The sequence below is a fragment of the Poecile atricapillus genome, chromosome W (genome assembly GCF_030490865.1).
Source record: "Poecile atricapillus isolate bPoeAtr1 chromosome W, bPoeAtr1.hap1, whole genome shotgun sequence".
NCBI classification, from domain to species: Eukaryota; Metazoa; Chordata; class Aves; order Passeriformes; family Paridae; genus Poecile; species Poecile atricapillus.
Window position 1 is genome coordinate 7,048,157 of NC_081288.1, and position 60,948 is coordinate 7,109,104.

The 60,948-nt window shown below is 42.9% G+C and overlaps 1 protein-coding gene across 3 annotated transcripts; it reads right to left on the bottom strand.

The window, feature by feature from the left end:
• Window positions 1–12,510: 12,510 nt before the first annotated feature.
• LOC131592050 (BEN domain-containing protein 7-like) lies at window positions 12,511–60,458 on the bottom strand. 3 transcript variants are annotated; one of them, XM_058863300.1, is made up of 9 exons: window positions 58,608–60,453; window positions 54,731–54,814; window positions 45,437–45,736; window positions 39,629–39,751; window positions 36,918–37,183; window positions 32,134–32,359; window positions 27,127–27,246; window positions 19,116–19,166; window positions 12,511–14,443 (listed from the first exon to the last, which is right to left on the bottom strand). In XM_058863300.1, the coding sequence occupies exons 1-9, from the start codon at window positions 59,083–59,085 to the stop codon at window positions 14,382–14,384; spliced, it is 1,710 nt and encodes a 569-aa protein (XP_058719283.1). In that variant the 5' UTR covers window positions 59,086–60,453; the 3' UTR covers window positions 12,511–14,381. The 3 variants fall into 3 exon arrangements, with proteins under 3 accessions (XP_058719283.1, XP_058719286.1, XP_058719285.1); XM_058863303.1 differs by lacking the exon at window positions 45,437–45,736 and having other exon boundaries at window positions 58,608–60,458; XM_058863302.1 differs by lacking the exon at window positions 19,116–19,166 and having other exon boundaries at window positions 58,608–60,456.
• Between the last annotated feature and the right edge of the window lie 490 nt (window positions 60,459–60,948).

Genomic DNA, 60,948 nt, shown 5'->3' on the forward strand with positions numbered 1-60,948 from the left:
AAAGCATTGCTTTTCTTGCCTGATTTTAATTACTGTTTTTGTTTCCCAGAGAATGTAGTGCCCCAGGATTGTGGTGCAGGGGACCAGAGGTGCATGGGAGCTCCCAGTGCTGAGCACATTTAGGAAGTCACTAATATTTGTATAATTAATTGATTTTCAGGCTCCTCCGTGGTGCTCTCTGAAAGCATTTCAAGCTCGACACACAGAAGCTGTTTCTCCATGAGCAGCTGTGGGGCATTTGGCTGATGGTTTTGACAGCAGAGATGAATTGAGGACGTGGCATCTGCAGTCCTGACCTGGAATTTGAGCCCTTTAGTGCCTCTCCCTCCTCCCAGACAGAGAGGAGGCGGAAGATCTCGGAATCTTCTGATTGCCATCGATCTGATTTTGCTGAGCACTGGACTTCTATCACGTCTGTGTGTTCCTTGAGAGATGATTTCAACCTGAAAAAAAACCCCTGTAAGTATCTTGAGAGCTGGAAATCAGATGCTCTGATCTAGCATTTCTCCAGCATTTAGCCATCACCTCTACAACCAGCACCTCATTTAAAAAAACCAACAAAACAAACATGAAACATAAGGAAAACCATGAGATAATGTTGCTGATTTTGAGCCCTGACTTACATGTGTTTCCTTTCTGATATTTTTGGAGGGAAGAATTGGATCTTCTTTTTTTTTTTTTTTTTTTCCCCACCTCTGTGAGGACTAGACACTTCTTTACCAGAGGGGGAAAAATAAATTGAGATTTCCAGGTGGTAACATGGCTGAAAGAAAACATATATACATGGAAATTCATGCTCATTACTACTGGCACAGATGTGGCTCTGTAGAGCTGAAGCTAACCAGGTTGTAGAGATGAGAACTGCATATAATTGAAGCCCTGATTAATTAAAAGCAATTTCTTGGCACAGACAATGATGGAGCATTCTTGGGTGGATCTGCAAATGTCCCAGTGGATGTGTGCACCAGGGCCTGCTGCCTGTGCTGGGGTGAGGCTTTGTGTGGGCAAACAAGGGGTAGAAAAGTGGCTTTGCCAAGAAAGCCAAGCCAAGAGGAGCAGCGAGCCACCTCTCCACTGCAGCTTCAGGTGTGTTGCTGCACCCAGCACACACGTGCCCCATGCTTCTCCAGGGCTCTACACTTGGAACAGCTGCTGGAGGAAGTGTGGGATCAGGAAAGGAATTTTGTGCACACAGGGCAATGTCCTTATCGTGCAGGATCATAAGCAAAACCCTGAAAGAGTAGTGATAGATCCAGCAGCCCTGGGAACACTGCTGGAACCACCAGCTTCATGGAACATTTTCCTGGAGTCCAGTAGGGGTTTTCTGGAGTTAAAAATTGATCAAATTTCCTTCCTTTCCTCCCCCGCTCCCAAAGGCTTTTTTGCTGTCTGTGTCCAAAATCTACAGCAGAAACTCCATGATTGGAGCAGTTTGGTCCAATGCCATGAGAAGGGACTGCTCCACACACCTTAGGAAGTGCAAAAAGGAGAAAGAAAAGAAAGTAGAACCCTTCATGCTGTGCCTGATTGCTCATCAAAGCCAGCTGCCTCCTGTGCTGACCTGAGGACATGACAGATGTCTGTAGCCTTTACAGGTGCAGGGCCTGCATTTCATCAGTCTTTTTTCCATGGATGACCTGGAGTGTGGATTATTAGCAGCTCCGATTTCTTTGGCCAAGGTGCTTTGTTGTGTACACATCCGGGTTAAATCAAAGCAATATTTCTGATCCATGTAGGCTTCTGAGTTGGTTCTGCTTCTCTGGTGTTTACAAAATGATCAGAGTTTGAACTCTCCCTGTTCTGTTTCTTAAATGTCAGCAGAAACTTTTGTTTTTTTAAATAAAACAATGCAGCCTTCCCCTGCAATGTTTGTAACCAAGAAACTGTGGCATCACAAGAGCATGAAGAAATACTGGCTGATTAAAACCAGGGTAAGAAATGACAGAGAAAGTGTTTGTCTTTTTTTTTTTCCTCATTTCAGATTTCACAATGAAGTGGCTGGTAAAATGGGACCAGCTGGTTCAGCCCCACTTGGGCTGACTACGACATTTAATGTGATGAAACTACTTCCACTGGCAAACTTTAGTGTGATAATTTAATTTCTCATGCAAAGCACATCTCACAGAATAACTTTTTTCCCTACCTCCCTCTGTTTTGACAAACTAAAGTAAGTTTGGGCTATTGGCTTTCTTTGCCTTGTTTTTTGTCTTTTTCCTGCCTCTCATTAATATAAAAGTGGTATTAAATAGTAATGATGCCAGTATTGACCTCTGCTGTTCCTTGGTGTTTGCTCATTTTTGCTTCAAGGAGCAGATGTTCTCTTTGTTTTCTGTTGCCAAATGGGGACTTTGCCCCTTTAACCTTTGATAAGGTGCTTTAATAGTCTCTGACGTGAGATTTTATCGAAAGCCAAGTAAATGATACCTGCCTGACAGCTTCTGTTAAACATTCCCATCATGGTTTACAGCAGTTCAAGAAAGAGCAGTTTCCTCTGTGTTTTTGCAGGCTGTATTTATGCCCTGCACCCAGGTGAGCATCCTCCATGGAGGGAGCACCCATGGGCACGAGTCCTGGGGTTCTGCTCCTTGTTGATACTCCAGCACCAGTCCCTTGCTAGCCTCCACCATGTACCAGTCAAACAGGGTGATGTTTCCTATGAGTGGTCAATGGGGTCTGACTAGACTCGCCTGGGCCCTATTTTCCATCAATTGCTGATGTGAGATGGAAAGGGTGGTGTGTACACAGCTGCTGCTGGGGTCTTGGTGCTTGTTCCCTTGCTGTGTGCCCAGCAAGGGGCCCCTGGCTGCTTTTGCAGCAGCAGTTAAACACCACTGTGCTATAAAGCTGCTCTAACCCTTCCTGTGAAGAGGTGCCCTCACAACATCTGTTTCTTCCTCATTCCTTTTTGCAGCATTTCGTACTTGCTTCTGCACTTGGCCACCTCAAAAGCCCCAAGGGAAAGCATTTTTTTGCCCCGGCACCTCTATGGCTTGTACAAGCAGCCACCAGCCCTGGGCTGGGGTGGTGAGGGCTCATCCCAGGGCAGGCAAGCTGAGTTGTACCTCAGGTAGAATCATGCTTGGCTCTGGGACACCTTGTGGGCAGTTTGGGAAGGTGGCATTTTGTGTCTGAGATGTGCCTGTGTGCTCTCCCATGACCTCTTGCAGTGTTAGGGGTGGCTTCTGCTGAACCCCTCTTGGATTTATCCATATTACTCCAAAACTGCATTGGATTTGGTATTCCCACTTAGCCTTTGCTGTCTTGGCCTGTCACATCCCTGCTGTGTCACACCTGGGGAGAATTTCATCGACCCCCTTTGTTCTGCCAGTCTGGGGCAGCAGGCACGGCACAGCTGCTCTCTGTTACTGGCCACCACATGGAAAATAAAACAATCACACGGGGCTTGGTGATGCAGCAGCCTCTGCCACACTCCTCAGCCTATTTGGGAAACACCTCCTTCATCCTCCAGACCTGGAAGTTCACCTGTGCCAACAATACCTGCACTGGGGACAAGTCTCGTGCCCTGCATTGCTCACTAGAATGATCCTTGTGTCCTTCTCCCTTTGTAGGGCTTCGTGTCCCTAAGCCACATCCCACCACTGAGCCTGGGCATCCCCAGACATTTTCCACCTCCTTTGGCAGGGATGTGCCCTGTGCAGAGCTGCTCCTGCAGTGCAGGTGGCAGGGCACAGCCCCATCATCACCGCCATGGCCTTTGGTCCCAAGTATCAGCCGTGCTTTTCTGTGCCAAGGTTTTTCCCAAGGCTGGAGCCTATAAATAATCCAGGAGTGTCTCCTCCTGCCCAGCTCTGCACTCTGCTTCCTCTCTTTGTTTGAGAACGAGTTGTGTGATTCTGCCAGCCAGACCTGCAGCCACCCGATACAGGCTCCCTCGGGATGAGCCTCGAACACTGACTTCCCAAATTACTGTCTGGAGCGATGGGTGCAGCCAAGCTGAGCCAGCAATCCTATTCCAGCTGCTGGCACTCGCCGAAACATCTGCCTCGCCTGTGCTGTGCTTGTTGATGGAGCTGTGAGCAGCTCCCAGCATGTCATTTGGGAATATAAATTGAGTTCCTCTGAGCTGGAACCACCTGCTTCAGATAATTTCTCTGGCAAGGAGTCTTCTATCTTATTCTCCATCCAGGATTTTCCTGCTTTCCACTGCTGCCAGCCTCGTGCAGGAGCTGGGGGGGTTGGTACTGATGATGGGAATTTAGGTGGATCCATAGGGGAAATGCTCTGCTGCCAAAGCACAGCAGAGGGTAAATGTGCTGTTTAAACCATAGAATTTTAGAATCACAGACTGGTTTGAATTGGAAAGGACCTTTAAATTTCATCTAGTTCAAACTCTGTGCCATGGACAGGGACAGCTTTTGATATATTGGGTTGCTCAAGGCCAACCTGGCCTTGAACACTTCCAGGGATGGGGCATCCACAGCTTTTTGAAATGCCAGGCACTTGTTGATGCTGAACTAAGGCTGGTTGGATACACAAGCAAGGAAACAAACAGCTCCCCGGGAAAACAGGTGGCTGTTGCAAGGAGCAAACCTGCTGGTAACCAGGGTTGTGGGAGTGAAGGATGCTGCTGCTTCCAGCTTCCCTTTTCCCTCCCTAGGGTGACGTGCAGCCAGCCCTCCAGGTCTGTCCCTGCCCCTTCTTCTTCTGCCCCAGCAGTATCCATTATCTGATCATGTAATTAGGATCCCCTAAACACACCTGAATTGTTGTCAGTCAAAACAGAGCTGAATTCCGCCCGGAATTGTGCCAACCAGGCACTTAAAACTTGAGCTAATGGGGAAAAGTGGTTTATATGGGAAACAGGTTTAACATCAGCAAAATGCTCTCAGAGCTGCAGGTGAGGTGCTCTGGAAGAGACCAGGTGTGCCCAATGCCACCTCTCATCTCCTCAGGGATAACCACTGTGCAATGGTGTGTTTTCCCCATTGGAAAAGCAAAAATTAACCAAACTCAAGCCCCTAAGCAGGGGCGGGGTGGTTTGATCTCCTTGAGGGCTTGGATGTGAGTGTGTTGCCATAGCAGTCTCACAGCAGAGGAGGCACTGAAACATCTCTCCTGCTCCCAGTCCAGCTAGCAGGGGGAATGAGGATTGCTGAGCCCACAGGCAGTGGCTCCCTCGAGAAACTCCTGGAAAGCCCCTGATTTGCATGCACCAAGAGATGCAAAGCCTGTTTCAATGGAGTGATGGATCCTTGGAGCTGCCAGGAGATGAGACCCCTCTGGTGGGACTGGCTGGGATGTGGGGGTGGATAGAGGAGGGTGTCAGGGCTCTCCATATCTCTGTACCCCCAAATGCAGCCCTGCACTCTGCAAGTGCACCTGGCAGTAGTGGGAAGTGCTGTAATGTGGTGCTCCACATTCTCCTAAAGGGTTTTTTTCCAGCATTTAAAAGTAAAAACCACAAAATCACACAGGGAGAGAAATGATCACACATTAACTCTTCCCGTTTCTCCGTTTCTTTCCCATTCCCTGCATCCCATTGCTCCTCCTCCTCTCCTTGCAGCCAGATTTGTGTGTTTTCCTAGGATTTGTGCCCAGCATTGGCATTAAGTAAACTCAGCATCTGTCTTTGCAGGACCTCACGCTTGGATGGTGCTGTGGGATAATGCTGTGGAAAGGGGCAAATGCTCGGAGTGACCCGGGGGTCCCTGGGGAGAGACATCCCTCCAGGTGAGGTATTTCCCTGTGCAAAGGAGAAGGTAAAGCCGGCTGATGGGCAGCGCCTGGGGGTAGCAGAGACCAGCAGACAGCCCCCAGTGCTGGCTGCTTTGATTTCCAGAAAGGCAATTAACACCCGCCCGATGCAGCTCCATTCCAGAGAGCGAAGCAGCAGGAAGTAGCTGCTCTTCCCAAATGCAAAGCATTGCCCCGAGCCCTGTCTGCTCCCAGCTTGAGTGATCCCTGTGGAGCCCAGGGAGTCACAGCAGAGCCAAGACTCAGCCTTGTTTTTAACTCAGTTTTTGATTTAATCCAAGCTGCAGAGCTACATCTCGCTATGACAAATATTCTTAGCACTATCCATATATCTAGAGCATAACCGATAGGTCAGGGAATAGATGTGTGCTCCAAAAAATGGAATTTCTCCACTTTACTTTAGGTTTGGTTTGATCAGGGTGGCTCTGCAAAAGCTGTTGTGGATGTGGGGGCGTGAGACAGGGTGAGCAGATTGCAGCAGAGGAACATGGGGAGCTGCGGCTGGTCTGCTTGTGCCACTGAAACTGCCACCAAACATCAGCTTCATGTGCACCTCCTGACAGTGAGCAGGTAACACTGAGGCCAAAGCAGTGAACCCTTCCCATTCCTACCAGTTTGGACAAAATCTGCCTGCAGGCACTGGAATGTCTTTTGCTCATAGGATCACAGAATGGTTTGGGGTGAAGGTGCCTTTAGAAGTCACCTGGTTCCAAACCCCCTGCCATGAACAGGGACATCTTCAACTAAATCGGGTTGTTCAGAGCCCCAGCAAACCTGACTGAATGTTTCCAGGGATGGGGCATGTACCACCTCTCTGGGAAACCTCGTGTTTCATCACTTTCACTGTAAAAAATATTTTCTTTCTATGGAGTCTACCATCCCCAAGGTGATCTTTGTGGTCCACAACACAAAGCACAGGTGGCCATGGTGGCCCTGCACTGCTGCTGGTGCCATCTTGCACTGCACCCTCAGCATCCCACACTGGTGGGACTGTTGGCGTGACTGGGATTGGCTTGCTCCAAGGGAATCCCCACTCCTAGGAGATGCCTGCAGTGCTCATGAGAGTCCAAGTATCCCACTGAGTGAGTCAACTGCTCCTAGAAGCAAATACTGTGTGCAGTTTTGGGCACCACAATATGAGAAAGAAGTTAAGCTATTAGAGAGTGGGCAAAAGAGGGCCACAAGGATGGTAAAGGGTCTGGAGGGGGAAGCTGTATGTGTAGGGGCTAAGGTCACTTGGTTTGTTCAGCCTGGAGAAAGTTGAGACTGAGGGGAGACCTCATTGTGCTCTTCAATATCCTCCTGAGGGGAAGGGGAGGGCCAGGCACTGAACTCTGCAGTGACCAGTGGCAGCACCAGAGGGAATGGCCTGAAGTTGTGTAAGGGAACATTAGGTTGGATAATAGAAAAAGGTTTTTTATATGGAGGGTGGTTGGGCACTGGACCAGGCTCTGTAGGGAGGTGGTCACAGCACCAAGCCTGAGAGAGTTCAAGAAGTGTTTGGACAATGCTCTCAGGCACAGGGTGTGACTCTTGGGGTGTCTTGTGCAGGGCCAGAAGCTGGACTTGATAACCCTTGTGGGTCCCTTCCAACTCAGCATATTCTGTGATAATATTTTAGAGGTGATCTTGAACAGGGGACAGTATTCCAGTGAGTTATAGACTGAGGAGGCACAGTTCAGGGTAGAAAATTGCTTATAAGTTCAGCCATTTAAGATATCAGCATTAGTTTTGCTTCTAAAACTTCCTGAGTGTGAGCAAGAATCACCTTACCCACCCACACTCACTAAATATTTAGTCATTTTTAACAAGTTAAACAAAGCCCTTTGATTGGATTTATGCTAATGGCTCCTCCGTAGGCATTTCTGATTCATTTACATTTCATTTTAAAATTGCCTGTGTACACTGCTGATTCTCACCAACACCATTAGCAGATAAAGGGAACAAGTAACGGGTCACAGATGCCACAAGATGGCAATAGTTGAAGAGCAATTTGTTTCTGGAGGAAGAGATCTGGGGTTCGGCAGCGAACCCTCTGTGGGAGGGCAGCACTGCTGTGCATTAACCTTGGCACTCACAGAGGGGTCTGTGGCCCACCGAAGCAAAGTGGTTTGAGTAGAGGGTGGGTGGGTTCACCTGCCCCCCCTCGGAGGAGGATGGAGAACATGGGAGAGCTGCTCAAGGTCAGCCTGGCAGTGTTCTGCTTCATGGTTTCAAGGACCAAATCTTGCAGTGTGAAGCAGAAAGGGTTTGCATGCCCGGACACGGAGCTTCTAAGCCCTGGCTCTGCGTGCCAAGGCTGGGTTTTGCTGGGTCAGAACCTCTCAGGGTGTTGCTGTGCCAGAATCTTGTGTGCATCTGCAGCACATGATTTGCCACGTCAGAAGAAGAGGTCTCAGCCCCACAGCACCCCTAGATCCAGCACGAGGTGTTTGAATGGATGGGAGTGTCTCTGACTCCATGGTCAGGCTCAGTGGTGCCGCTGATGTGCTGGAGGGAAGGGATGCCACCCAGAGGAACTTGCACAGGCTTGAGGAGTGGGTCGGTGTTAACCTCATGAGGTTCAACAAGGCCAAGTGCAAAGTCTGGCTTGTGGATCAGGGCAATCCCCAGGGACACCATCCCACTGGGATGGGTGCTGGGGGCCTGCATGGGGCAGGAATCTCCTCTGCTCCAAGGCCTCCCCAAAGGGACTTTAAGTGAGAGATGGGCTATGATGCATCATGCTCAGTGAAAGGCAGCAAAGGAGCAATGTGAGAGCTCGTTTGTTATGAATGTTAAATGTAAAATCTATGTTAATGCACTGGGGTTTGGCACTCTGTGCTGTCCAGAGGATGAAGCTGGGAACATGGTGCCCTGATGAGCAGAGGATCTAGGAGGTGGAGGTCTTGGAGCAGCACTCCATCTCTGTGGGATACAGCACATCCACTGCCATTCCTTGAGGGCTGGCAGCAGCACCTGGATGTGCAGGGTAGCCATGGGATGCTCAGGAGCCTCTGTCTGTGTTTTAGCCCCAGGGGAAGGAGTGAAGGCAGCAGGACCCCCTTGCAGGATGGGACTACATGGTGTCAGAGCACATGCGGTACCCAGGACCAGAGGGACAGAAAGGACAAATTCATGGTGCGTCATTGGCTGTCACTGATGCTGTTACATTGTCCAGCCAGACTGTGGTGGTTGGGCAAGTTTCATGCAGGCAAAGGTTACTCCTAACCCTGAGGCAAACCCCATATCCTGCAGGATGTCCACCCCAGCCTTGGCTCTCCCCACAGCGTCAGAGCAGTGGATGCAGGAAGTGGATTCCTCACTGGTGCTGCCAGCATCAGGCCAGGGAGGTGGAGGTCTGTCAGTTTTGAGGATGGAGCCATCACCAGGAAAAAGTCAAGAAAACAAAGGCTGGATGATATCACAATTCTCACCAGCCAAAAAGTGAGGCAGGGCCTACCACAGCTGTGTAAGAAGGCAGGGATGTGGCAGCAGGGAGAGCTGGGCACTGAGGGCCTGTGCAGGAACTCGGGAAAAGGGGAATCAGGAGGGAGCAGAGGTCCAGCTAAGAGCAGAGCAGTTTACACACATCCCCTGTGCTGTGATGAATGGAGACATGAGATACAGTCAGTGAATCCTGAAATCTCTTGGGATTAAATGATTACATTAATCTTTGCTTTCCCTAAGCCGTGGTAATGGCAGTAGCCACATGCTGGTTCCAGTCCAGATCCATCCCTGTTAACTTCCCGGTGACTCGCTGGGGAGCTGGCATGGGCTCACACTGTCCTGACACACAAATTCCCCCCTCATCCTTCTCTAGCTGACACCCCTTTCACCTGATGTCTCCAGGGCAGTGCTGGGCATGGGGCAAAGGTAGAGCAGGGATCCTGTGGTACGCGAGTATTGCTGCTAGTGAGGTTTCTTAGTCTCCTGGATTGATTTCCTTTGCTGGAGTGCACACGCAGTCCATACAATTTGCTGAACCATCCTGGGGCAGGAAAGGTCCTTCAGGCAACCTGAGGGTCAGTGGATGGCAGAACTACGTGGGCTGGCCTTTTCCATCCATCCCCATCTGTGCAGGACATCACCTGAAAATGACATTTCTCCTGGTGTGCTGGTGATGGACGTGGCCAGGGGACATCTCTGCCCATGGTGATGGTTTCCACCCCAAGCTGGCCCTGTGGCCAGGCTCCAGCAGGAGCCAAAGGCCACCATGGTACTCTCACCTGTGATGGCTCTTGCTGGGCAGAGGTGGATGAAGCTCTTCATCCCATGCTTGTTGGTAGCTTCAGGGGCAACTGTGGCTTTGTAAGCACTTTAACATGAAGTTACGTTGGATTTCTCTACACCTCTGAGGATCTAGGTGGAGGAAGGAGGCAGTGCTGAAACACAAGGCGTGTGTTCCTCCCATTTCCAAATTCCCCCAAAATTAACTGTTTTTTGCCCTTGTTATCACCTGGGTGTAACAGCATATGCATGGAGGGTAGAGAAAAAGCTGATGGAATTATTTAGTTTTTTTAAAATTGATGTTTACACACTGGAGCTAAATTATTTATACACGTAATGTTACAGGTTTCACATCGGTGGCTTTTATTAGCAGTTGGCGGATGAGAAATCATACTTGACCTACTTGTACAACCCCCTCTCGTGCCTCTCTGTGATTACAGCGTGGCAGGAAGGAATGAAGGTGCTCACCCCATCCCAGCCACGGGGATGTTCAAGCAGTGGGAGAACCAGTGGAAGGAGAACAGATATCTCAGCACCTCCTACAAGTCATTTTGCTGCTTTGGATTTGGGGGCGAATATGCACACAATGGGGTTATTTTTGCAAAGTCTTGCACAATGCTGGTGATGTCTGTTTCTCTAGGATGACGTGGCCTCATGGGTTTTTTCCTAGCACCATGCACCCTCCCTTCCCCAGTGAAGGAGAAATTCACTTCCCAGTGATGCCCCAGCAGAGGGTAGGCTTTTTGGGGAGAACGTTTCTCTAGAGGAGGGGTGGCTGCATCAGGACCACCCATCCCCAAACCACTCTGATGTGACAGTGTGTTTCCCCTGAAAGACTCAGCCAGCCGTTTCTAAACCAACATGTCACAGGCACTTGAGATGACTTTCTTCTTGTCTCACAATTAATGCATTTTTTATAAAGCCCAGGCTCCAGTTTCCTTTCATGTTACCAGGAGGATATCCTTTTTCCTTTTCAGCTTCAGAAGGATTTTTTTCACCCAAAGTATTAATCTCCAGTCTCCTGTACTCGGGACAGAGGGATGCACTGGTGGACTGGGCCAGCAAGGAGGCAGGAGTGTGGCTGGAGCTCAGGTGTGGGTGCAGGCAGTGTCACTTGCTCCATCCCAAAGCTGTTTCAACAGGTGAACCTGCAGCCTGGCAGCAGCACGGGCTGGTGGCTCTGCAGCACAGTTGAGATTTAGTGCTGTGCAGATCGCAGCACACAGGGACATTTCTTGCTCATAATTGTACCTTAAACACAATTTAATGTGCTCCACTTGAATGTTACAAGCAACAGTGTATCAGCCTGGTCCCTGTTTTTAAAAATGCAAGCGAGACAAAGCCACACTTTAACATCCTGGCCTGTATCAGCAACACTGTGACCAGTAGGACCAAGACAGTGATTGTCCCCCTGAACTTGGCACACACCTTGAATCCTGGGAACACTTTTGAGTTCCCCACTACAATAAAGACATTGAGGTGATGGAGTGTGTCCAGAGAAGGGCAACAGAGCTGGGGGTGGTTTTGGAGCACAAGTCTGAGGAGCAGCTGAGGGAGCTCTGGGGGGGGGGGGGCTCAGCCCAGAGAAAAGGAGACCTTAGAGTGGTGTTTCAGTACTGAAAGGGGGCTTGTTAGAAAGATAGAGAGGGACTTTTTACTAAAGCCTGTAGGGACAGGACGAGAGGCAACAGTTTTGAACTAAGAGAACGTTAGATTTATATTAGATATTAAGAAAAACAGTTTTACATTGAGGTTGGATTACAATGAGGCTCTGTAACAGGTTGCCCAAAGAAGCTGTGGATGCTCTATCCCTGGAAGTGTTCAAGACCAGTTTGGACGGGGTTTTGGCCAACCTCATCTTGTGCAAGATGCTCCTGCCCATGGCAGGGGTTGGAGCTTTAAAGGTCCCTTCTAACCTAAACCATTCTGTGACCGAGATGCTCTTCCAGCACCCCGCAGAGGGGATGGCTTGCGCTGGCTCCTGTCACATCGCCGATGCAGGATGTGCACCAGGCTTCAGCCAATCTGGGCTGCCACTGAAATGTGAAGGAAGCTCTCACTGGGAATTTTTACCAGCAGTGTCTCCATAGTGCTCCTTGTATAAAGCCAAAAAGGTGTGGTGAGCTGCTGCTTCACTTTGCTTCACTGGCTCCTTGGAACTGATGGAAGATTACCAGGAACGTGTTTTCACAGGAAGTATTTTTTAAGGCTAAACATTTGATGAGGGTGTGATCATGAATTACCAAGAATGTATCTTTGCAGCTACTCCAACCTATGAGTATGTCCTTCCTGTGTGTTGTTTCCATAGAAGCAGAGCTTAACCTTTTAAGTGCAGATTATAAAGGCACCTAATTCAATTAAAATCAGACTTCAAGCATATCAGTACTTAATACTCAAGAGTTATTACGTGATTGGATATAGATGTTGTTGTGATTGGCAAGGCAGTGTGGTTTCTGGCTGAGCCAGCTGGAAAAACAGTATCATGGTGGTAGCTTTCAGGGTTTTCCTATGTGTAGTCCACTGGTGGTATAGTAATTCCTCCAAAATACGGGAACCCAGCATAGAACACATGAACACACATGCAATTAAAGTTATTTATTGTAGGTTTTTTTTTCTGAACTGACAAAGAGGATTTCCCAGAGATCGGTAACACGACACAATGTTATACACCATTTCACAACTAGTCCCTTGTCGCTTTATTAAGAACATAGTAATTTAAAAATATCTAAATATTTACATATTAATAAAACATATATACAGAAGATTGAGACATTTTTACCTAAATATGGAATGATTTTTTTTTCTTCTCTCTAATAAACCCTATAAAAAGATTTCTGAAGAAAGTCTGAACAGTAGTCACAGTAAGTAAACACAAATGCAATCTTCCAAATTTACAAAACGTTGATTTCATTGCTGAAGGGTTACAACACAACGGACTGGTGCCCCCTGCCCAATGCAGGCAACTCCAAGCCATGAAGGAAGGAAAGACTCAAAATTTAAGGTTCGCAGTGCACATTCAATCTATTCCACAGTTTCAGAGAGAACATGGTCATTCCTAGAAGTCCATGGAAAGCGGGCGGGGAACAGCTGGGAGCCTGTTTTCTCAGGTGCCAAGAGAACAAACTGTTCATGTTGGCTTCAGTGTTATTTGTGGGTATTCTGTGACACCCGAGAAACAGGTTTTAGGATTGTTAAAAAAAGGTTGAATATTTTGAAAACCATCCCACTCTGTAATAGCACTTCTGTTGAGACGCTCACAGGCCAAATAGTTTCCAAAAAAAAAAAAAAGTACCTAAGATACACAGAGGGAAAGGAAACATGATGGCAAAGGCTCTAGCAAGCTCTTCCTCGAATTGCAGGAAACGTGCTCAAACTGCCTGGTGATCAACAGGTGTTGCAGGTAAGACCTTCCAGATTTCTTTGCAACATTTCTAAAGTGAATTTAGTGCTGATGAAAGGTGCAGAAATGAAGGTTCGCAGGGAGGGCCGCACATGGTTTTACCTTAGTCCTGACCCAAAATGACCAACCCTTTCAGTGTCTAAGAGGGTAGTGCAATTTCTTGATCGATTCACTTGTCTTAACTGCTGAGATATCAATACAGTGCCAGCTGAAAGGTGACTTGTTTTTTTTTAAATAGGTGAGTATTGTTGCCAAGGACAGTGGCTGCAAAATCACAGTGAGCAGACCCTCTTCTCAGAAAACAGAAAATTAATACATTTTGAAATTGATGTGGTAGAGCAAACTGGGGGCAACACTGAGGGGAAAATGACCACCTCCAGCAACCTGCACTATAAAGATGCTCAAGAGCCATCCCACTAGGACCACGTAGGGGAAATTGTTTGAGGAACAGCTTCTCCTTGCTGTAACTAGGAACGTGGGCACTGCTGGGAGAAATCCTGCTTTATTTCCTCCTAAACCCAGTAAGGCCTTCTTAATCAGAGCTGTGTGTGGCTGGTCATTGGTACCGCAGCAGCCAGGAAAGGAAAGTGGGTCTGCAGAAGCAAAGAGCTTCACCAAGTCAGATGCTCATTAAGCCCCCAGGGTTCATGGTGGAGAGAGAGGCCACCCTGGTCCCTGGGGACAGGAAGAGTCACAATTTCTGCGTGGTTTAAGATCAAACACTGCTGGCAAGCATACAAACGTGGAAAAATACAATCATGGAGGAGAAATACAGGCAAGAGAATGACCTCAGAGTGGATACCCCGCTAATTCAGTAATACATTGGATGGGGAGGGAAATCATCCTTAATTAAGATGAAGAACAGTGAAGCAATCTGGTGGTTTCATTACTTGAGGTTACATGGAAAATGCATCAAAAAAATATAGACTTGTAAGAAAAACTGTATGGATGCCCATGTCTTGTGGTACACTGAAGTTCTCGTGCTGAGCTTGCAGGAACATTACTCAAAGGAGAGGATGTTTCTATCTGCTAAGAACACTGATGCAGGATGTGAAATTCAAACTGAAAAATCTGGGTTTGCATCTATCAGATGGTCTGTTGTGGTGTCGAAAAGGTTACCTGAAGGGAGAAAGAATTTGAAGGAATCAGTTAAAAAAATGTAAGATTTTAAGATACCAGTAATTTGCAACAAAAAATTTAGTATTTTAGAATGATGGAAATTATGTATTTGAGTTTTAACTTTAATTAGTGATGGGGTTGAACTGTGAGTGTGCATACAGGCAGTGCTGCTGAATTCCATTTAGAGTACAGCTCAATTGACTAAAGCAAATTAAATAGATTTTTTGAATACAAAATCTGCCAGACAAGTTTTTCACACAACATACAGTGCAGCCCACTTCAGATGTAAAGCGCTCCATTAGTCTTCAGCACAAACTGCACTGCAATGCTCACCCCTTTGAAGTTTCAGTTCTGAAGAAGTGCAAAAAAAGCACCCCATGAATTTTAAACCTTGAGTATATACTTTGGGATCTTATTTGGTAAAAACCCCCACCAGTCCACAGCAGTCTAAGTGCACATAGGAGAAAAAAAAAATTATATATATATATATATATACATACACCTATGAAAGGTGCGCTGTATGATTATATCCCATCTTTTTTAAAGCACTTTAAGAATGTGCTTTTTCTAAACAGAACAATGAAAAGATGGACAGAAGAATTACAACGAGAGTGCTAAGAACACAGGGCAAAGAGAAGACAGACATCAATCAGCCTGAGAGGCAAATACACCCCAATGAAAAGGGAAGATTCATACAATCACGCATTGAAAAGATAAAGATTTATATTACAATAAAGGATTTATATTTAAGGTTTTGGAAAAGGTTTTTCTTTTTTTTTTTTCCCCAAGTTTCATTTTCTTGATATTGTATTTCGAGTGAAAAGGAGACAACCTATATAGAATTGGATTGTTGCTGTTTTCTTATCATCCATTTCTTTACCAAGAGATTGCTCTCATCTTTTCACAAAGCTGTATCACCCCCAGACCTGAGGATTGGGATGTTAGTGTTTCAGCTTCCGTTAGGGATATCAAAATTCTTTCTCATCTTGAAATTAACCCCAGTGTGGAGAAACTACACAAATTCTCAGCATGGCTGTGGTCCAAAGCAGGAGTAAGGAGTGCTACCTCATGGTCCTATACCTGCCTACATCTTTCCAATCAAATTTACAAGATGAGGATTCAAGAAAAGGGTATTGCAGCTGGCTTACAGCTTGTTTGTTCTCACATGCAGAACTTATGGGTTATGCCTTCCTTTTGTTTTACTTTTAAAGCACAAAATCCCAACGTTTTGCATAAATTGTACACTGAAATAAGATGAGCGTTTTCACAATACCAACTTGCACAGAAAGACTCTAAAAGCTGCCACATCCTCATCCTGATAAAGATCTATCTCACACCCTCCAGGTATCCTGTATCACCAAGAAACTAATCAGCCTTTCCACTGAGCCCACGATAATTACCCCTGGAGCTGTCTGATCTGTCTGAGCTCAGGTCTGGACACAGCCTGCAGCTTTAGGTAGGTGCAAAAGCTGGAACTCTCCAAGACCTGAGCTTTGATAACATTTGTTGGGGACAATTCTTCTAGTATTTTCTTGAGATTTATCTGCCAATGAACCAAAGTTCCCAGCAAGTTTAACTGCCACAGTTCTTCCAATTTACTTTAAACACCCTTCAATCAACAGCCTTTAAAGCCAAGGCCCTCTTAGTGTAGAGGGTGATATTACCACAGGAGCATCATTTCTGCTCAGGAGTGCTAAAATATAATTGGGGGAAAATGTCTTCCTTAGCTTTATGAGGATGTACCAGCTTCATTTTTTTTTAACCAGACTTTTGAGTTCCAAAAGAGATTTCTGAAAACAAAGCACCCCCTGCTTTCCTCAAATCCCAGGACTTTGCTACTTTGTGGGCACAAAGGGAGCTGGTTCAGACCTGTCTGTGGGCACTGGCACCAATTAACTGCACTCGGACCCTGGTCCTGCTGGCACCAAAGAAGAGACACCTTCAAATGCAACTGCAGCTGACCTGGCCTTCCCTCTGGAAGCAGCTCTCTTCCCACCAATGATGGTGAGAGTTGAGAGCAACCACACCTCTGAATGAGGTGTCAGCCAGAGGCTATAATCCAAAATTGTACAGACTGAGACATTTCAGCATCACTAGTCCACATATGCCCAGATCTCGTTCATAATGTCATCAGTGTCAGAGGCAGGACTGACATAGCTGGAAAGGCAAATTAAAGGCATTCAAGTTTTTTGGCACCAATGCTTATCACTGATTCAAATAATTCTCCCTGGGCGCTTTTACTTCACAGTTTGTTCAGTTATTGAAGATCAAGAGAGCAACAGATTCACTGATAGCTCCCACACCCCATCTTTTCTTCCCATCCAGTCTTCTGCAAGATCCCTTCAAGCAACACAATTCACTCTGGTTTTATTGTACCAAAGCAGCAGGTTAATCACTGATCACAGAATTACACGATCATTTAGGTTGGAAAAGATACTTAAGATCCTGCACTGCTAAATCCACCACTTCTCTGAACAGCCTGTCCCAGTGCTTGACAATACTTTTGGGGAAGAAATTTTTCCTAATACCTGAGGCCACGATTTATCTGATATTAGCTGTCATCTGCAACCAAGGCCCATCGCATGAGGCACTGCACAAACACACAGTCAGAGAGACTTTTCCCCAAAGATTTTTCCAGCTAAACAGAGAAGACAGCTGAATAAATTGCATGCAGACTCTCTTTAAAGAACCTGTCAAACACCCCTTTGTAAAACCAGCTATACTAAAACAGGAAAAGACCCCTGTAAAAATAATATTCCACCTCTTTTTCTACATTCCTTGATAGAAAGCATCTATATTTTGGCTCTGTCTCGTAATTACTGTCATTATATTGTCTGTGTATCACTTTAAATAATCTGCTTCCAACAACAGTATGATATTACACAGATATGTCCTATAAAGAGGCACTGGCACACATAATAATGGGTGTGAGTCAAATTCTTGGCTCACAGCCTGTGAGCATCACCTCCACCCCATGCAAACTGCAGTGTGGTTTATTTAGGCATCCTTCCACAGGTAGTGTGGAGCAGTACACATCACACACAAGCACTTGAGCTCAAAAGCTGCATGCATGGATGCTCAAAGGTGTACAAGCATAGACTGCAAGGGTGATCTGCAGTGGAGTGGAAAGGGAATCGCCTTCTCTACCACAACCATCTCAGCACGTTCATTTCCATCCCTGATGTACAACCCAAGTAGCGACTACAGAAACCGCTCCAAGAAACGTACAGCAAACTAAATTCTGCTCCTTAATGCGATTACCGGAGCAATGAAAAGATAACACCACATCACATTAACAACCTTTATTAGGGTCCTCTTGCAGCGGAATTGCTTCCCTCCCTGATAAAAGAAACCGACAGGATGTCGCTTGGAAGGGACCTTTCAATGCAGAGCTTCCTGCATCTTTCATCACAGCCGTACCCAGAAATATTATTCAGCGTCTGGCCAGGAAAGTAGGACGGCAGCTCCCAGGCAGCGCGTGCTCCCAGCCCCTCCTGGGTCTATGCCAGAACCAGACTATAGCTGCTTGTCCTCCCAACTGCTCCGCTGGTCCTATTCCTTAGTAACTGCACGTGCTCCGACAGCGCTCCACGGCTGGCAGCTGCTGCTCCAGCACACAGCAGCGGGGTGTGAAAGCTCCTTCTCCAGCCCTTACGCAAGAGAGATTAGGGAGTCCTGGCACAGGAGACAGATGCTGGGATGGTCACCAGTAGTCTCCCGTCCTCCCCACAGCTGTCAGGTACCGTGTGATGTGCTCAGAAACCCAGTACCAGCCCTGTCCTGCTCTTCCAGCAATGGATTCCATTGCTGATCTCCAACTACCCTTTGTTGTTAAGTGAAGTAACACAAAACCGCACTATAATCAATGACCTTATTTGTGTGTCTAAGATCCTCTCTCCTTTGGGGATAAGAAGCAGCATCTCAGTCACGTTATAGACTATGAAATGCAGGGAAATGACCATCTCCTCAGACTCTGACCTCACTGGATTTTCAGAGGATGGCAGCTCAGCTCCTATCATCATGGCACCTACTGAAGAACCAACTCTTAATGTGAGGGTGCTTCAAATTTCTTTCTCAGTCTGGTGAGACTGATGATTTCAACACCAAATTTAACAGTGTGGAAAAATGTTATTTCCCAGTCTACTCAGCTGCACAGCCAAGCTGCTGTACAGCAATTGTCAAGCTTTAAAGGCAGGGTGGCTGCACTTCAAGAAAAAGTAAACTAACACTTAACTAGCATGTAAATATGTCTGGAATCCTTCTGTGAGTCCAAGATATTATGGCTAATACCTCCAACAACTCAACAGACGTGACACTACAAATTATTGTGTTTGTCCCTACCAATAACTCTGCTAAGAGATAAAAAATACTCCCAAAAATATCAGGGATGAGCACAAGTCCCTATCTGGCATAAGAAGTGTAACTTACGGGCCTTATTAGCTTAGCTGCTCCCATAGACCTTGAGGTTTTATGAATATGAAATTGAGGGGAAAATTGTAAGATTCTGATGCATTTGTTTTTTAACACAGACCATTCAAAACTTTAGATGGCAGAGTCCTGTGTGCAATTACCCAGCTGTACACGGCAAGTCAGAATTATTGAAAAGTGCTTCTGTGCCATAAATAAACAAAAACACATATGGGAGACTGATAAAAATTTTAATGCATTTTACCTGTTTGTAGTAGAGAAATGTCCGGCTTCTCATCACAGTCAGTTGCCTCTGCTGATTACAAATATAAACAAGAAATCTCATTACTTTTACTGAATATGGGAATGCGATTAAAAAGCTACAGACTGTGAAGTGATTTTGCATTTTCTATCTACTTTCCTCAGCTGCAATTTGCAAGTACTCAGTTAAAAACTCACTGCTTGGAGGAAAAGTTCATATAATAAAAATGCAAACTTGGAAGAGGGAGTTGGGTATTAAGAAGCAATTGTGCCAGCAATGGGATGGAGTAACACTTGCTCTTTTTAAGGTTTCAAGATATCTGTATGATAAAAGGAGTTGTGATCATTTGGTAAACTCACAAGCAAAGTCCCCAGTGGTCCGTAGAGAAAGAGCCTTGCAGGCTAGAACTCCACCCTCTGACAGTCATCCGATGCCTGCAGGGAAAGGAACACTCCCTCTCCTGCACCCAAATTTCCCATGACCACAGGCAAACTCATTTTGGAGGGACAGATTTACTAGGGCAAAGCGTATTCAAAGATGCAGGAGGGTGCCTGGTGTACTTAAAAAAGCATGTGACCACATTGGCAATTAACGTGTATATACACACACGTGCTTTCAACCCACATCTTATGCAAAAGCATTTGACTTAATTTGGCCCACGGTGAAGGGAGGCTAAAAGCCTAATTTGTTCATTTTGTGTTTGCCAGAGGCCAAGGGAATGCACAGACATAGCTGGTCTCACTCAGCAGATGTGCAGGGACTTGTTAGGCTGCAGTACCTGGGACGGGCATGTGAACCCTGAGTAAGTCAAAGGTGTGTAACAGGAAATACATGTCTAACCTACACAAGCCCTACTCAAAATCCTATTACCTTTGTATTTTGGCACTGCAGCATGAGATTTAAAGCCTTTGAAGCACAATGAGATTTTTGAGGGCACTTCAGCAAATGAGGTGTGGTCATTCAAGACAAGCCCATTATCACTGAATCACAGAATAGTCTGGGTTGGAAGGGACCTTATATCAGCAGGGAAAGAGCTTCAACTAGATCAGGTTGCCCAGAGCTCTGACCTTGAATAATTCCAGGGATGCGGCATCCAGCACCTCTGAGCAGCCTGTGCCAGTGTTTCACCACCCTCATTGTAAAAAATTCTTCCTTATATCGAATCTAAATCAACTGTGTTGTAGTTTAAAATGATCACCCCTTGTCCTACAAACTACATTGTACAAGGTCAGTATGGTGGATATGCTCACATCTATTCACTGCATAATATCCGCACAGATCAAAACCAAGGCTGCAGATGCACTAAGTTCACCTCCCATTTGAAACTAAGCTAACTGTCCCAATCATCTTTTTCATGGCTCTGCACCCGAGGATGTTGAGTTGCCCTCATGATGATAATGTCTAATCCAGCTCCTAATCCATCCCTGGACCAAGAGACTGCTGTCTCTCTCACATGCCTGGATGCCAGGTTAGTTTTTAGCTATATGCTCTCAGTTCTACAAAATTAACTGAACCAAAGAAAACATAAACAAACTAAAACCCTAGTATCAGGCAGCTTTCCTCCCACAAAAGGTTTAAATGCAGAGCCCTGATAAATTCATGGCACAGCACTGCAAGTGACTCAGTGCCTGGAATTGATACCTTTTTCTGCTTCCTGTGAGAAGGTGGCATCCTGAGCAGAAACAAATTCAGTGCCTGGTGCAGCTCACTGTGAAAAGCTTGAATTTTGGAAGGGACACCTAGGGTGGTTTGAATCTGGACCAGACTGTCAGTGCTGGAAGGCCTGGGTGTGCAAGGGTAGAGACAGCATGGTGCAATGAAAAGCTGAGACCCAGCCAATGGGATATACACAGCTGAAAAAATCATAAATGTCACTCTGAGGCCAACTTCTAGCAGTGCTGTGAAGAGCTACCTGCACCAGGTGGTTCTGTGGCACAGCAACTCAGCATTCAAGGGACAAAGCTGCATCTGACCCTTTGGGTAGAAGGGACCCAAGCTATGAAAATGGGGGAAGCCAAGTCTGAGTGCTGGCAATGGACTGGAGAGATTTCCCTCTATGAATATCAGGGGTGGTGTCAATGGGCTGCCCACTGTAGTGACAACTTTTCTAGAAATCTCTGCAGCAATTCCTGAAGTAACTCCAGAGATGTGGTCATCTTTCTGCCTAACTGCTCTTCTTACACCAGAGGAAGGCAATAATACAGAAAGAAACAAATGGAAATGAGGAACTTTCAGAAGATAAGGACTTGAGTCTTCACCTCGGCAGAACCAGAAATTGCCTGGCCATTTTAATCTGGCAGAAGACTGATAGATGAAGTTCAGCTCTCCACCAATTGTTTCAGCCTCATTCCTCATGCCAGCACAAAGGTTTATACAGTCACAAAAGATCAGATCCAGTTAAAAACTGACAACATGGCCACAGGAATGCCTGTGCCGGCACCAGAAAGGGAGTGGGAGTGAGTGCAGCAGATGCCCAGAGAGCTACTCACTCTTCTCAGCAGCTGCCAGGATTTGTTTTATGAGACTGGATGTGTTTCATAGCAGCTCCAGGTGAAGTACAACACAGAGAAATGGCAAACATCTCGACCTCCTAACATGGATATAAACCACCAGTCTCTTACATGTCATTCCAAGAAGGAAGGAAGGTTTGCTTTTGACAACCACACCCACAGCTTTATTTGACTGCCAGCCAAACCTTACTGTCTTGAGCCAGCTTGCAAGACAAGGCAAGCAGGAAGAGAGCCCACTGTGGGAACTCAGAGCCTCTTCTCTATCCTTTGCTTAGAGTGCAGCAGTTCTTGCAAAATAACTGGTAGTCATTTCCTCAGATTCCCCCCAAAATTGTGTAGCTTCTGAGGTACATGTCTGTCTGTTAAGTGTACACTTGCTGCTTTCGTCCTTGGACAGAAGTACACACGTGCTCAGGGCTGGGAAGTTGAATACAGCAGCTACTATTTAATTATTGCTGTTTTTTATCTAAAACACTGGCCACAAACACACTGTCCACATTCTGGACTTCATCCTACATCCTTCCTGGCCCTGTATGTATTGCTAAGCAAAAATCAAACCAATCTCTTGCAGTATGTAGATATTGTGTCAAAAGCACAAACCAGGGAATCAAAAAGCGGAAGAAAAACAGAAAGAAGAAAAAAACCTCATGCAAAACAATGGAAGCAGTAATTTGAACAAGGACATGGGAGAAAAGAAAAACTGATTTTTTCCTTCTTCCCCACTATTTTACACTGCAACTAAGTAATGTTAATTTTAAACAACAATTCAAGGATGAAGCATCATTGCACACAATTTATTTAAATTAATCTTGCCTGAACATTTTCAGCATATTTTCCAAAACTGCTGTATTTTCCTTTAAGGAGTTAGGCAATCCAAAGGTTCCTGCATTCTGGGTTACACACAAAGTAATCACTTGGTATGAACAGCTCCTAGCCCATGTACTGAGGCAGTGTTAGAACAGAATCATAGGATATCCCGAGTTGGAAGGGACCCATAAGGATCATCCAAGTCCAACGCCTGGCCCTGCACAGGACAGCCCCAGGAATCCCACCATGTTATAATTTATGTATTATTGTTATTCTATATTACCTCCACAGCATCAGCTTTCCCATGGACAGCTGCTATGGAATAATGGCTCATGGGCTCTTCAAAACATAAAAAGGGAGGAAGAACTTACTGTGGGAGATGTGTGAACCCTGACCTGCTGCTTATTAATGGATGGAGAGTTTAGTAATCAAAAGGCTTGAATGCAGTGCCTGCACAGAGGTGACAGGAACAGCCAGTCAGCTCCCTCTGATTTTACCCGTTTTAAGATCTCTGTGATAATGGCTGACTGTCTCCCTCTGTGCTGCCACTGGCAAGGCCACCAGACACCTGCTCATGTTCTCTTTTGCAGGGTGAAGAGACCACGCTGGGGCAAGCCCAGCACCGTAAATTACGAGGCAATTTGCATTGTAATTCATGCTGCTTTAAGAGGGGAAACCTATGCACATGCATTTCCTTTGAGTTCTTCCCTTCCAGGGCAACTTTGCATCCCATCCCGTCCACCAAATTGGTTCAGCTTCTCTTCTGGAAGAAGACAGACCTGGCATCATGAAGCTGTGCTCCACTATGCTGTGCTGTTGGCATGATATGGGCAATAGTCAAGGCTGAAGAATATTATCATACGCTTTAATTTTAATTATAACATCTGTTTGTAACATTAACCTCGCAGTCTCTTCTCCCCTTTGTGACAGCTAACTTGTGAAATTTTGAAAAGACTGAACAAGGCAAATAAAAATTTAATGGCAGCGGCAGCTTTATTCTCACATCTAACAAATAAAAAAACCCTACCCAAGTCTCAGATCTCAGGCAATAATCTAAAAGAACTAGAAAAAGCTGAAGAAAAATAAATAAATTAAAAAATAGAATATTTCCAGCTATGAAAAATATTGTCATTGATTCAGAACGTAAATGAATTTTTATTTGGCTTAGGATAACAACCTTTCAGAATCTACATGGGGGAACGATTTTCTAGAAAGCAGAATTTTAAAGTGTCTTTTTTGATTAGCTTTTGAAATAAGGAGCTTTTTCAGTCCCTAATTCTAGGACATGAGCCAAACTTGATAAACAAGGTTGAAGCTGGGCAGCATCTATGATCTAGTGATCATAATTTCATTTAATTTGGAAACACTCATGGGAGTACACCCTATAGAAGGGGCTACAAAAAGCAGATCCACCCCAGTCGTTTGATAGAATTCTCTGAAATTATTACTGTAATTGAAAGATAGAGCAGGATTTATGTTTTCAGACTGAAATAATATTTCACAGGATAAAGTGGAGAGGGCTGGTCATGAATGCAGTGTCTTACTGTCTGCTTTGAAATTAAAAACTCATCCGAGGATGTACTGAATGGCTCAGGGGAAGGAAAGCAGGATGAAAAGCCTGTCCCTTCTCTCTTAAATACTTCTGCTGTTAAAATTTAGCCCAACATAGTGCTGACTAAAAAGTTGTCATGTGGCCTCTGAAATAAATGGATCTTCTTAAGCTTTCTCCATATAAAGCCTGTGCATTACGACAAACCAGGAACAGTAGATAAATAATGAGATCAAGCACCAGGGAGACACATTCGTTCAGAAAGTGTGGGTGAAGTTAGATTAATGCTGGCTCAGATTTGTTCTTTGGGCCCCTTAGTCTGTCCCCAGAAGATCAGCTGGCATGTTCCAGTGAGCAAGTGGAGAAAAACTCCAAAAAGAGAATGACCTGGGAGTGTGGACATAAGACACTTGCTCAGCTTCTGCTCCACTGGCCACAGGCAGACTGGAAGAGCTCAAGAGCTCAGCCAGAACAGCAATGAATCCCACATCCCAGTGGCTGCAAGTTTTAAAATACTTAAAAGCCAAGGTTTACAACATTAAGTCCTGGAAGAGCTTCTCCCTCCTTGTTTGCCCTCCCCTCCTGTTTTGGTCTCTGTAAATTACACATAATTTTGGTATGGTTGCACAATGAATAGAGAATTTGTGCATAATTCCACATCACCAGTTCTATATCAGGATAAAGCTGTTGAGGGCTGAGAGACTATTCTACCAACACCACAACATCCTTCCCTCAGTCTTACAGACCCCCCCAGGCATCTGCTAACAGCCAATGCTGGACACAAAATACAGGAGTAGAACAGAGACAAATCTGTTGCGCAGTCATCTCTAGATGCCTCATATCAGGAGCTCACAGTTGTAGCACAAAAGTACCAACAAACCTGATTTAAACAACACGAGGATGTTACCGCAACCAGCTGTCTGCTCCTGCCTCTCTGCTCCCATCTACTGTTTTGCTGTCACAAAGGCCTGGGAAACTTCTCTGCTTCAGTGCAAGGTCAGGCTGAGTTAGCTATAGCCACCAGAGGAGACGGCAGTGGCTGGAAAGGTGCAAGTGGCCACAGTGGTGTGTGTGTTCAGTCACTCCTGACACACTGAAAACAGCATGTCTGCCTGTGGCCACATTAGAGAGAAAGCAGGGCACTTCAGGGATTGGCCAGTAAACAGCACAAAAAAAGAGCTTTTCTACCAATCTAGGTACTGTGCAGTTTTATTTTCAACAAATAAACTTGAGGGGCTGCTAGGTACGCTGCTGCTCACTATGCATCCACATACAGGTGAACAAGTTACCTTCCCTCTGCAGCACAGACAGGGGAGCCTATCTGATTCTGGTACACTACCCAGCTTCACTTATTTTCCTTCATAGTCTTACTAGCTTAGACACAATATCCTCTGCTTAGATTCTCCCATCCTGAGGAAGGACCAGAGATAGAGGTGGCCCCATTTGAAAAGCAAAAGCTGAATGTCATTGTCATTTTAATTAATATCCTGCAGAGGCAAGAAGAAAAGCAAATAAAAAAGGATAAAAGAAAATAAAAATCAAAACAAAATTAGGTCAATTCTCCTTCCTGAGGGATCTTTTGCAGACAACCCAAGGACCCTCTGCTCCCCACATCCTGCACTGCACCCTTCACCTTATTGTAGCCTGACATCCCACTTCCACCCTCCTGTCCTGGGGAGGCTGAAAGGCAGCCTTGGAAGGGGCAGAAAGCAATCCTGTTGTACAACACCAGTAATCTGACACTGCCTTTAACAAGATTATCTTGTATCCCTCTGTCCTCCCTCCCCCCAACACACAAGAAACCCTTTTTCAGGCCAGTGCTGGTTTGTTTCTCTACCCTGGGAAGCTTATGCTACTGAATAATCTGTACTTTCGTCCTCCCCCTGCGTTATTTCTGTCTCTGGGTGTTTCTCATTTTCCTCCGTCTTATGCTTTTCCCTCCTGGCATTAATAACATTGCGGAGAATGATTTCAGATGCCAGCCTAAGTGTGTGTTTCAGAGATGTGGCTTTGGATGGAAAAGGTTGGCTCTATGAGACAGGGAGATGGAGAAGACATTTCCTGCGGTCTTGCTCACCACCAGGGACCACGGGGTGAGCATCCCCCGCGGAGCCATCAGGTTTTCCATCCCATGGATGCTAACAGGCACTTAATCGTGGTGATGGGCAGAAGGGAAGAAGGGAAAAGGCAGGCAGCTAAACACAGTAAAGACTGTGTTTAAGGAGGTGGCACAAGTGAAGTGCCCCAGACAACAGCGTCAGATATGCCCAGGAAGAGACAGGCAAGAAATGCAGCCCTGAGAGAGCCTTAAGAAAACTGCAGGATGAGAAAGAGAAGTGAAGTCTTTTATGGAGAAAGCCCCTTGTAGAACTGGAGGCATGAAGGTGGGAAGGAGACTAGTTATGGTTTATAAGGTAATTGCATGTCTCTTAATCAGCAGCATTTCTTTCCCAAGAATCCTACTGGAGATTTCCAGGCTGCACGTTCATGGCTGGAGCTGAGGGCTCAGGAGCCGCACGCTGTCAGGGGGAGAGCTCAGCACTGAGCTCGCTGCAGCCTGGTCCCAAGCATCCAGGTTATCCCAGCCCAAGCTGAGCAGCTTTGCTGCAAAACCCTGCCTAGATTACCTGTCACTGCTGGCAAGCTGCCTCCCACGTATTGCAGAGCCTTGCTGGCACAACCAGGGTGGGTGGCTGGGTTTTCTTTTGGGGTTCTTTTGCTGATTCTTTCACAAGGAATGTGAGAAGACTCATCTATTCTTCCAGACACATACAGTTTAGAGGGAAAGGTCAGCTGGGTTATGTCTTAACAGTACAGTGAGTGGCTTGTCAGACTAAATAACAGAATTAAAAAAACTTCTACCTGCAACCCTGAATGGATCATCTAATTTCTGGAAAGAAGAGTTTGGATGCTAAAGGAAAGGAGACAACATTTGAGAAAGACTCAAACATAACTTGTCTGTAGAGACACCTCCTAAACCTGCCAGCATTCCAAACCCACAGAAACCTGCTAAAGTGTTAGAGTTCGAGTTTCCATAGAATGAACAAGCATAACTCTACAGTCAACAGAAAAAATACTTCTGTGGATACAAAGGCTCTAAGCTTTTAATCTTACACTCACATATTGTTCCTCATATTTTTATACATACCTGAGCCTCTTTTTAATCGTCTTCTTGCAAGTTTAATTTGATCCTGAAGAATCTGGACCCAGTCCCTAGGACCAGGAAGTTTATCCACACGGTTAGCAGTGCAGTATTTTTCTGTAAAGACTGAAACAAAAAGATACCACCTTTTTGAAACATGCCACCAAAAATGGAGAAAAGGAGATGGGAGAGCATTTTAATCAAAATATATGAAATTATTCAATTATCAAAAAGAATTTAAGTTGCTAAATGTAGGATTGTGAGAATAAAGTCCAACTCAGCATTTCACAAGTTCATAATTCAGAAGTGACTTGGCTGCATAAATATGACAGGAATGGCATCATTATGTATATATTTATATTTATATACTATGTATAAAAGCCTTTCCCAGTGAAATGTTCTACATCTGATGTCTACATGAATTTCACACAAAATGATCACAGAAAAATAACAGTGCATTTAGAACTGAGTCTCAGCTGTGGCAGGCACTTGTAAATGCTGCCTTTCATATGATACAGGTAGAGAGCTGAAGCTCTGGTCATTTGGTGGCCTCTTGGTCAGATTCCTAAGGCTGCAGGCAAAGTGATGAAAGAGTAAAGTCCTACCACTGTGGAAATCTCCAGAGTTTTTATACTGCCAAACCAGATGGAATAGAATTTGTATAAACCTACTAAAGAAAGGGGAAAATAAAAGAAAAAAAGAAAAAAAAAAGAAAAAAAAAAAGAGTGCAGCACCATTACAGAGAAGAAAAGAAATATCCTACAGGTCTAATTTTGTGTTTTGTAAAAAAGGTACAGATAAGGTCAACATTATCTTTAAATCCATATTTACAGCAAACCTAACAGTGTTATACCAAAAATACGGAATTATAAATGGAGTGAAACTGATGCAATTGATTTTCATCATGCAGCTGAGAGGTGTGCAAAAAATAAACAAGTGCAGAAATAGAAAAAATATTCTTGCTGATAGTATTGCTATTGTAAACTTGGTCAGAGGTCTCAGAGCCCAGTGTCCAATTATGACTGGCAAACAAAGAGAGAAAGCTGGTCCCAGCTCAAGGGATTTGTAATCCTTGAGAATAAATATCACACAAATGGGATCAGGAAATGTGTAACAAAACAATGACAATTTCAGTATTTTTGTACACACACTTTTGAAGCAGCACTACTTGCTAAGTACAAGGGAACCAAAAGCAATCTCCCCCCCCCCAAACACCTTCCATGTTAAAAGTTCACAAAACCATGGCAAGGCAGACATCAGCAACACTTTCCTGGGCAGTCTGATCTACAAGGACATCAGACCAACTCTGAGGGCTGCCCACAGAAGTCAATACATCCCTACACATTCACAGTGTTTGACTTGCAATAAACATCAACTTTGTGAAGGTAGAAATAATCTTTCCCTTCTGAATCCATATGGTAGCTGACACAACAGGAACCTACCTGATCAATGACTTGTGACTCCTGTTTACTTAAAACAGGCAACTGCTCAATGTGTGGTCAGAGAAATAACAGTGTGGGCAGAAAGGAACGGGAATGCAACAGCAAGGAAGCAGGAGAATTGGGACCTGCCCGTTCTAGTCCACCCAAGCTGTAAGGTATTGACAAACCCTCTGTCATAGAAACATAGACTAGTTTGAACTTAAAGGGGACTTCAGAGATCATCTAGTCCAACCCCACTGGCATGAGTAGGGACATCTTGCACTTTATCAGATTGCTCAACACCCTGTCCAAGTTGATCTTAAACACTTTCAGGGATGGAGCACCCACAGCTTCTCTGGGCAAACTGTTCCAATGTCTCACTACCATCATCATCAAAAAAAAAAGCTTTCTAATGTCCAACTAAATGTACCCTCTTTCAATTTAAAGCTACTGCCCCCTTGTCCTGTCACTACAGGTTTTGGTAAAATATTCATTCTCATCTTTCTTACAAGCCCCTTTTATATATTAAAATGCCACAATAAGGTCTCCTTAGAACTTTCTCTTCTTCAGGCTGAGCCACATCAATCTCTCAGCCTGTCCTCATAGCAGAGGTGTTCCAGCCCTCTGACCATCCTGGTGGTCTCCTCTGGAATTGCTACAATAGGTCCATGCCTTTCCTCTGCTGGAGACCCCAGAGCTGGATGCAGAGCTGTAGGTGGGGTCTCATCACAGTGGAGCAGAGGCACAGAATCATGCCCACAGTTCTTGTGATAGCACCTGGGACACAGCTGACCTTCTGAGCTATGACATTGCTGGCTCATATCTAATTTTCTGTCTATCAGTACCCCAAGTCCTTCTCTGCAGGGTTGCTCTCAATCCCTTCATCCACCAGTCTATAATGATACTGGAGATTGCCCCGACCCAGATCCAGGACCTTGCACTTGGTCTTGTCAAACATCAGGAGGTTCACATGGACTCACTCCTTCAGCCTGCAAGGTCCTGGATGCATCCCTTCCCTCTTGTCAACCAATCACACCACTCAGCCTGGTGTCATCTGCAAACCTGCAGAGGGTGCCCTAGAAACCAGTGCCTGTGTCATTGCTGAAAATATTAAATTGTAGTGGTCCCACTATGGATCCCTGAGGGACACATCACACTTATATCTGAACACAGCTCATTGATTTCTGCAGGGAAGGATTTCACTGGCTGAATTTCTAGTCAACAACACAAAGGAAAAATAACTGCTTCTGACTAGTTTTATTTTTTTCACCTTTTTTTTTTTCCGCAATTCTGAGTGAAAGACTCACAAGAGAAGCTGATTGCCCAGGAGAAACACTGCAACTGATAAAACAAGTGCCACTGAATACCCAAAGTCAAATGAGTGAATCCCTGGCTCATCATTCTGTTGCAGAAGCATTAAATTACTTGTAAGGACAGCAATGAAAATGTTTTCAGACAGGAAGAGTGATTTTCAAGCATACAGTCCCTCCTTTAAATTCTCTGCCCATCTTTGTCATGAATGTAGCCTTTTGTACCTCTGTCATGGAAAAGGACTAAAAGTGCCACTAAAGGATATCTGGGCACGTGGTAATGTCCTAATGATAATAATGCAAACAACATGATGTTGTTCTTGTAGAGATTTCATACTGGCTCAGTTATTTCTTGGAATAAATGAAACCTCAGTGTCTGATAAGCCCAGCTCCTTGGAGGGAAGAAGGGTGCTATTGGAGCCAGACTGAGTGAAGATCCACAGGATGTCAGACCTTGGCATCTTATTCCATCACAGCTTTTAGGGACAGGCTTCCCTATCAGGGATCAGGCACTAGCATTAGGGCAATACTCTAAATGCCAATAAAGGTCACTGTTATGGCAGTGGTACCTAGTAGTACCAACAGAGATTAAATGTTTCTGTTGGAACTACAAGTCCCTCCTTTCTTCTTTTAAACTCAAGGGAAGAGGCTAAGCCAAGCCTCAGAATCTGCTCCACTAATACAATCTTAGCTACTGAGAAACACTGCTTTCTGCAGTGGGTACCAGCTGCTATTTTAATAGTGCTGTTGCATTTACTGTAAAACATTTATTTTATCAAGAGCTGTTCAAATTAGAGTGGGTTTTTTGGAAGTAATTTTGAACTCCTCTCTCTTTCATTTACTTATTTATTAAAGCTTTTAAGGAATAATGAGATACAGATAGAGAGAATTCAGACTCAAATTTTTACAGATTACTGAGCTCAAGAAAAGAAAGTACAGAACTGTTTGTGATTTAAACGTAAATACAAGTGTAACTGTGTCAGCTGCTATGACATAAGCACAACATACACTTTGTGGCAGACGTGCACACTTGAGAGGGTCCTCTGAAGGCCTGCATGCCCAGCCTGCTGCTCAAAGCATGGTCAACTAGATCATAATGCTCTGGCCTGTGACCAGTCACATTTTGAATATTTCCAGGGATGGAAATCCTTCAGCCTCTCTGAGCCCCTACTGCACTGCTCAACCATCCTTATGCCAAAAGTGCTTCTCCTTAGCAATTTTCCACATGTTCAGTGCTTCTTTTGCCTTTGGGAAGAGTCTGACTCCACTTCTCTGTATCATCCCATTAGGTCGTTGTGAATAGCAGTAAGGCTTCTCCTGAATAATTTTCTCTCCAGTTTTCTCAGACTCTCCTCATTTGGTACTGAAGCAGGAAAGTGGTGAAGTCATAAGCCTTGGTGGTCCCTGTACTGGACTCCAGCCAATTTGTCAATGCCTTTCTTTCATGGGAAGAGGGGTCCAAAAGTTGGCACAGAGGTGACCGCAGAAGATTTTCCTGCCTCCTTCTGCTGCCAATGCACTCACAGAAGCTCTTCTTATTGCCCTATGTCTCCTAAGTTAGCAATCTGTACCTGAGAACAAGTCACAGCATTACTCTTAAAGCTTAATTCTGGCCAGTCTTTTGGTAATGTGGATATTGTCCCTACAATATCAGATTTTGAAACAGAATCCTGTTCAGAATCTCTGGCCTAATACCAGCTCTTTATATACTGTCATCACAGAGTTTGAAGGTATATGTATTCTTCTGGAAGCTAGATAGCAGTGATTGCTATGAAAAATCACCTGGCAAAAGGTGCTTACACCAAGAAATTTGCTTCCCCAATAGGAGGGCCACTGTACTTATGAGCATCAAACTCATCTCATGCCAGTATTGTCTTCCTCCATCTCTCCCCAATTCAGCCACCAACTATTGAGAAAAATTTACAGAGCAGACACAGTCAAATACAGTGCAAGATTCAGAACTTTGATTGAAGGGTATCAGTTACACTATCATTATGTTTTCAAGATTTCTTTGCATCTCTGATATCTGGGGGAAAAAAATAATTATCTTACATGAACATTGAGTTTCTAACCTTAGAGCCTGACTTCAGAAACCAGGATCACTGGCTTAAAATTAACACAAGCTGTCCCCGTAGAAGCTATTTTTAACAAGTGAATGAAAGAGAATAAAAATAAGACTGCATATTTTAATAGACCTAACACACGTCAGAAATTCTAATCCCCTTATACTCTCCTTAGCTGAGAGTTCTAATTACACATATGAAAGAAAGCAGAAAACATACCTTTTATTGCACCCACAATATTTTGGTCTAGTCCTTTCCGGTTGTCATTGAGCCCTCTTTTCCTTTTGCCATTTGGTAAAGAGTTAGCCAAAGTCTTGTCATCAAAAAATGCACAGACCAGCTTCCTAAAGAGCAGACTTCCTGAGCGAGTATAGTTTGATAGTATAGAGTCCAGCTGAGATTTCGGCATGAAGACGTCAAAGCCTTCTGCAAGTTGCACTTCTGGCTACCAAAAGAATACAAATGTTTTAATTAAACGAGCATTCAAAGACATTATTTTACTACAATCATGCATCTGGTGAGACTTTACAATCACTTCATCAAACCATGAATCTCTACCAAGCTATTCAGGACCACAGCAGCTTAATTCATTGAAATCAAACCCCATCAGTGAATAAGCACCTTAAAAGGCAAATCAAACAATCACACTCCTTGTCTAGCATCTGTAAAAGTTAACAATTACTGACATCATTTCTAGGCATACAGCTAACAAAAAGACAAGAGATACCTTTCAGTGTTGGGTAATAACGACAAAGCACAGGATCATCCCAGAGCAGGGCTCCTAAGTGATGCTTTTTGGACATTTATCTAACCATTTAATGGACTTGTTTCACTGCCAAATGCTGTGAACGAGCGTGCTGTGGGGCAGCCAGGCACTTCCAAGAAGCACAAATGCAGGGATACTGGCCCATTCCACGTGGCTTCCCAAGAGGGATTCCAGTGAAGATATGGCCCATATGAGTATAAGCAGATGATGAATTCAAGGCTGCCCCTGGAGCCAGCACTTGCTGAGCATCCATTTGTCCCTCCTTCTCATAATCCCAAAACGCACGTTTAAAGAGGATGATGTTAGACAGACAGCTTATTTCAGTACAAAAATCTGCAGCACTGAATCACTGAAGGGATTTAAGTTGACTGCCAGAAGGTGAAATGGAGGAGAAAAGAAAACCTGCTTATATTTCACTAGAGTCTTCTCTCAAGTACACTGAGGGCCAAAATAGACAAGGCCTTTGAGGAAGTCCCCTTACCAAGAGTCTTTTTGCTGCCCCTGTCTGTACATATCAGAAATTACATGAACAGCATTTGCAGAATTTTCTTCTGTGAGTACCATACAATGCTTATAGGAAGATTTCTTCATGGCATAATTATATATCTAGAATAAAGACACATTGTGAATAAACTAAAATTCTGAAAATATTGTTTAGAAGTTGGCAAGGAGGTAAAAGAATCAGTGATCATGACATGAGGAAACAAGCCAACATTACAGCCTTACTCCTAAGAATTTGCCCTTTTTATCCCCTATATGAAATACATTCAGCAATGATGATGAATTTTCAGAGGAGTTTACAGAGCAAGAGCAAATGCCATCTCCCATCATATCACCTGCAAACATCTTGAGTCTAGACAGAAGAAAGGGCTGCCAGTCTCAGAACAATTTAGCTGTGTAATTCTTTTCCCATGGATTTCTAAAAATCAGTATGAAGAGTGTTGCAGCAAGTAGAGTATTTCCAAAGCATGTACTGTCATGGGACATGGATGAGTACTGTGTGATAAAACTGAAGATTACAATGCTTTGGGATGCCAGGATGAAGAATCTTAAAATATGCAGATAGCAATAACAACAACAAAATTCTAAGAAGTATGTAGTTCCTCGGCTTTTTCTGGATGAAAATTTGATTTTTTACCTCAAGAACTTTCAAAATACTGGATCCAGCAAAACAGTCAGTTACTGACATTTGGCAATATTCAAATGTAGGTGCATTTTTAATACGTTACTTCTAAACTTCTGGTGACAGAAAAGACTTTCAAGAGTAAATAAATGCGGGCCAAGTTCACAACTTGGGAAAAATTCTACTTCATGTAAATCAAAAACGACAATTCAGCTGACATGGTGATGAAGGATACCTGTCCTGTTCTGTTCCTTTGGTCTTTTGATAGCCATCTAACATGACCTCAATGATACAGACACTCAGGGCAGAGGAACTATAGAACCATAGAAATTTAGGTTGGAAAAAACCCTAAAGATCATTAAGTCCAGACACTAACTCATCACTAAACCATGTCCCCAGATGCCACATTTACACATGTTTTAAATACCCTCAGTGTCTCTGTTGTGAGGAGCCCAAAACTGATGCTAGGATTTGAGGTGAGGCCTCACCAGTGCTGAGTACAGAGGGACAGTCACTGCCTTGGTCCTGCTGGCCCCACTGTTGCTGGTACCCTCACCAAAGGACAGTTGTTCCTGTGGTACCTTTTCTGACACCTCCTACTTAAAACCCAAAAAGGCAGAAGGATCACAAGACCCTGCTATTAACTTCTGTATTTGTACTGAAAAATCAAGTGAGCTTTTTCTCTTCTCTTCTGTGGGTGGTTTCCCTCTTCCCTGGTCTTACGTTAGGACACCTGCCTTACACTTTGGCAGGTGCACCAACCACCCTACAATACAGCTGTAAAATATATTTCAAACCTTACCGTTGTACCAGGGTGGAGGAGTCTGTATTATTTTAGTTTTGACTGGTTTATTCTTAATATAGGGATCAATTTGTTTATCAGTAAAACAGTTAAAGGCAAAATTATGATTTATTCTTGCTTTCCTTTAGTAGTTAACTATTCTTCAAAGATAATCAGTAACCATTTGAACTTCACGATCACTTTGAATGTGATTTCTCAAAGAAAAAGCACTTATTAATAGATAATGATTATGGCAAAAGGAACTGGAGGGTAAACTATTTGTGAACAACAAAATAAAGAAGACCTGAATGCTAAAGGCATTTGCTGTGCTAAAATTAACAGCCAGTGAATTAGATTTAGTCCTAGATAGTTTAGTAGGTTGTATATGTAGATTAAAAATGATTAGGTTATAAATGAAATATTACAACTGTAAAACAAACACAAGTTCAACTAAAGAGTTGTAATCAGATTCTCTGATCCATGGGCCAGATTAAGGGCTTGTCTCACAAAGACATTTTCCGCCTCTCTAAGTAGCATTATTTCATCTCAGCAGGTCTGAACTAATTGCACTAGTTTTGGCAGCCCTGATTTTATACCCATTAAATTTGGATCCTTCTTAAAGTTCAATAAATGTTGGCAAAATTGCAGTGGCAGCAGTGGTGATGTATGACACAGCACACACTACAGACAACCTGTGGAATATTCTCAAGGGAACATTTTACATGGTGCTTTGTAAAATCTTTCAGGTTTTTTCAGGCATACAGACATACTGGTTGTGACCACACCAGAGATGTGTGTTTTATGCTTAAAAAAAAGTAGAAAAAGATAATGTTGCCATTCATTCTCAAAGAAGTGACTTTCTTAAGCCTTCACAAAATATTTAAGGTCACATTTTATTTTCACATTAAATATATCTGTTTTCAGAACTCAAATGTTTTCTTTCCAAAGAGAAAACAAAATCAATTTGTTTGTCTTGGGGTTCTGGCTCTGTAGATTTAGTCAAACAACTGTTGTGGCAAGCAGGGGCTCAAGCATGGAAGGACAGATGAAGACCTGATTTATAAGCCACATGTTTTCTCTTCTTTTTTTCCTTAGGTCAAACTGACAACTACAAAGAATCGTGTCCAGCGATGGAACACATTCATAAAGCCAAATTAAATTCCATTGCAAGCACAAAACTGTTTTCAAAACCATGAAAGAAAGCAAAAAAAAAATTATAAGCACAAATTGCATGCTGGAGACAAATTACCAGTCCTCCCCAAACCTTTACCTCAAACATTATTAAGCTCAGTACTACAAAAGGAAGCCCTCTGCAAAAAAGCATCAAACTAGTTATTCTGTATCACTACACTGACTCTGTGGCATGAGACTGAAACCTAATTAGTGGTGTGGCTTGCATCTCTGTAACTGAATTATCCTGACTGCTCTTTTTTATTATTAGTTCCCTCTTCCAGAAGGATAGAATATTATCTGCTGCATTGTTTTCATTTATGCTTATTGATACTGAATTTAATTATGTTTTTCTAGCTCATAGTACTTAGGAAATTGGAAAGAGCTGCTCAAAATTAAAAATATATTAGAGGAATTAATGAACAGTTTACTCGTCAGTGAACTGGTTTGGATGACATCAATTTGGTCATTAAACAAAGCCATTCATCCACCAGATACATGGAATTTCTATCAGCACATGCATGAATCAAGAAAACATGCTTACTGCAATTTTCTATAGGAAAAGTGCACACTCTTAGAGCAGCAAATTTTGGCCTTTTTAGTCACACTGACAACATCAACAGTATGGAGGCCCTATTCCAGCGCATAGCAATCAAGACAAAATGACCCAATTCAGCAAAAATGAATTTTCTAGACATGAAGAGTCCCCCCAAAATCAGTGGGACCAGAAAAGCAGGAAAGCACATAAATACTCCTTGGCAAGATAAAGATATATGTGTGGACTACATGGTCTCATCAGCAATGACAGGGCTTTGAATGCTTTACACACCTTGCACTTTTCATGGCTCCTCATCTCAACAGTGGCTCTTGGCATTGGGGAGATGAAGAACAAGTTTCCACTGAAAACTCAAAAAACAGGAGCCTTGAACTCAAGGGAAAACTTCGAGCTCTCATGCTTGTTAAAGTTGGGAAAAAAACCCAGAATCCTGTAATGAGCACTTCACACATCTAACTCTAACATCTCCAATCACTCCTACCCAAGATTTGCTTGTTTATTCTAACAAAAAGTGGGAAGATGCATCAATGTGACTTGAGTACTGAATCTCCTGAATGAGTCAGTATTTCAAAACCTTGCAATCCTGCATATTAAAATTTTAACTTACATCTGATGAGGCCGATTCAAGGATAATTCCAAACCCTGAAACAGGGGTCTCTGGCTTCAGGGGCGGTTCAATTGCTTCCAGACTCGATTGTTCCGAGTTTGCTGTCAGCCTCTTCTCATTCTCTGGAGAGCTGGGTCTCTTATTCATGGTAACTGCTTCAACAGCTTTGAGGGGCAGTTTTCTCTTTTTATTTCTCTTTCTTGATATTGTTGACTTCTGTGCACAAATCAGAGGAACAGGAGGCTGCTGTCTGTTTTGAGTCCCAACTGAATGAAAGGAATTAATGCATTAATTTTATAGACAAAAGCCCATGAATAACCACACAGATGCAACATTAAACTACTGACTCACTGAACTTATTTTCTAGATAAGTGATGTGATTTTCAGGGCTGCTGGTGCATGGGAAACAAATAAGTTTTATCACCTTTGCATAATTTTTCCATCTGTACAATGAGGATAATGACAGTGAGGCTTTTCAAGCCATACTGATGAACAGTATTTAAAGAAAATTAGGAATACACAGTTCTTTTTCCTACTGACCATTGGATAGTTGGTGACATGAAGTACTTAAGTGATGATTAATTTGTGTGCCCTCTGAATGACTGAGAATCTCACTGTCTTTGAGGATTTCTTCCTGATAAAGTAAGATAATACAATTGCTAATGCAATTACAGTTATTTTTATGACTGTGGTCTCCAAGTTAATTAGCTCAGCAAGAACATTTCAAGTACCATTATGTCAAGAATGAGTGAAAACACTATTCAATAGTTTAATTTCTGGGGGAAAAAAGTAACCCAAAGTGTGTTTTGCTCATACACAAAAACTGGCATGTATTACCTCTGAAGTGTAAGAAAACATATTTTACATTTATCAGTATTTCGCAATTTCCAGTATCCACAATCACTTGTATAAATTAAGGCACCAATCCTGAACCTGTACCAATATGAATAAGCCCTCTAGAGAAGAACACTATCAAGATACGATTACATGTGTGGATAAATCACTAAGATCAAGGTCAAAACAAACAAAGAAAAAGCCGTAAGTGCTATACATGTAGATCAAGTTCATTCAAAATATGAGCAAGCTACAAAAAGTCCTCATCTACAAAGCTTCAGGAAAAAAACTAACCTCAGACTATTGATTATTAAAAGATTTCTGGAATATTTAATTTCTGGCAAGGATTTACAAGACTGGGATGTGTAGTTTGTAATTAAGACATTAGGGTGTTTGCATACTAAAGTAAGTTATTACACTTTCACTTACAAGTTTGAATTTTAGCATTTTTTTCTTTTAGCAACAAAAATGCCAAATTATTTTTTTTTTCCTCTGTAAAACCATAATTTCAGAAACTATGAAGTATTCCAAGTGAATCAAAAGATTCACAAATTAGCAAAGGTACTTACTCTGTAGATACATAATAAAAAATAAATGTTCTGCTACTGAGGAGTCAGCTCTTCTGGCATAGACCCCAGTTTTCTAACTCTCACTCACAAGCCATTTTTCAATCAACCATGTGATTTCAATGAAATTGGTGTGACTGCATAAAGAATCCCATGTACCAGCAAAAATTGTAAAACTGGGCTTTTGTGTTCTTCTTTGTAAATTGATGACTTCTAGAAAAGCATTTTTATGTGTGTCAACAGATATTACAAAACCTGTCTGATCGTTCCCATCACTCACTCAGACATTATACACCGTGGAGACAAGGAGTTTAGTCAGCCCTTCACTCCACCCATATTTCAGTTAATTACTCAACACTCCCTTTCCTTACAGAGGTCTTATCCAGCCTCTCCATGAGGGAAGCCTTCACAGCTCCAGTCCCCATCACTCATGCTGGATGGACAAGTCAACTGACAAAATCTCCAACATCTCTATCTCCTCATTAGTATTAACACTAACTTTTAGGTAGCACAGAGTCTGCAGCTTCACATCAGCCTATGACAACTCTACCTACCATGTTCTCATTATCTTGCTGGCTCAACTACTCTTCTGGCTCTGCACTGTTCTGTTTCAGCTCCCAACCTAGGAGAAAACTAGACTCAATAGTTTTCCCCAGTGAACAGATACACAGCTGGTATACACACTGAAAGCTGGTACTTCACAGCCAGAGGAAGGGTGGAGGCCATGACATGCAGTGGCTAGCTCAGCTGAGACTACCACAGAGCTAAAAGAGGTTTGAATGAAAAGCTATTTGGTAACTTTCAGCTACCTTCAAATTTTATGTTTCTTACCCCTAAGATTAGTGAACTGGTAAGCAGAATACGAGTGAAGTAGCATTTGGCACCCTTGAATCACTGCACCGTGAAAACAAACTGCACATGGTTATGGCATATTGACCTGTCCACTCAGCTCTCATTATGGATCTGATCACATTAATTTTCTTTTCAATTAAGCCTTAAAAGGCTACAAGATAAAATCCCATATTACAGTTAAGGATCTGAAAAGTAGAAATTGCATTTCCAAGAAACTTGTGAAAATTTGACTTTGGCCAATATGTTAGGAGAGCAGGAAACAATCCAGGTTTTCCTGAGTGCCCACACAGATTTTACTTTCCTAGACCATTCCCCAACAGGAAGACCACAGAATCATAGAACAGTTTGGGTTTGGAAGGGATCTCCAAAGACCATCTCGTCCAACACCCTGCTACAAGCTGGGCCATCCTCAACTCAATGCTTGTCACAGGTACACACATATGGGACTGCTCACTGTACCTGCTTGAATCTGCATCAACTTTCGCATGGTCTTGAGCTCTTGAAGAATCGCCTGCAGGGTTGACTGGCAATTACATGTACAGCAGTTTGGTCCAACTGACGAATTCACCATTGGGATTTCTCCTGAAAGAGAGGGGAATGAAATGGGAGAGATGTAACCCAAACAAAATCACCCAGACAACAATTAGCAGGTGTTTGAAACTATGATCAATATATCAGATTGTAAAATTAGATCAAAAGCATGAAAGGAAATAATTTTAAACATGATTCCTTTTAAGAGGAAGGGACCACTAGTTTTTATTCAATTACTAATACATGCAATTATATTGAGTTGGGATGCAATGTTACATGGGCTGGACAAGACTGCTCAGTGTGAATGTAATGCACTCCTCACAGCTGGGCTCTCTATTGTCAGGCTGGTTCAACTTGAATAACAAAAGTACCAAACCTCATTACAAACGTACTCATTTTATCACACACATACACACACAAAAAAAAAAAGCCTTAAAAGAATGAAGACAGTCTGTGCAATAAAGGTTTTTACTGTACATAAAATGAGGGTCTAGGAATTTTTAAACTACTTGAATGTTACAGGTGATTCTTTACCATGTGAAGAAGAGAGAATGAAAATAAAATACTCTACTTGGAGAAAAAAAAACCCCAAAAACATGACAGAAAAGAACCACCAGAAACAAAAACTTTCAAATTTGCTCTTCTGTTTGCTAGCATGGGTTTGTTTTCTATGACGTTTTCCATCACTGTGACCTACAAGATGGGCTTTCCATAGTTTCCCTTTGAAAATTAATGTATTAGTTCAAGAGATTCCTTTTCTCTAGAATTCTTACTAGATTTTAACTGAACTTACATAGTTCTAGTTCTAGCCATCAGCAGTGCTTTCATTACTGCTTTACTTTTCAGAAGTTTTGCATTTTTTGTTCTGAATTAGAACAGGCTGTAACAGCTGATGGATTTCAAACTTTGCTGGATAGTTGTATCCTGCATTTAAGCTTAAGACAGCTGTATCCCTAGTTTTAATGCTGCAAATAAAAATTTCAGAATTCAACAAAACACCTAACAGTATCTGATTGAAACTGAGGCTAGATGGGATGCACCTCCCTTCCTTTCCAAATGTCCTTACAGTCATTTAAATTGATGGCTATTTTACTGCTCAAGACTGCAGGAGGAGGGATGACCATTTTATGAAGATAGGTACAAATACACCTAACAAAATAACCTCACTTGGTGTCACTGTGGACTTCAGCCAGTGTATTTCCCTTTTTCTTCCATAGTCCAACACTTCCCAGGTGCCCTTTAATCATTACGTAGCTAAAGTGAATATAAGAAATTAATTTAATCTCCACTTACAAATCTTCACATTTTTCATTATTACTTCCGCTTTCCTCTGAAGCCAAACCAGATTACTGATACCTTTTTAGGTTTGGGTTGTGTTCTTTCATCAGAAATACCTGATGTCAGACCCACACAGATCCCCTGACTTTAATCCTTATTTGAAGTAACTGAAAATCTGGCCACCACCAGGCACTTGTTCTCTACCTCCTTCTATACAGTCCTTCAGATCTGAAGCAACATCTATCAGGCTTGAGCAAACTCATGGTCACAAGTAGCTCCAAAGGTGAGCTACTTGTAAAGTTAAACTAATGCATCACTTAAAGACATCTGACATCTTCTGGGTGTCACACTCCTCTTTTCCTCAGATAGTAGGATTCTCCACACTACTGCAATTACCAATTTTGGCATTTTAAAATATCATACATGGATAAAATCTGTTAAAACTGTATTAAGACAAACAGAGTAGTTAAAAAAATTTCTGCAAATCTAGCAAATGCAATAGCACTACTGGCTTCAACTGTTCAAAGTTTCAGCTGCAAATAAAATGATTTTTTAGAACAAAAAAGTTATTTGGAAAACAGGCTGAGAATCCCAAGAAGAAACAAAAAGGTTTCTGACTCAGCAGGACTCTGCCTAGTTTGATTTCACCCTTCCTTTGTCAATTCGTTGGAAGCTCCTTGGGGCATGGATGGGATTTTACCTTTTCAATGGTCCATAAAGTGTTCAGCCCATTGTTACAAGTACAGAGGGGAAAAAAGAATGCTATCTTTAGCTTTGCAGCAAATTAATCAGAGTTCCTCAACTTGGCTCCACCAAAACCCTTTAGCTCCCTGTTATTAGTGGACTTTTAAGTAGATTAATTTCAAGACTACTTGGAATTTAATAACATCAGCATAACTCTGTACCTTTCAGTAAGACAAGCAGGTACCCCAGAAATGGGAGCCCCAGAAATTAAAAGAGTTTTATTAACAGGCAAAAATACAAAGCAAGACCATCCTTCCCTCAGTCCTTTCTCAGTTGTTTTAGACTAAAAGATCCTCAGGATAAAGCCTGTCCTTTCTCTTGATCAGAATTCAATATTCTAGTGGGCTTCTGGAAATTATATCTGAAAGATAGTGGGGGGGAAACAGGGTTGTTGGCTTTTGTTTCCTTCTTAAGGAACTGCATGTGAAACCTTGAAAAAATTGTATCAGTAAATACCTGTACATCTTGCCTTTTGCAATATAACATGTTCCTAATGAAAACACACAGGCACACAGGCTCCTGATGGAAAACCAAAGGGTCTATTTTCCTATTGAGGCATACGGGATTTACTTTATAATCCCCATTAGCATTGATAGAAATTACCCATGTAAATCTACCATAGGTACTGGAAATAGGAAAAGAGACCACCAATATTTCAAATCAAAGCAGGGTTCTACTGACTCCTTGCATATTCATGAGGGTTTTTTATTTTCTTTCTATTCTCCCTCCTCTGATCAGTTATTGTGTTGTAAGAAATATCTAGTAGAGCATTCTCAGTCATTGTTCTAAGCACTATCTTTATCATTTTTAGAGGACAAAAGCAACCCTTTTCCACTTGTTATAAATCAATTTTTAATTTTAAAAGGAGATCAGACTTTTTATTTTTATGAAGGAGTCTTTAAAGAGCCATCTCCCTCTCTTTTGGAAGCTAGCCAGCAGGCAAATTTGATACCTGCCTGAGAGAAGGAAATGACACAAGTACAGCAGTTGCTTCCCCCATGCGAGCAGCAAGTAGCCCAGGACAGTGTTTCCTTCCAACTGGATCTGCTGTAAGGAATTCACTCACTGTAACTAATATTGCTACCAGTTCATACTGGAAAAGTATGCAAGAACTACCCAGTGAAAATGATCTTGATACAGCCTAAAAGCAATTCAGCTGCTGTATCACTGCTGGATTTGGTACAGAACACAAGAAATGAAACTCAAGTGTGAGTTTGTTGTCTCTAATAGACAGACATGGTGCTCACTGTTTGCAGTCCCAGCTGGCTTCCACTAAAAACAGTAGGTAACAGATGCCTACCTAACATCCTGACTTGTGGAACCACTACCTTAAGTCTGGTTTGGAATCCCTTTGGTTTTCAAGTATGCTCCTACTCTTCCCTCTGTTGCAGCAATGTCTAGGCTTGCCCTGTTCCTCCTTTACTCTATTTTTGTTGATGCCTTAAGTTTTAGCTCATATTTTTCAGATTCTGTACTGCATTAGTATATAACTCTGAACTTCATACAAAGTGTTAGCAAGTTCTCTTCACAGTTCAGACAAAACAATCCTTTTCCAGCCTGAGAACAAAGGTCACAGTTGCAGCTTCAGGCCCCCAAAAAGTATAAACCAAAGTGATTTGGGGGGAGTAAAACTATGAGAATGTGACTTCATTATCTGAAGCTGTAATTGGACAATTAACCCCAATATGCAAATGGATCAAACTTTTAAAAGTGTGAAAAACTTGTGACATGTCATCCATCTTGAGTGTAGCCTTGGCCAGGCTCTTGTACTGCCCCAGCTGTATCCTTTGAAGGCCTTTTTAATAAATACCTATTTTATTTCTCTGTCTAGCCTCTGTTCTAGGTAGCCTCCCCAGGCATCATTGTCAATAGCCTTCTCATTAATGTTTTCTATACCAGCACCTATTAAACATCTATTGCAGCCTCTCCTTGAACCATCTTTACCCTGTAAGTAGATAAGTGCACCAGTGAGATGGACTTGATGTGTCTATTACATTCAACTTTGAGCAATTCAGATGGCTTACAACATATATTTTCATTTTTTATAAAGTATCTATCCACTGCAAACAGGAAGAGTTTCTGGACTCAGATCACCTACTACAGATGCCTGAACATCTCCCCAGTGATAACCTAAGTCTGACAGCCCCAGGTAATAAGGTTATGTCTGTCAGTTTTGCTCTTGTAACTTAAACACTATGATAAGTACCTAAGAGTAGTATCTCCCTTGAAGTATTGTTCAGCATTTCTACTTCCAGCATTTAAGAACTTTGTCAATCCTCTGAATAACATCTAAAATACTGAGTTTGATGCTCAACTCCCAGTGCAAGGGATGGATGTTAAAATGCCCAGAAGAGCTGTGGGCTGGGTAAGGAGCAGTTTCAGGGCTTACTCACTGCCCAGAGAAGTATCAAAAGCTTGATACTTCCTTCCCTAGAGACCAGGCTTCGGAGTCCAACCAGCAGTCAGGATCATAACACCCCATCAGAGGTAGACACCTCAAACCAAATTGTTATGCAGATCATCTTTCCAAAGGTGGCCAGAGGAAAGGGCCCACACCCTCCTTTATGTAACCCAAAAGATTGCATTCCTTTCAGCAGCAGGACAGCTGCAATGGGAGGTGCCTCCTGGGGTGCTCCCACAAGAGCTGGGAGCCTGGGCATTCCTCCTGTCCAGTTCAGGAAGTTACTCAACCTGACCCTTCCGTGTCCCATAGACCACTCCAAACCTGTACAAGATCATAAGTCAACTGAATCCTTCCTCCATATACAAAAAATCAAAGCTGACATTTTCTTGCGTATAGGGCCAAATCCTGTCAACACATTTTAGCTCACATGCTGAATCAGGCCCCTGAGGGGATAGAGGTGCTGCTCCACCTACTTTCTGGATTTGGGAACAAGGCACCTAATCTTTGCAGGCTTGGGCACTTCTGTGCATGCAGAGAACTGTCCCTGCCAGTGCCCAGGGCCTCTAAGGACAAAGAAGGAGATGTGTAATGAATTTTGGGTCTTTCCATATTTAGAAGATTGTTATGGTGGGGTTTTGACAGCAGAGTTTTTTTAATCTGGCAGCAAAACTTCCATTCTCTGGGACTTAGTAAGAAAAAGGCATTTTAAAGGCACACTGCCATCTACTTCAGGGCAGAATTCTCTGCCAGTACTGGATTGGCCACACTCTAGTACATGCTGTTCACAGGGAGACTCCATCATCTCTTTTCTGCAATAGTCTCACTGGAATAAAAGCCTAAGGCTGTGATGGAATTTTGTACCTGCAGTTCAGTGGCCTTTATAAGGCTGATGCCATCCCCTTATGAAAGGCAGCAGAATCCTGCTCCACAAGTGGTGTCACAACAGTGCTATATTACTCACGGCAAAGAGGAGTGGTAGAGGTTGACATTTAATTAGCCATGAATTTAATAACAATGACAAAAGCTGTTTTAGTAAGTACTGTATAGAAATTAAGCTTGTAAAGGCATTGAGTAATTCAATCCTATCACCAGGAAACCATTGTAAAAGCTAAGGCAGATGGTAGCAGAATGCACAGTGCCCACTTTCACACCTTTTTGAAGTGATAACTATGTGCTCATTTTGTAGACTCTGAACCATAACTGCTTTCAGTGCAGTGGTACAATACATCATCACAACAAAGGTAGATATTTAGTAGAGAACAAGGAGAGGGGGAAAAAAGGCACCATTCTCAGTGTCTAACAGGTCATACCATTGGATGCCACAGTTCGAGCCTGATTTTGGAACGTTTTGGATCGAGTTCCGTATTGCCCTGAAAAATGGCTGGCTTGGGATGATAACTCATTCCATGCACCGCTCTGTGACGGATGAAGGCTCGCCTGGGACTCCGCAGGGGGATTCAGGCGCTGGGCCCAGGCTAAGTCTAAATCTTGGGGCTCTTCCTTCAGTTTTTCTCCTTCTTTGCCAACTCGTTGATAGATTCTTCCAGTGCTGTCATTCAGTAATCTTCTCATCCCTGTAATTTGTTTTTTAATTTCCCGGCTTTCATCTCCTAATGAAAACAGAGCCACAGTTATCACTGTAAATTAGCAAAAACAGTAATGGGTAGCAATTAGTGGTTTTAGATGCCAATAAGGGTTGGAGCACATAAATAAATAAATAACAACAAGAAAGGAAAGGGATGGTTGAGTGGTCGTTGGGATGTACCAGGCTATGCTTTCACACAGCCATGGCTGACAGCTCTTGTGCCTGAAAGACCTGCTGAACTTGGCTTTCTTGATGCTGTTTCTAAGGCTTTGATGAGTAAGATTATTTTTTTGCCAGAAGGAAATAATAATAGCTACAGCAGTTTCAAATAAACTGTCCTTTTAAGAGACTGATCTTATTCAGGCATTGATATCAGTGGATATTTTCCTTGAGAAAAGCCCAAAGGATCAGACCCTTTATGTATTAGTTTGCTGTATGCTGAAGGATAGATCCTACCCAAAAAAAAAAAAATAAAGCAGAGAAAGCACCACACCACACACATGCAGAGCAGCACTGCATCTATTGATTTTAATGAACAGAATCAGTTCCTTATTCCACAGAGTTTAGTAATACTGGATTATACAGGAATAAATTAAACAGGAGCTAATATGTGTGTAACTGCAGATAGCTGAATCGCTGGATGTCTTAAAAATGTAGATTTTAAAAAGAAAATGAAAATATATACAAGAAAACTGTTCCAAATAAATTCAGGGCACTTAAATAATGAAAGTTACATACTTAATACTCCTGGCACCATTTAACTATTAATTTTACATATGAAACTGCTGATTGCACAATGAATAGATGTGTTTTAGGCAGATAGCAGCTATTTCGCTCATTAAAGCATACATTACATTTCATGAGTAGTAAGGAAGTGTTCATTGCCCTTTCTGAAGAAAGAAGCTTCTGGTTTTCTTACTGGTAATAGAAAAAACAAATATCCTAAGCAAATGTCATAAGTAAGATCTAGAAATGGATGAATCAACCTTCCTTTATAGAATACTTAATACAATAATGCCTGGTATCCTCTACTCAATTTATATTTGTACTTCCCAAAATAAACCCGTTTTTGGCAAAGGAACTGTACAAAGGAAACTTCAGAAAAAAAAAAGCTACTCTCCAAAAATCCAAGATGCAAGGTGTGCTGTCTCTGGTTCAACAAGGTACTTGAAAGTGTGTTAAATGCCAGGCATGTGAACAATTTTATCAACTCAATGGCACTATTCAGCTGCCTACCAGACAGCTAAAAGAGCAGCAAACCCCTCCTCAACACAGGCCAAGCTGAACGTGGCTGGGACTGCTGCAAGCCCGGTGTAACCAGGGACACTGAATACCCCAAAGAGGGAGGTTTTATTTTAGGAGGAGAACAAGCAGAAGGGGAGAGGAGCTGAGCAATGTGCTGCAGCTTCTGCTGGATCCCAACATCTCTTGCTTGACCTGGCGCACCGGTTCCCTGGGCTGGTGCCAGCTGGCTCCAGCCCACCCCGATCCAGCAAGGAGAGTGGGTGGCTTGCAAGAAAGCTTTGAGTCCAAACTTAGAAAAATATTTGACAACCCCGTACAGCAACACTCCAGCACCATTTCCACTCCAGCTAAAGTGGCGAGAAAAACCCTCTGCAAGGAAGTTCTGCACTGTATTTATTTATTTTGTTGGTTTGCCTGCAGATATATGTGTGCGGGTGTGATTTAATTAACAGTAACAGCACCAATTCCTTTAAAATGACACTTTTTGGCCCCAACCCAAACAGGGGTTGATTGTTTGCAGTTCCCAACCTCAAAATGCTGCAGAGTAGCACTGGACTCCAATTCCTGATATACTCACACCCATACACTGCACCCTGCCTTTCTCCTGTACATGGCTGTACCTGCCCATATCCCAGCTCCAAATGCTGCCACCACACCACAGCCTGGAGCAACTCCTTCCTGATGTGGCATTTAACATTACCCTGGGAGTTTTAGGTTGGCAATTTGGATTTGTACTCACTGGCAAAATGTATGTGAGTATCAAAACAGCTTCCCACCCACCTCCTCCTCCTCCAGGGTGCAGGAACTCTGCTTCGTGTCTGGTCGGGTGACATGTTGTTAGAAAGATTAAATTTCCGTTACCCAATTACATGAAATATTAATGTTAATTGAGCTTATTCAGCCTTGATTCTGTTCCCTTGTTCCTTTATATAGAAGTCCTCCTATACAGTGACTTGAACATACTTAACCCCAGATAGAAAAAACGCTACATTTATGTTACAATAAATCCTGAACTTGCACCCTACCTAAACCTATCTTTTTGTTTTGGTAGATCCTTACTTAAACAGGAAGATTCACCCTTTGTAAAAATGTTTGTTGGGGTTTGAGTTTTGGGATTTTTTTCAGGTATTTTTCTGTTTTGTTTTTAAAATATGTCTTCCCTTTTAGAAGAAAGGCTTATAGCCTGTTGGTTCTTAATGCCCTAACAGTCTTCAGTGCAAGTTTATATCCCTCCTCTCCCAATCATGCCCTTTTCCAGCTTTTCGTTTGTAGCTGACCAGCAACAGCAGCATCCTCCCCATAGGAGTGAAGATGATGTTATACCATCTGAATCTGCAGATGGGTGCAATACCAGTTACAGATTTAATTTCTTGCTCCCTGGTTATCTCATTTGGCTATTAGCTCTAGAGCCCAAAGACAGCATTTTGTTATCAGTTATTCCACTGCTGATAATTTTCACAGATAATAACCATGTAATTTAAAGATGAAAAAACAGTTGATGGGACACAGAGAAAACACAACAACTCAAATTAGTACGTCCTATGGAAGAGACACCCTTCTTTTAAATGCTAAATAGAATAATAAAGCACTGGAAAAAATGGTTTATTACTATTTTAATACTATTCTACTATTACAGAATTCTGCATTATCTATCTGTATAAATATTTCCAAGATAGATGCTGAGGCCTGAGAAGAGTGGTACATACTAAAGCCTCTCTCTGTACACATACCAGAGCTCCTCACCATTTCCAAAGAGATGGGGATGCCTCCAAAGGCTGCCTACAGGATTTGCCATTTGGATAACGCATGTAAGGCCCTGGGTTTTATCTGAAACCATTAAAGTTACTTGCAAAACACTAAGACACTTACAAAATGCTACTCAAAATAGAACCATGGCAAGTTAGAGTCATATTTAGGACCTTGTATATAGAGATGTCAAGTGTCATAACAAAAACGTATTAACAATTTTTAATAACCACTGTTATAGTTGTTTTCATGATGGCCCCCTTACAAACAACCTGGGATTTTTCCTACATGACCTGACTGTAATCTTATAAAACAAAAACAAACCAACCAACCAACCAAACTCCCCCACAAAACCAAAAATAAAAAAAAAACAAAACAAAGCTGTTTAATAAATTTAATAAATCATAAAAGTCTTTTTTTCAAAATTCATTTCAATCTATTTCCTTACTGAAAGTGTACAGGACATAAAAACTTCCTGGCTTGAAAACTGCAAGAATGTTTAAAATTACAAAGGAACAAATGTAAACCAGAACTGTCCCACAGTACAGTAGCATCCACATGCTAAGTGTGAAGCTGCCTGAAGCAACAGGCCCGTAAACAACTCCAGTTAACAATATGTTAATGATAATTCATTTATTACACTCTTCACTCCTATACGCCTGTCCATCTTTTCATTATTATGTTTATTAAACTTAATATATAATATTGCCTACCAACATGTTGTTATACTTTTCCTGAACAGTTTATCAAAAATTATTATAGCACTGCAAATAATTATAAAATTATATGCAACCATATTGATGTGTTCAAGCATTAATTTTATCACAGTATCAGAGAAATGGTAACCATGTCTGTATTAATGCATGTGCTTTAAAGAGTATAAATGGGTGAACAGAATTAAGGTTGGACAATCATCTGTATTTGATATTTCCTTCCTTCGACTCATAAAACCAAATAACCATCATGTTCTCTTTGTCCAGTATTTTGCAATTACTTTATTTCTAACACTTATGTTTCTCATATGTTTTGGGAAATATTCACAAGTTGACTTTTAAAATGCAGTTTTTCTATTAATTATAGTTTATGTTTTTTGGACAGATGAAATGCTTATGGAACTTTCTCCTTTCTTGACCATACAAATAGGGCCTTTTCCTGGATCAGGCTGCTTACTGAAGTCACTTTTATCCCAGATTTCCACCTTTGTTTCCAACTAGTCTGAAATTGGTGGAGCTGTTGCGAGGGTAGGAATGGCAACAACAGACAGCCAGACAAGCACATGTGAGCTGACAACAAGAGCCTGGTTTGTATGGAAACAAGGCTTCAGAGGTGAGAAAAAGTGGAAGTTGAAGCATATGGCGTGAAAATTCAACAACAAAAAAATAAATAAGTGCAAAGGGTTATATAATTAAGCATATTAAATTGCAATTTATTAGATGCCACTTGAATGCTGCCCTCTTTGGAAGGGGGCCAGCAAAACTTGCCTGCTGGGTTTGAAGACTGTAAGGACTGACTCAGAGCAGCTCAAGAAAATGGGAAGCATGTGCACACAGGGCACACATCTCCATTGCTCAGCCAGGCTGAACTCACCAAAACACCTTTCAGAATGCTACACGGTGTTCAGGTATTTCCTTCAGAGACAGTTATCCTAGAAGGAAGCTCAGCATCCCTCCTCAGCAATAACTATATCCACATCAAATCAATAATTTTCAAAAAACAAGGTATTTTTTGGTCATCTTGTACCACCTGTTGTCCTGAAACAGAAAGTTGCGGAGGTCAGCATAGGGAAAACAGAGGATCCATGTGCACAATTCCTTATCAGAGCAAAGGTCTCCTAAATCACGTGGAATCTTACTGTGACTTCTCTGTGCATAATTGGAATTGGGCATCTGCGTAACTAAAGTGATGGGGTAAGCATACATTTCCCAAAAAAGCGATCCCAGGTCTTTGCCAGCATATAAGATTTTACACAGAAGAAAGAACACAGGAAACAACACCCTTTGCAAATTAAAAACCTAAACCCCAAGTCAGTGGGGAGGGCAGTCGTCAAGAATGGTGTCAGACAGTCACACAAGAAGCATGAATTATAAACTGGAGAATTTAAATCTTGTAAACTAACACGTGGGGATATTGAAGCTGTCTAAGTTGAGGCATCTTAGCAATGCTCTAGAACGTCACCTCAAAGCACTTTCCTATTCTCATGTCACCACACAAAACACTAGGATTAGATATGCTGGAAAACTGGATCACCCTCAAATCAGGCCTCTTACTCCCAAAGCAAACACAGAAACACATGGTTCTATGACCCTGCCTATTATGAGACAAACAAAGTTATTAAGTCCCACAAACACTAATGTAAGCAAAGAAATTTGAAGAATCAACCCCAGGACTAGACCCTCAGACCACTCAGGATTTGGGCGTTATTTCCCAGGAAACTAGGTCATACCAGGTGGCCAGCCACCACTCCCACTGCAAACAAAATAAGTGTGGAAGAGCCTGGTGAAACAGTTTCAAAACACCCAACAAGACAAGCTGCAGAAGCCAAAGTTACACACTTTCATGCCACGCGTGCCAGCTAAATCACTCGGGAAGGGACAAATGAGCAACTGTTCAATAAAAGTATATATTAATGGGGTCATATAATTAAAAAAGTAATAATAGACATGCAACAACTTCTCCCAGTTCTTGGAAATATCCCAGGCCAAGACCGCTTTAGCCCCAAAGGGAAATACTTTACAAAGTTAGATCATTAGAGAACACAGATACATAAAATAAACTTTTATGCAGTCTTAATTACAGAAGCCACTACTGCAACAACCAGACTTGGGATATAATCGTATTAACAGTAACACAAGTCTGCAAAGTTACTTGTTAAGTCAACTTTTTCTCTGTGAATAAATTGCAAGGGATATTATTTCTGGGACAGAATAAATTCTGGAAATAAGTGAGTAACTTATGCATCGCTCCCCTGCTCCAAGAACACATTATTTATTTTTACCATGACACAGCGAAGTTATTAATCAGCTGCCTTCCATTTCAACAAAGCGAAATGCTGTAAAATGCACAGACACCTGCATTACAGTACATTTCAGTTCCACTTTATATCAGTCATAAACATCTCTGTTTTGGACATCTCTTCAAAACAAATGCTCCAAGCACACTGCGTGTAGCATGCAATTTTATGAAACTATAAAAGTTCTTCACTGTTAATTACACAGACAAATGTCTCATCACACATTTGATTACCAGGATAATATAATTAGTTTTCTGCATTAACCTTTCAAACACAGAGCCTGAATTTCAAGTTGAAAGCATTGTAAAAACACTCAGTCTGGAAGTATACTATATATCCACTTTTTTGTGATGGTAATAAAATATTAAGACTGAATACACTATGGTGTATGCAAATTTTTTTTTTTTTTAATACAGTGTAAGTTTAATCATCACTTTCCACAAGACACAGGTGTACATAGTCCCTTCAAGGGCTTGTAATACCAAGTCTGGGCTAGCAGCTCTGTGGATTTACTGGAAAAACTGAAGTCAGGTCTGTTTTAAATCTCACCCATGTTTGAGGTTTAAGCATTTCACTCTGGGCTGCCTCCTCCTTCTCAGGCTGAGCAGTCTCTCCTGGTACCAGATAACAAAGCCCTTTCCTTCAAAACAAAGGACATGCCAGTCCTCATCCACAAAATATAGTAGTGATATTCCACGTTCCCCTGCAATTTTGTAAAGACTGTGGTTAGCATGTCCTTCATCTAGAAAGATGTGACTTCTTGTTCATCATCTTATCAGAACAAAGGACTGGGGGAGAGGACACGCCACCACATCTCCCACTCCCAACACTGCACTACATGAGAAAACTTCCCAAGCTCTATTCAGATAGCAGCTGGACTCTACACCACTGCAACCATCAGAGATCATGTCCAGTACCATGTTCCTTTAACTGCACTGAAGCTTCCTCCAATTTTCAGCCTATATTTACACAAAACTGTATTTTGCCCATCTGTGCTGGTGCAAAAAAGACCATCTAGGTTCATCAGGTCTTTCTTGACAGTTCATCCTTAATTTATCTGTACGTTAAACAAACTGGATTCTTCTGATTTACTCATTTACCCTAGCAGCTCCCCTCTTCTCAACAGCAGTTTTGAGGTAACCATGCTCAGCTGTGCAACAAAGGCATTTCCACATTCCTGATAAAGTTTCACTCATTTACAGACTGCTACTAAAATTTTACCTTCCCGAAAGGTAATAGTTTCAATGCTGAATCATACTATCCATTCCATCCTAAAGGCTCCATCACACTTAGGTTTCAACTGCTGATGCCATGGATCACTTAAACTGGAGAACAAACTTGACTCTAAATCAACAAGTTGGAATAAACATCCTTCTATAATAAATTTTGGCATAAAGCAGTGAAATCAAGTGAAGCAGCAATTATACCCTGACTATACCTGATAAGGAAGCTCCTTGATAGGCTTCACATTGTTAAAGGTTAAATTCTGACTGACTCTTGAAATAGGTGAACTTAAGGCACTTAAATGTCAGAGCACCTTCAGTCACAATGAAAAGCTGGACATACTAAAAACAAACAAACAAACAAATCTAAGGACAACACAACCAAGCCAAAATCAAGATCAGTTGGTCTGACTCACAGCACAAATGTCAAAGCACAGACTTCTGCACATTTTTAGGGCACCCTGGCTGATGCCTAATTCTTGCCAAAGCTTTATCATGACTTAGAGCTGGAAAAAAAAAACATTTCAAGTAAACCTCTGGTGGAGTTCACTCCATCAGGTTTATCATACTTCACCAAAAGTGCTTGCAGAACACAAAATCCAAACACAAAGCAAAGCAACTGCCTTTGCTTCTCCCTGGAAATGGGTGTAGGGAAGAAATACTTGCTCAAAATCCTAATGGTGAAAAGGTGAGAAGGGAATTTAAGGCAGCTCCCACCTCTGTTTTAGTACATCCTCCTATTCTCTCCCATTTGCTGCTGACCTCTAGAAGGGGATGTGGCACTATGAATTTAGGAGACAAAGGCATTTTGCACACTTCAGGTGCTGATTCCCATATTCCAATGCTCCTTACTGGCTCCAGGTGGCAACACACACAGACTACAGAAACCTTAAATCACCGTACAAAAATGTTTATGCTCCTGGTGCTGAAAAGGAGAGGCAAGGCAAATTTCTTGCTGCAAAGTCATCTGCTTTGTCCAAAGCCCAAACAAAGTGTTCACAAGCTTGCTTTATACAGCTGAAAAAGCTGGTCCCTCCTTATTTGAATTTAGCATGCCAAATCCTTGCCAAGAGGGGCTTTATCCAGGTGAGGTCCTGGATGCAACTGGAAGGGGACCAAAGCATGAAAGGAAGAAGCACTCTGCAGCTGAGGCGTTATACAGGATAAAAAGCACATGAGAAAGGTAAAGGTGCACTGATAGCCAGCCACTGATATGCTGTAATACATAGCATGCTGCAGACTCTATATTACTTCCCTATTTTCTTTACACATTTTTAACTGTTGATTTAATTTAATTTTGCCATGGCAGGATTAGCAGGCAAGCTCCAGAGGTGAAAGGACATTACATTAAGACAGCACATTAATCCTCTATCCCACCCAAGGCAGAAGCAAAACCAAACAAATAGCAGCTTCCTGGAAATTGAATTTCTGTTATCCAGATGTCAAAGATGTAATACCCCAATTACACAAACTATTGCCAGTGAAGCATGCCAGGGAATATGCAATGTAAATGGGGTGAGCACAGAGCTGCAAAACTGCAGAGTCAGCATCTGGCTCTCTGAGTGAGTGATAATTAGCACTGTGTGTAGACACTAATAAACATTTATGTCTGAAATTACAACTTTTAGCAGTGTTAATAAAGGATATATTGGCAATTCATAGAATAAAAGGGTCTTGAAAAGAACGTCATATTAAACAATGGCAGGCGCTTTCTGTGCTTGCACAGAGGTTTTTTCTCCCTAATTGCAAATGGCCACGCAATGTTGCTTGAAAATTAATCAACACAAGCACATACCTAAAAAAGCTGGTTGTGTTTCTTTGGTCTCCCCATTAACATCACTGCTGTAGTCAGAGATCTTATATATCTCATGATGGTAATCTGGAATGAAAAACGATAAAAAAAATTAGAACTGAAGTGATCTGGAAAAAATGAACACCGAACACATTGCTACAGTTTTACTACACAATTTATCAATATATATGCAGTTTATTTCATGTACATCAAATTAACCACAGAAAATGTGTTCTGTATCAGCACCTCCTAAAAAACCTTTGCTCACACTGGAGAGACTCAGCTCAAATCTTTCACAGATTTTAGGGAATAGCTATGCCTGCCCTAAATTACTGTGTTCATTTTCACAGCAAATTATCCCACCAGATGCCAATTATCTGGCTTCTTGCTTTACAGAAGGAAAGCAGATTTTATAATGAAAACTTAACCTTCCCAGAGACCAAGGAAAACTTTCAAACTTCACCTCAGTAAGGGATCAGCAATGTACATCAGGGCTGTATTGCTCAGTTGTCCTAACTCATACTGATGTCACTGGCCTCCCAGTTCTGAAGAAAGGAGGATCAGAGACACCTTAGGATATTCACCTATAGAAATTAATGCCTGTGATGTCCTGAAGAATTAGCATTGGTATCTCATATACAGAGATGTTACAAGATATTAAAAATAAAAAAAAAATCACCACTGAGTTTCTATTTTAAATAAAATAATATTTTGCTGTGAAGGTCTCTGTTTTAACCCTAGGCAGGTGTTCACTAAAACCAGAGCTTTGTTTACACATGTGCACAGAGGGAATAGTAAGTCCAAGGTGAAAAAAGTGTCTAAAGGCAGCTCTCCTGGATGCTGTTTCTGACTCTGATACTGGCACACAGTCTGTCCTTCAGCAAATCACTCAAGACTGAACAATATATTCAGTGTCTTGAAAGAGCCACCTCCCTACCTCACTCCTTCAGTCCCCTCCTCCCAGTTCCCAACACTCTCAGCTACTCCCTCCATAAACTGGTTTTGTTTACCTGCCTCACAAAAAGCGAGGCAGAGAGAGATTAACTCATGGAAGGGACTTCGGGGGATTCACTTAAAAGGTGTAACACAAGTGGAGGGCGGCATAAGCAGCTCCTTCTCCCACAAGCAGCACATCTGACCAAACAGCCACAGGACTGGAAAAGTCTCCTGGAAGTCACGTTTTGTTACATGCTGTTTATTTGTACACCACAACTGTCTCGAAGACACAAGAGGAGGAACAACCCAGTAAGTCAACTAAAATGGAGCCTAACACAGCAATGCAATAGAATGAAAAGGGCCTGGAAAGAAAATGAGGGTAAAATAACCACACCACAGAACTGAAGAGGTCAGCGATGAGGTGCTACACAAAGGGTTCCTCTGCTTCCTGAGCACACCCAGCCACTGAAATGGGTAAAGGTGAAGTTTGAGATATGACATTGAGGAAGTAACAGCTTCTTTCATGAGACTAAACTGGCAGGATTTATGCTGCCTTCCATGATCACTAGCCATCCTGTTGAACAGAGGGTGTAATGAAGTGGCTTGGTGGGCACCTGATGGCCACTCAGGGTCTACTTGCCACACTCTGCACCTTCATCCTCTCAAGGACATTCCAGAATCTGTGGGAGCAAGTACATGGAAGCTAGGACTCAAATGACGTATGGACTCATGGTCCTTAGATACACAGATTACACATGCCTTCTTCTCTAGCACTTCCCTGTACATCCAGCTGGTCACAACATTCTTCTGGTCTGCAGCTGCTGCCTTGAAGTCATCACATTTCACCCCAGAAGTGGCTGGATGGTTGATGGATTTTCTCTTGATTTGATCATTATTGGTCATTTGATAAGGTGCTCTGAAGTTATTTTTGGGACAGAATAAGCATTGTATGGGCACACATCAATAGCAGATGATGTGTTACCAACCAATTCATACAGCATAGAGTTTTCTCTTTGGTTTCCTCCTTTTGCCTTGGATGTCACAGTCCAGGAACTGGAAAACCGTATCAATTTCCCAACAGTAAACACTACAATGTGACATTACAGAATAACTCCTGCAAGAGGCAAAGGCCAATTACAAGAGACAACTATTTATATGTAATTATCTTTCTAATCAACTGTGATAGAAAAGAGTATGAGAGTGCAGACTCACATACAAAAGGTGGTTTTTATCTCCTCCATTCTCAAAGTACAAAGACATAATTTTCTCTCTAGGATATTCTCTTAGTGTAGCTTTCTATTTGACTTTCTACATTCAAAAAGAGACCCCAGATAAAATATTATTAATAATATACCATCATAACTGGATTTACCTATTAAAATAAAGTTAAATAGATTGTCTTATACACTGAGGCTTATTTAAGCCTGTAAGAAGTGGCAACTGAGACTGGTAAAATAGTCACCTATTTCTAGCACATACTCTTTTAAGAGGTCCATTAAGACAGAAAGAAACAAAGCAAAATTTCAGTTTTGTTTTTCCACAATTTTCTTTCACCACCTCCATGCTCCAGCCCAGTTGTGCACTAACTCTGCCTCCAAGTAGGGAGCATGTTCAGTACCAAGACCCCACAAACCAAACCTATTCTCGGTAAAAATTACATCCTTGATAGGTTTGCTAATGGATACAGACCTCCAATGCATTTCAGACACGTCTGGCAAGTCCCTGCCCCTCTAGTTTTAATAGGGACCATGTGTGATGCCCCAGACCCCCCTACGACAATACAGCAGTCATTATTTACTATTCCCACCAAGTGAGTTTATTTTCATCTTTGAATTTCTTTGCTTCAAACGTAATTTTGAAGACCAGTCCTCAGACAGACACTCGTGTGTGTGTCCCCCTTTTCAGTATTGTGACATTACACCCAAGTAGTCACCTGTCTTGAACTTGGCATGCAGGACACACACAGCGTTTCATGGAGATATTCCCGTCCAATACTTGGGAACACAAAAGGAGAAACGATCTCGAGTCAAATCCATCAGAGCAAAAACATCTCATCGGCTGGAGAAGGGATAAATCCCCAACCAAAATAAATCCCTAGGGGTGGGAAGTCCACCTGTTAAAATGCCTACCAACGGCTGTATCTTTTTTCCCCTTTAATTAAAGAAAACAACAACAAGACTGAAACACAGAGCTGTGCTTCTTGCCCGACATGAATTCAAATATTTCTCCCCTCACTATCTCTTTTAAAATATCCTCTTTTCCAAAAGCAAACACACCCTGAGTGAACAAGTTACACGCCAGCGGCTCTCCCCTGCCCACGTACAATTAATTACCTGCGTGGATTTTTAATAAAGCAATCTCGATTCAGCTTTTCTTTGAAATACACGGATGTACACAGCCGAGGAGAGGAAAAAAACCACCCCAAATACAATAAATCCACAAGAGTTGAATACTAAGAAGGTCTGTCGCTGCTCAAGTGTCATTTTTCGCTAGCTTCCCGATTTTGCCTTTCCCCCCCCGCCCCGCTCAAGCAGGATTTACAACGAAACACGATCCAACTTTATTTTGTGCAAGGTCTGCTTGGAAAAAAATAACACGTCCACCTGAGGTGGTGGGGGGGGGGAGGCTTGAGGTGGTGGTTTTGCAACAACACGTAACACACATGCAAAAAATTATAAAAAAAAAAAAAAAAAAAAAAAAAGAGGAAACGGGAAGAGGGTGAAAGAAATAAAATTTAAAAAAAAAAAAAAAAAAAAGAAGAAAGGCAGGCAATGCAATGCAATGGTTTTGGGGAGTTCAGGCAGAGGATTGCGGAGTTCAATAACAGAGCCGGGAGGAAGCGGCGGCCCGGGGGCGCCGGCGTTTCATAACGCCCCGCTCCCCCCGGGGCAAAAGTCGGGGCTGCCCCCGGCCAGCGAACAAAGCCCGGCCGCCCTCGCCTTACCTTCGTTGACCAGTTTAAAGCTTTGAGATTTCCTGCTCCTCTTCCTCTGGGCGAACTCCATGGTGCGGGCAGGAAGGAGCGGGGCGGACACAGGACCGAGCTCCGTCCCTCCGATCAGCAATACACGCGGGGGTTGGGAGAGACGGCGGCTCCGGCGGCGAATAAAGGGATCCGGGACAAGTTGGCTCCGGTCTCCCCCCCGCTCCCGCCCCGAACTTTGAGGGAAAGCGGGGTGCGGCGGGGGGATCCCCGCGGGGGCGATGCCGCCGCCTTCCCCCCCGCCGGCTGCGCGGCCGCGGCCCGGCGGCGAAGGGCGGCCCGCAATGGCTTCGCCGCCGGCGCCGGGACCCCGGTGCCACCTGCTGGGGGAAGGAAGGCGGCGGTTCCGCCGGCCGGGAGCCGCCGCCACCCCGGGGCCGGCCCGCCGCCACTCGGCCCCGCCGCGGGCTGAGGGCGAGGGGCTGAGGGGCAGCGCCATTTTGTGTCCCCCTCCCGCCGCGCGCTTTACACACGGGCACCGGCGCTGCCCGCTCAGCCCCGCGGTGCTGCCCGCGGCTCCCCTCAGGGGCTGAGCGGGGCAACTCTTCGTGTTTAGCGGGACTGGGCCAGGGCCGGCGGGGAGGGGGTTGAAGTTGAGGTGCGGAAGTGGGTAAACCTCAGGAACTGCTAGCAACACCTGTTTGTTGCCGTGTTTTACAGGGATTATCGCAGCTATGTGTCCGCTGGTGTCATGGACCGAGGCCTGGAGAAGAACGCCGAGCCGCCAGCTGGGCTGAGCGATGTTGAGCTCTGCCAAACCTGGATCGCCTTAGCAAGAGGAAGAGAGTCCCTCAGCCAAAAACTGGATCGCCTTAGCAAGAGGATGAGAGTCACGGCTCTCCAGAGGAGCGAGATTTAGGGCGTCTGGCAACCCTCCCGACGGTCACCGTGAGGTCATTGCAGCCATACGGCTGGCCCAAGCACAGCTGAAATTAGTGCTTTGATTTATTCACCACTTGACGCCTTCAGCCACACTTCCAGTTCGCTCAGTGTGCTAAATTCACCGAGGGTGGAGTGGTTTTTTTTACAGCCGAGAGTGCTTTTGCCTGTTGCCTGCAGAGAAAGGACCCAGGCGTTTACAGTTATGACTACTGATAACTGCAAACACAGCTCCGATCATCATCTTGTGTTTTACATGTAGTCAGACTGTGTTGTGACAAGGAGAAGACTATGTGATACTTGCATACGCCTACTTGAACAGATGCAAATACAGATCTTGCCTTGGTCTCCTCAGAGTACTCAGGAGAATCCCGTTAGCTCCAGTAATATTGACCGACCCTATCACTCAGAATAATGACATAAAATGAGCAGGAGGGAAGCAAATTGAATACTAACAGTAGTGATTCGTATCCTAACTGTGTGCATAGGCATAGTCAGACCTGAATTCTTTGGTGCAAGGTGCCATCCAGACACCACACAGGGTATATATGGTTCTGAAAAGTAAAATTGGGAAATAGCCTTAATGGTGAAGCAACATCAGAAAATATGCCTAATGGTAAAATTTATTATCTGCTGGAGAATTAAATTCACAGGGGAGATTACCCTCACAGATTGGGTAGGGGTGTAATTTTCTATTAAATTTTCAAGTGGAAAATCCCAGAGGCAATCAATATGCTACTTTTGGAATTTTCCTAAACTTCTCTGTAGGACTTTGTGAAAGGAAACTGGGCTAATGTACTATTTAAAATCCTGCATTATGTATTTTTGGGAGGATGCTGAAGCAGCAAAGGTAGATGGATGTCATATGCTGTTTCCTGGATTTTGTGGGTTCAATTAATCTCTTGTACAGTGCAATGATGTTGGGTCTGAAACGCAGCAGCAGTGTGCCTGAATTTTTCCAACAAAAAGAGTATTTTATCCTTTTTTTTTTCCCCCCCCCCAGATTGCTGATTCCTGTCTGCTAACTAACTTTATTTACAGGACTTAGAGCATTGCTGAAACTGTTGTGTTTGACTCTCATCCTTCCTGGGACAATAGGAGAATTTTTATAAAGCATAAGGCCCTCATTTACAGTTCAGCTCACATGATGAGCTTTATCCTACATTTGCCAAAGGAATCTGCTACAAAAATCTTTTCTGTTTTCCTATGTTACTCAATTTTGTGGAACATTTTAGGGTATAATTAATGAAAAAGTGATGGCAGTGTTTTATCAGCTGCTCTCTTACTGGTTTTAGTTCTTTCTACCCTGTGCTGATATTTTGCTTAAAGGGACACTCGTGGTTTTAAATGACATTACAGTCTGGGAAATGCAGTTTCCAGTAATGTTTTACAAAGGTTAGCACATCCCCTTTTTCACTGATAT

Bases quoted from the DNA above. Each gene is read 5' to 3' on its own strand.
- LOC131592050 (XM_058863300.1), bottom strand. From the start codon at position 59,085: ATGGCGCTGCCCCTCAGCCCCTCGCCCTCAGCCCGCGGCGGGGCCGAG. The intron at 32,360-36,917 runs GTAAGTTAAAAT...TTCTTTTGGTAG, and splicing joins TTGAATCGGCCTCATCAGAT to CCAGAAGTGCAACTTGCAGA. The intron at 14,444-19,115 runs GTAAAATGCATT...TTCTCCCTTCAG, and splicing joins CATTTCTCTACTACAAACAG to GTAACCTTTTCGACACCACA.